Source organism: Desmodus rotundus, chromosome 2, assembly GCF_022682495.2.
Source record: "Desmodus rotundus isolate HL8 chromosome 2, HLdesRot8A.1, whole genome shotgun sequence".
NCBI lineage: Eukaryota > Metazoa > Chordata > Mammalia > Chiroptera > Phyllostomidae > Desmodus > Desmodus rotundus.
In genome coordinates, this window is record NC_071388.1 from 129,150,187 (window position 1) to 129,211,453 (window position 61,267).

Here is a 61,267-nt window from a genome sequence, read left to right on the forward strand (position 1 = left end):
CCATTACAAAGTCTCTTATGTTACAGATTCAATAACAGATTGTATTTACATGAGGACAAAATAATAGATCAATTCACTGGGGTTGTCCTGCCCTACCCGAGGGCAAGCCATGGTCATATAGGAGCTGCTTTTTGAAAATAATACATGATTGGTCCAAGGTGATTAAGTCAAACAGATGCTCTCTTTGTACCAGAGTCACCAGGTGAGATCAGTCCCCAGGAAGTAGAATGAAAATTCAGAAGTTGGGAGATAATTCCTAAAATTAAGCTTGGAAAGCTAGGAAACAAAGAAACAGAAAATTCACATGCATCTACATCAGGAACAGCTAGGATACGGTGGTTATGAAGATGGTCTCCGGGGTTCGTCTGCGTGGGCTGGGATTCTGGTTCCTGTGTGGGCTAGAAAGCTCTGAGGGTGTGGGGGAAGGTATAGAAGCAACTTAGACCTCAGTTCCATTGGTTGTGAAACTGGAATAAAGAAAGTAACTAACTCATAAGCTTATGACAAGAATTAGATTAAATAATGTAACAGTGCCGAATAATATCATAAGCTCTCAATAAATATTAACTATTATTAATGTGGAGGCCTTAAAATTCTTAAAGGTTTATTTAATCTAGCAAAGAATCTTCTTCCATGGTCAACTCTTTTAAATCTATAAATTAAAGAGATGAAATATATGGAAATAAACAAGTGCTGGCAGGGTTGTGGAAAAAAGGAACTCTAGTGCACTGTTGGTGGGACTGTAAACTAGCACAGCCACTGTGGAAAACAGTATGGAATTTCCTCAGAAAACTAAAGATGGAACTGCCTTTTGACCCAGTGATTTCTCTCCTGGGAATATACCCTAAGGATCCTGAATCACCAATTCAAAAGAACCTATGTACCCCAACATTCATAGCAGCACAATTTACAATAGCCAAGTGTTAGAAGCAACCTAAGTGCCCATCAGTAAATGAATGGATCAAAAAACTATGGTACATTTACACAATGGAATACTATGCAGCAGAAATAAAGGAGGATTTCCTACCTTTCGTGACAACATGGATGGAACTGAAGAACATTATGCTAAGTGAAATAAGCCAGTCAGTGAAAGACAAATACCATATGACCTCACCTATAAGAGGAATCTAATGAACAAAATAGACTAGTGAACAAAATAGAACAGAGGTTTGGAAACATGGAACAGACTGACAGTGACCAGAGGGGACAGGCAAGGAGATAATAGTGGGAAGAAGGGGAAGGGACTAGTCAAAGAACATGTAGGAATGACCCATGGACATGGACAATGGTGTGGGAATTGACTGTGGGAGTGAGGTGTGGGCTGAGTGAAGGAGGGCAAAGGGAGAGAAATTGGGACAACTATAATATAACAACAATAAAAAATTTAAAAAAAATATATGGAAGCAGGTAAGCCTGGGAGCCAATGTTTACTTCACTATTCCTAAGACATACAGATGGGGACACTCGTGGATTCCAGCCTCATCCAAGCAAATCCATCCCATGAGGTTTTGTCTGAAGCAGTAATACCTGGCTAATTTCTTTGTCCTGTTTTCTAGATATCTTTTATACAATGAGAAAGAAGTCCAAACTCTTGTTTCTGTCTGTCCTGGAGAAATAAAAATCCTAATAAAATAATAACCAAAACATACTGCCATTTGCAACAACATGAATGAACCTTGAAAATATTAGGTTAAGCAAAATAAGTCAGTCATAAAAACTAAGAACCATATGATTTCACTCATATGTGGAGTATAAAACTGAAAGTCATAGACACAGAAACAAACAACATGGTGGTTAAAAGAGGGAAGGATGTGGGTGTAGGGAGGGTAAAGGAGGCTGAATATTTGGTGACGGAAGATAATTTGACTTTGGATGGCAGACACACAAAGCAACATACAGAGCGTGTGTCACAGAAATGTACACTTGAAACCTATATGATCCTACTAACCAATGTTGACCCTAATACATTTAATAAAAACTAAAATAAAACAAAATGTAAAGACTGTAAAGCACTTCTCACTAAAAGCTGTTGTGAGGTAGATTAAACCTCTTGGAAAACATGCAGAACAGTCACAATATCTTGATAAATAAGCCAAGGCTGCAATGTGCTTGTGCTGATAATAAGTAGCATGGAACAACTTCCTCCTCTGCAGAACCCTGGGATTTATGTCCAGTCTGCGTTGGAAACTCGAGAATTAACTCATGAAACTCATTCATCAACACATGGAGAAAAAGGGACTACAGTATAGAAATGAAATTAGCATGGAATTAGTTAGCTGTAGGACATAAAGCGAGGTACTGACATTTTCCTGCATCTTCTGTATCAAATATCTTCAGAGAACTCATCCAGTTTGGACTGTAGTTGATGGCCCCTGTGATTTATTTCAGCATTTTCTACCCAAGGCAGTTGTTCACAAAGTCCTTCAAGTATCATTAGGATGAGTCAGGAAACACAGATAATTCTTCACGAGAATGTGATCATGGGAAGACACTGCTTATACAGAATATTCACAATGTGTCATTGCAGCCTCCAGAACAGTGCATCGCTGTATTTATTAATCCATTGCTACAGAGATTGTGGCAATCTGACATGGATCCCTAATGAATTTTTGGCACATTTGGAAATTGTGACTGTCATTGCCCAGGGAGCCTCTTAAATCAACCCCCATTTTACAGCAGTCGCCTTTTCACAGTGTATATCACACTGAGAAATGGATTACACAATCCGTAGCTTTAACTCCCCTGTATTAGTTGATCTCATACTATGGATGTGTGTTGCACAGCATGTGAATCATGGCACAGCTAGGATATGGTGACAGATAATTTAAACATGAAATTGATGATGCCTGGGACCCAGTAGGAATAAAAGAGAAATAAAGGCAAAAAATAAGGCAAATGGATGGGAGAATCCAGGTATCTGTGGTTAGATTAAAACAAACTCATTCGTGAACCTCAGTGTTTAGAAAGAGTTCTATGTCACCATTGAAGGAGATGATTTTTTTATACTACACTTTCATTTTCCAATTCCTTCTTCCCTTTGTCATCAGATTCCCTTCAGTTTGCATATGGACATTTGGGGACAAAGGTAATTTAGTTCCAAGAAGTCTTACTCTTTAAGAAAAGCTGCATCTGAGATAAAAAGAGAATCATAAACTTAATTTGCCTAAAGTGTAGACACAGTATGAAGGCAGATGGTACAGGGTACAGCTTATCTCCTGTTACAAACTTGATGTGAGAGCTGGCCTAAGCCATCTAACTTACCAGTATTTCAGTTTCCTCGCCATCAAAAATGGGATAATAATAACCAACCTTTTAAACTCATTAACAATGAGATGAGACATTATATACTGCTCTAACTAGGATACTTGGGAAGCAAGAGGCAGACTTCAGAGAAAAGGGTGATTTCAGGATAGATAAGAATTGAAAATTATGAGGAGCTTAACTTGAGATGAACTTTCCAAGCTCATCACCTGTTTAAAGGCCATGTGGTCTTATTCTCTCAAATTGGCTCCATTCCTCTTTATAACTGGCATTCTAGTGAGCTCCTCCCACATATGGGCCAGAGTGGCAACTCTGAACTGGAATTTATCTCACGACCTGTCAGTTTAGCTACTATATAAAGCCACACAGCTTTCTGACTGTTTTTCATGTATGTCAAGCTCATTCCCAAATCAGGGCCTTTGTACTACACTTCATTCTTCCTGAAATGCTCCCTCCCCAACTCTTTGCCTGGCTTGCTCCTTCATTTCATTTAAGCTTCTGTTCAAATCTCACCGTTTTAAAAAGGCCTTCCCTGACCACTCTGACTAATATACCATCTGGTATTCTTTTCTCTCTGTCTACTTTTGTTTTTCTTAATAGTGACTATCATATCTGCCTTTTTTTTTTTTTTTTACTGCAGTACTGGCCTTGCCTAGAACAAATGTCTCACATAGTAAATAGTGGTTAAGTGACATATTTTATGAACAAATGAAACAATCAATACCCGGCTTCTACAGAATTATAATTCCAGATTTCTAAGAGAAGAATTAGAGTGATCCACTTCCTACTTTTCAAAAGCAACCACTCCAATCAAATGATAATCAGCCAGTTAGTTGACATTGGTCTACTCAGGGACAGAGTGGGGATGGGATCACTTCACATAGTATAGAGTGCAGGTACTTACAGTGTGAAGCAGGCAGGTTCCCTCAGTGAGGCTTAAGTATCCTGACCCTGAAGGCACCTTGAGTTTTGTGAAGCACCAGCTCAGCCTCTAATAGACAGAGAGGCCATATATCTTTGACTTGAAATGTCAAGGTCAGGAACTAGTTTGGCTCCTCTAGTAACTAGCTCTCTGGCCACAGTCATAATAGTCCTTAATTTTATTTTTTGTCTGCTCTGAATTTTATATGGAATTTTTATGAGCAACTAATAATAATCACATTTAATATTTTTCAAATATCCTATGAGCCTGTTACTACGTTATGAGAATACTTATGTAGTTAACTCCTAAAATCCTACAATTATCCTCTGAGGTAGGTTACTATGATTATCTTCATTATGAAGACAAAGAAATGTAGAAATAGAGAGAAAATAAGGTTCCTGAGATCTCTTAGTGAGTTAACAGAACCAAGATTCAAACCCAGGAAGTCTGGTTCAACATCTTCATCTAACAGGACTATTTCATACATTCTTTCCCCTGTGAGGCTTAGCAGGAAGTCCTTGTTTTCTTAGAAATAATATTCTGAGGGGGTAAATACATGCAAATACGCTCTTAAAATGTCAAAATTTTCCCGAGCGTATATTTTACTTGTCAAAAATATACCCTCTGGTCTGTACAGTTTTACAGACTTAAGATCTAGTATTCTCTATGACCCTTGCATCTGTTTTTATGTAAGCACACCAGAAACTTAAAATATTGTGCCCAAATTGACAGGGTTTTCAATGAAGACATTTGCTAATTTCTATAAGCAAATACCAAGGTCCTAAAACATTGTGCTCCACTTTAAATAAGTTAAGGTTTATACTAATATTAAGGGCAACAGTTTTGTTGGGTTTCTTGAGCTGTTACAATAAGACTATAAATACATAGGTATAAAAGAGATTCTTGAGAAGTATAGAATTCACTGAATACCCATTATTTAGTATCTTCCATATGTGCAGCACCATTTTAAACACTGGGAGATGTACAATGATGTATATATACAACAGTGTTCCAAACTCATTTTGCAGGCTTTTTTTCCCTGAATCTCAAGAACAATCTTGAAAAGTCAGTATGTGACTACCCCAATCCTTTGTATGATCTAATGCAGTGTAGGCAGAAACCAAGTTTCATCCCTTGTAACTTTCCACCACCAACTACTGGTAGGTATTCACGGAGATTTTCTTGTAAAAAAAGCTTGAGTGTTCCCATTACATTAAATTGAAGCAAGTGAGAATTTATTTATCCTTGTATTTTATAGTAAGAGCTCTATAGGGATGAGAAAAAGGCTGTATATATGTATATGTATATGTATATATATATATGAATATCCATCTATGGGCCGCTGTTCTTTTCTATTTTTAGTAGCATGTTAGTTCTATTGTTGCTTTGTTTTGCACATTTGCTTTTTTAAAAAGGCCATGATTTGCTCTGTAGAGTCTTGATTTCCATCCTCTTGGCAAAGTTGTTCAAGGTCATCTTGGTCCATATTCATCAATCATGTGTGTCTCATGGATTTCCTCTGTCAGTAGTACATATCAGTATGATTAATGGTTCAGGGTTCACATTTAGGAATCTGACTGGATAACTGTCATGTCATTTGTTGGAACTTATAATTCAAAAAACATTAATGAAGTTGTCCAAGAAAAGAGAGCAATGCAAGCCAGTTTCACTTATGACGAACAACAAAGTGTAGTCATTTATTAATGCAAAAAGGTTCTGTACTCCAATGTAATTCTGGGTCTCTCTTTAAAGTGGCTATACTGCAGCATTAAGTAGTAGCTCTGTAATGTGGAAGAGTGACTGTGATACTGTGTCTAAGGCTTCATTACTTAGAGAATGAGAGTTCTGGAGTGCTTTAGCAAACCCTTACTTTTGTGTTGTTTCTAACATGAAATAAAAGTTTTTTACTTAAAAAGTATATTTATTTAGAGGCTTCTGGCCAAGATGGAGGCATAGGTAGACATGCTTTTCTTTCTCGCATAACCAAAAGAATGATAACAACCAATTTAAAAACAAAAAACAATCAGAACTGCCAGAAAATCAAACTGTATGGAAGTCCAACAACCAAGAAGTTAAAGACATTCATCCAGACTGATAGGTAGGGTGGAGATGGGAAGCTGGGGTGGCGAGAATGCGCAACAAGGTGGCTGGAGGACTGGGATATCCCATATTCATGTATGGATAAACCAGGAGGAATAACTGGGGAGCAAGACAGACCACATGCAACCCAGGGTTCCAGTGCAGGAAACTAAAGCCTCAAAACCTCTGACTATAAAAACCTGCATGGGTTTTGGCAGCGGGAAAAACACCTAGTCTCAAAGGAAAGTCCAGTGGAGGGGGCCCACAGGATCCTAGAATGTACACAAAAGCACCCACCTGGGAATCAGCACCTGAAAGGGCACAATCCTCTTGTAGAAACTGAGGGAAGTGATTGAAAGCAGGGTTAGAGCTGAACAAGCAGCATTGTTCCCTCTCTGAACCCTCCCCCACATACAGAACCACAAAGCAGGGAAGTGAGTTGCCCCGCCCTGGCAAATACCTAAGGCGCCATCCCTTACAATGTAACATGTACGCTTAGACAAAGAAATATGGCCCACATGAAGGAACAAATCAAAGCTCCAGAAAAAGAACTAACTGATGAGGAGATAGCCAACTTATCAAATGCAGAGTTCAAAACACTGATAATCAGGATGTTCACAGAAATGATTGAGTTTAATCTCAAAATGAAGGAAGAAATGAAGGCTATACAAAGTGAAATAAAGAAAAATATACAGGGAACCAACAGTGAAGGGAAGGTAACTGGAACTCAAATCAAAGATCAAAGAAAAATAAACATTCAACCAGAACAGAATTAAGAAACAAGAATTCAAAAAAAAAATGAAGAAAGGCTTAGAAACTTCTGGGAAAACTTTAAACATTCCAACATCTGAATCATAGGGGCACCATAAGGAGAACAAGAGCAAGAAATTGAAAACTTATTTGAAAAAATAATGAAGGAAAGATTCCCCATTCTGGTGAAGGAATGAGACATGCAAGTCTAGGAAGCTCAGAGAGTCCCAAAGAAGTTGGACCCAAGCAGAAACACACCAAGGCACATCACAGTTACATTAGCCAAGGTTAAAGAGAAGGAGAGAATCTTAAAAGTGGAAAGAGGAAAGGAGACAGTTACCTACAAAGGAGTTCCCATAAGACTATCAGCTGATTTCTCCAAAGAAACCTTACAGGTAAGAAGGGGCTGGAAAGTAGTCCAAGTCATGAAAAGTAGGATCTACATCCACGATTACTCTATCCAGCAAAGCTATCATTTAGAATAGAAGGGCAAGTGCTTCCCAGCTAAGGTCAGGTTAAAGGAATTCATCATCACCAAGCCCTCATTGCATGAAATGTTGAAGGGAATTACCTATGAAAAATAAGATCAAAACTATGAGCAGTAAAATGACAAAAAAACTCACAACTATCAACAACTAAATCTAAAACAAAAACAAAAGCAAACTAAGCAAACACTAAAACAGGAACAGAATCACAGAAATGGAGATCACATGGAGGGTTACCAGTGGTGAGGGGGAGGGGAGAGAATGGGGGTAAAAGGTACAGGGAATAAGAAGCATAATTGGTAGGCACAAAATAGGCAGGGAGAGGTTAAGAATAGTATAGGAAATGGAAAAGCCAAAGAACTTATTGGTTGTCCATGTAGACCTATGGACATGAACTAAGGCGGGGGGAATGCTGGAGGGAGGTGGGGTGCAGGGCAGAGGGGGATAAACAGGAGAAAAAATGTGACATTGTAATAGCATAATCAATAAAATATACTTAAAATATACATTTATTTATCAATTATAAAATTATTTAGTTATTTACTTATATAAAGAGATGTACTATTTTTAAAAGAATCATAGATGTTTATTATCAAAAATAAAATAAGGCACATTAAATAAGTTTTTAAAAATTCCCTGAAATCTTACTTTCCAAAAATGACTCTTGTTCTTTGAGGAAATATTAGACAGAGAGACATAAAGGGGTATAGAGTATGAAAAAAGATTTAATGTCTTCTAGAAATTTAATAAACAATAAGACATATTTTTTAAATTAGTGGATTTTAAGTTAATTGTGTTGATATAGCTGGCTTATCTTTTTAGGAAAAGCAGCTTGTTCTCAGTTTCACTCTTTTACACTTGTTTTAGTTTCAAACATATCAAAGATATGTGGTTTTAAATGTAAAACTATAAAATTATTATTATAAAATGTTAATATTTCAAAATGGTTTTAGAAGGCCTTTTAGAATGTGTCAAGAACCCATACATTAAAAAAGAAAAAAAACAGAAAAACTTCAGTATATTAAAAAAGAAACAAAACACTATAAAAATATTAGATGAGACCAAAAAAGGAAACAAGCTGAGAAGAAATGGCAACACATGGCAGAGTTAATTTTACAGTATCCTAAAAGTGCTTACTTTTAGTAATCAATACAAATGAGGTAGCAACTACAAGAGAGGAATGCGCAAAGACAAATACTTCTTCACAAAAGGGGAAAATCAATAAATACATACTTTCTTAGTGTTCAAAGTATCGATAAGCATATACTTTACTAGTATTTAAAGAATACATAGTACATACTTTATTAGTGTTCTAGGAAATCCCTGTGCAATTGACAAATGGAAAGAATTTTATTGTTAATAAGCCAGTGAAACTTAGTTGTCTCATTTTCCCAGCCTGCAGAAGGGATGGGATAAGATCAGCAATATCATATATACCTGTACATGGAAGTCCAAGAATGTCTTATAATTTTCTAGATGTTATATATAAGAGAAAATGTTCTATTTATATTTACATTATGAGCTTTATTTGTAATTTGAATACAGAAATCAATGATCAACATTGTTTAAGATATAATTTTTAATATATTTTCATGATTGATATTTATGCCTCAACCACTATGAAACTCAGATTATTATTAAAGAGAACCTTTCCATCTTTCTTAACACTGAATTCAGGCTCTTGTAGCGCTTTTGTAATTTCTGCTTTGAGATCAGGTGGTGCTGTTGTATTAAAGTTGCAGGTTTCTGTCAAAAAATCCCAAAGCAGGGCTCCATTTTCATTATCATCAATAAAACAGTCAGATATGTCCATGGTGGACGGAAGGTCGTGACACTCATACTTAATTCCCAATGCGTCCAGCATCTGGGTTAGATCAGTCGCCGTGATGTACTGGCAGAGGTCATCCCTGGGTAAGCGGGATCCGTACTTTTTCCATAGCTTGTCCCAGCCACTGGTTCCTGGGAGACAGAACAAAGTTCATGCTTTCATTTATTCTTTCTTTCATTTACCCACCCTGCGAGGCTGTGCATTAGATACTCAGGGTAGAGAAGTCAATTTTAAAAAAAAAGAAAAAGAAAACATATTCTTGCCCTTGTGTAGCTAAATTCAAGGAGTGAAGAGTTTGGAAGTAGGGGGAAAGTTAAATAAACAAATAAATAAATAATCGTATATCAGATGGTGTTTAATGCTAATGAAAAAACAAATCAGAGCAAAGAATAGTAGGGTCAAAGAGTTGGGTGGATTGCTGTTTTATATACAGTGGTCATAGAAAGTCTATCTTATTACATGACATTTGAGTACAGACATGACAAGCCATGTAGAGATTACAGAGAGAAGATTACTCCAGGAAGAGAGAAGAGCAACTGCAAAGGACTTGAGGTGGGAGCATACTTAGCATGTTTAAGAACTAGCTGGGAAGCCAGTGAAATTGGAATTGAGTGAACAAGGGGGAGAGTGGCAGGACATGAGAAGCCACTGAGGTGCTATCTAGTAGAACTTTCTGGACTGATGGACTCAAAATGATTTATTCAAACTAAAGACCGGGTAGCTTCTCATGTCTATCCGCTTACTACATTCTGCCTTGGACTGCCAATAACTAGGTGGATTTCTATAAACTTTGTCCGCAACTTGAGAATATGTTTTAGTAATGTCTGTTTTATTTAACTGAAGACCCAGCCCCGTGTAGAAGCTAAGATATGCAGCAGCTGAGGGAAGAGAGAGACATAGGTTAGACTGTTCTTCTAACACTTCAAAATTGAGATGAGGTTTGTTGTTTACTCTTTCAGAATGTTTTATCATCTATAAGATGGGGATAACTGTACTGACTTCAAATCCAACTGACAGTTTTAAATGAGATACTTTAAGTGAATCACTGCACAATGCTAACCACATAGCAGATGCATAATAAATACTGAAAAAATATGAACATTACATGAAACAAGTTTGATAATATATTTCTACTGGTTATAATCTTGAGACTGTGAAAAAGCAAACTGCTGATCAAAATAGCCAAGTGCTGGAAACAGCCTAAGTGATCATCAGTAAATGAGTGGATCAAAAAACTGTGGTACATTTACACAATGGAATACTATGCAGCAGAAAGAAAGAACTCCCACCTTTTGAGACAGCATGAATGAAACTGGAGAATATTATGCTAAGTGAAATAAGCCAGTCAGTGAAAAACAAATACCATATGACCTTCACCTATAAAAGGAATCTAATGAACAAAATAAATGAATAAGCAAAACAGAAACAGAGGTTTGGAAACAAGGAACAGTCTGACAGTGACCAGAGGGGAGTGGGGAGTGGGGAGAGGGATAATAGTGGAAACAAGGGGAAGGCACTAGTCAAAGAACATGTATGAATGAGCCATGGACATGGACAATGGTGTGGGGATTGACTGTGGGACCAGGGTGTGGGCTAGGCAGAGGAGGGCAAAGGGAGAGAAATTGGGACAACTCTAATATAATGACAATAAAAAATTTAAAAAGAATTCTGTAATTAAAAAAAATCAAAACAAATGCATATTGATTTGCAGACCTCCTACTACATGCATGTAATATTGGGCTGTTACCTCCACAGTCAGTGCAGTGCACTAAGAGCAGTCATTAAAGCCTGGCTGCTTGAGAGTGAAGCCTGGCTTTTCCTCTGACTAGCTGTTTGAACCTGTGCCTCAGTTTTATCAAGTGTAAAACAGGAATAATAATAGAATGTGTTCACATAAATCCTGCAAGAATTAACTAAGTTAAAAAGGTAAGGCACTTAGTACCATGACTAGCACATAGTAAACATTTTTGAAGTATTAGATAATTAAGTTGGATTTGGCCAAAACAACATAAAAAAGAACCTATATTTTCTATGAACTTCCAGGATTAAACGTAAAGATTTCATTTACACAATGGAATACTATCTCGCTGTAAAAAAGAAGGAACTCTTACCCTTTGTGACAGCATGGATGGATCTGGAGAATATTTTACTAAGTGAAATAAGGCAGTCAGAGAAAGACAAATACCATATGATCTCTCTTACCTGTGGGATCTAATGAACAAAATAAACTGACAAACAAAATAAAACTATAGGCATGGATACATGGAACAGACTGAGAGATCTCAGAGGGCAGGGGGTTGGGGGTCTGGAAGAGATTAACCAAGGGACATATAAGGTCTGTTCAGGAAGTATCCAGCCATGTAGAAAGAAAAAGAGACATTTATTGAAGAAGATACAAGAAACATTGTACATAGGTCAATGATGCCTCAGTCCCCTTCAAAGTAGGCACCATGGGACCTCACACAGTTCTCCCAATTGCCATCAGGTTGACTGACTGTTGCATTTTCCTGAATCTCATCAACGGTCTGAAATATCTTTCCTTTCAAAGGTGATTTTAGTTTTGGAAAAACAGAAGTAACAGGGCACCAAATATGGGGTGTAGGGGGGCTGAGTAACCTGGGTGATTTGATGTTTCGCCAAAAAACTCTACATGAGCCTTGATGCATGAGTAGGCACATTGTGATGAAGCTGCCAATCACCAGTTGCCCATAGCTGTGGCTGTCTGAGTCATCCAAATATATTCCTCAGAGAAGTTTTCAAGCTTAATGCAAAATTTCATGCAGATTCCTTGCTTTACTCTCTTATATTGAATGCGATGGCCACATAGTACACACACTCACTCAACAGTGTTTACTGCCCCCACTGACAAGCACAGTGAAGTCACTATTATTCACACATGTGCATTCCAGTCCACTCTCCTTGGCTGCCAGGTTGCACTGATGTCATGGAAACCATTCTCATTTTATGAACAATGGTTCTACTTTTCCTGGACAGACCTTGGACCTTGTATATGCATATATGGATAGCCCATGGACCCAGACAACACTATGATGAAGGCCAGGGTGGGGCATTCGGTAAAGGGGGGGGAAAGGACAGAAATTTGGGGGCCATCTGTAATAGTGTCAACAATAAAACAAATGAAGATTTCTTGAATTTTTTTGGTTCCCAAACCTCTTTTATGATCTAATGAAAGTAACTGACTCTCCAGAAAAGTACACAAATAAGACACACCCACATCAGTATGCATATAATTACAGGATGCTCAAAGATCCTCATCCATTGACTAGGCTACAGTCACCCGATTTAACTCAACAAAAGAGGCTACCCAAGGCAGAAAATAGTAAATAATAAATAGCCTAAATAATTGATGTTCCATTTATATTTCAGAAGAGAGAAGGATAATTATAGAATATGCTCTAGGAATTGGAATGAAGCAGAAAAAACTAAAACCTTAGTTCAATGAAAAATAATGAGGGTCATGAGTATATTAAAAGATATTTCATTCCAAGTACAGTGAGTATCTTCCCAAATAAGAATTTACTTACAAACAAGACTTTATAAGATAACTATTTCAGTGGTTGAGGAGAGCCTCTGCCATCATTATTTTTTTAAACTGGCCGAGAAAAATTAACAAAACACTAATGGCAGAAAATTTGCTGGTGTCAGATTTCTGCAATTGGGTGCCAATTCTGAGCTGAGCAATTATACACTTTCTGACTGATTCATTTTCATAATGGCTCTCAGTGGGCACAACATCTGGTGTTATGTTTGTTTTCAACATGATCTAAACCAAATTCTTTTTTCCCACTGTATTAAAAAGAACACACCATGATTTGCCTCTTTCCTTAGGTAAGGAGAGGGAAGGACAGAAAACTTTACTGACCTCCTTCTGGCTAATCTCTCTTAACCAGATAGATTGCGTTTCAATTAGCAACTCATTCAACTAATACTTCGCTACTACATTTGCAGAAAAACATGTCACTTGACACATTTCAGGGTGTGATACATCTCTTTTGTTCTTATTTCTTTTCTTTTTATTTCCAAATCAAAACTTTTATCTTCATCATCAGGAACTTCTGCTTGTTATAATTAAGTGACTATTAACTGAAGCTGGTCTAGGTCTGTAATGGATATTAGGAACACAGATGGAAGCCTCTCTTCCCTCAAGCAGCAAGTATTCCAATAGGCTGACCAGAAATGCTGTGATTTAATTCTGATTTCAATTTCTCTTTCTTTTCCTAATTAGTTCCACTTGCCCACCCCTCATTGCTTATATCCACCTATTTCAGTGTGCACTTTGTGTGTGTGGATATGTGTCTTTGGTCTAGGTTTTATTTATGTTTTTATTTTTAGAGGGAGGGAAAGGAAATGAGAAAGAGAAGGAGAGAAACATCGAGGTGCAAGAAAAAAAAATCAGTCAATTGCCTCTTGCATGCCTCCAACCAGGGACCTTGTCCACAACCCAGGCATGTGCCCTGACAGGGAATTGAACAGGCAAACTTTTGATTTGTGGGATGATGCCCAACTCACTGAGCCACACTAGTCAGGGCTACATGTGACTTTTTATTGAGTCTTTTATTTCTGTTTATTAAACCCATCTTCAAATCTCTAGAAGTTTCTGTCATCTGATTCCATGTCCATCATGTAGTAAGTTTTAGCTAAAACATGTTTGTTGGGGTTTTTTTTGAAGAACATTCGCAACTAGTTGTACTTTGGGTATCATAAAGTATATCATAAAGTCCGTATTTTTCGGACTATAAGATGCACTTCCCCCCCCCAAATTTGGGAGGAAAATAGGGGTGCATCTTATAGTCCAAATGTAGCTTACCTGGTTCGCTACAGGATTTCTGCTTTAAAGGATGTTATTAAATATTTTACCACATTTTTTCTTCAAAATTTTTTTCTCCTATTTTCCTCCCCTAAAACCTAGGTGCATCTTATGGTCAAAAAAATACGGTAATAAGCAATTATTCAGTTCAATTCAAACACATTTACTGGGAGTCTTCTAGATGCCAAAGGCTTTGCAAAGATCTGGGACCAGAGATGAATCTGAGCCTCCTGCTCTCTCAAGGAGCTCTCCCTAAACTCCCACACACCTCTGGTAAGAAACTTGGCACACTGCTGAAAGTATTTACATGTCTGAATCCTACATTAAATTAGTAGTCTTTCAAAGGCAAAGGCAAAGTTATCTTTGCAACCTTCGGAGCCTAGCAGTGACTGACCATAGGAGCTCAATAAAAGCTGGATGAACCAAATCTACGCAGCTGTCCTGTGCAGCTAACCTGGAACTGAGTACAGTCTGTGTTTTGAATAAAGCCAAACACACATGGCTCCTGAGCCAAGCAAGGTGCTCTGCATAATTAAACCTAGAAACTGACTCCTATTTTCATTATCTTGTAATCTAATAAATTGCAAAAATCAGTCCTCAAATAACTGAGTGATTCAATCTAGTCAGAGAAATCACTCGTCAATTCAGTAATAGGTTAGTGTCTGAGATGGACAGGCAAAAGCCTTAGCTGTGTGGCATATTTAAGATGACCACACAGAGCAAGATGTTAATGCAGATATTTCTGCCTGCCTGGATAAGACATGGGCTACATGAGTGCTCTTAGAAATTTAATGTAATGACAACATTTAACTTAGGCTGTTCAAATCTGTCTACAATGAGCACTCAGTTTTATGCCTTGCAGTGTAGCTGTGAATGACAATATTTTCCTGAAAGAAAGGAAATATACAAACAGGTTCCTTCACATCTAGGTAATTATAAAGCAGATTCCTTTCAGAAAGTGACCACAAGAAACCTGATAAACACAGGGCCTAATGCGAACCATTTTAGCACAGGTGTTCCAAGTTTGGGGCAATATTTAAGTTTAAGGAATGTTTTCATTGGGCAAGTATGGAGAATAGGGTTTTCAAGAATTACAGATTGGGCTGAATTCTGTAATTTAGGGCCATTTAGGGCAATGGTTTTTATACAGGGGAGTGGAGGAGAGTTGGTTGGGCACCTCAGATGACCCAGAGAGCTTTCTCTAACTTGTTTACTATCCACAGAATGGTCTGGCAGATAGGGATTTGAAGTGAAAATGAAAAAATGCTTCATAAAAATGTGGACCAACACTATAAATGTTGATTGACAATAATATAAGATAAATCTGATTGCACATTTCTTGTGATTAAATTTGTACTGTTGGAAACTGATCATGACCACTTTTCTAAAAGATGATCCATATATTTATACTGGCTTTATTAATACAACAAAGCAATTATTGCTATTTTTAAAAAATGAAACTGCAGCCACTTCTATACACTGAGGGGGAAATAGAATTTATCTCGTGGAAATATGTGGTTAAGACAGACTTATAGGTGCATAGGTTTATCGAGGTGAGAGAGAGCAAAAGGGAGTTTGCTCTGTGTAATAAACAAGAGGGATGGAAGGGAGAAGTGAGGAGCTGGTATCTTTGCAAAGGTGCTGAGCTAAGAGGACATGGATGAGGTCTGGAAGAAGTTATGAGTAGGTACAAGGGAACTGGGTCCTAACTGAGGAAGAGAAAAGCTGGGAAAAGAGTGGCTGTGAGATGCTGATGCAGAATCCTGTTTCTGTTCTTCCTCTTTATAGATGCCAACATCCCCCAAAATCCAAGAACCGTGCTTTGGTGAATGAAAGCTTTGGTGAATGAAAGAAATAGAGCTATGTCCATGTTTGGGGTAAAGCAGAACAGGATCAGAAAAGGTAGCTGCAGCACATGCAAGGTTTGGCCATGAGAAATCAAAAAAAAGTTGAACTGGGAGCAGCAGTTTGGAGCAAACAGTGCCTGGCAACCATCAAAAGAATGACCCCCAGGTTTCCTCAGGAGTCCCAGAGGAAGTGAGAGACTACTAAATGACTTGGGATGAAGGCTTCAGTTATTTACTTTGGATTTTTAAGCATTAAATAAGAGCCTGTAGACTGGTGAATCTGGAGACATTCAGATTATACAAAATTGATGACAATTTTATTTACCTGCACGGTAGAATATTTTCTTTAACTGCAAAGGAAACTATATTAAACAAGGTAGTTTGTGTTTTAAAGTTTTTACTCATATATAATAAATTTCTGTACTTAACTCTTCTGGTAAATAGAAGCAATAAAGTTATAAATTTTAGCCTTAAGAAAGAAGTGGAAACTCCAAAATAAATACCTAGATCTATTTTTTCCTTTTGCTGTCATTCTTTAAGAAGGTATGTATATGATATTTCTTCCATAGCTGTATAAAATCTTTTAAGAAAGAAGTGTGTATGGTAAAGGAAGGAAGGAATGAGAGTCCCTTTACTAATTCACCAACTGTTATTTGTTGCATGCTTGTGTCTAGGAATAGTCTGTTAACAATGTTTTCCTCTGTGGGATACCTGTCTACCATATTATGTGCAGTAATGAAAAATTATGAACTGCATGCTAAAAAAGTTAATAAAATCTTTTCCCCATCAAACCACACTGATTGAATAATATTTGACTCAAAATACTTTTTATATTAAAAAGCTAGCTGATTTTTAACACTTTACTCACTTTCTTTGATTTTTTCCAATGAAAATAGATATGCATTGTACATATGAATCACATATACACATAGATGCAATATAATGTAGGTAGGATTATCCAGAAATAGCCCTTGAGTCTATGCATACATGCATAGCCCTTGGTCTATGCATACATGCATAGACCAAGTTCATGCAGCTAGGAAGTGCCTCAGCATTCTTACGTTCATGTACCATCATACATTTCACTGGGCCTGTTTTAATTTGCACATTTCTTGAGGCCAATGTATTAACTTATTCATGATATAGCCAGCAGAATCCTGTATCCATAAGGGCATTTAGACAATTCTCAGTTGCTCATAGACTGTTTCATGCCACTTTCTAAACCTTAGGCTGGCTTTTTCTTATTGGTAGATATTTACTCAAAGAAAGCTGCCTTTCAACACTCAAATACCTAATTTCTGAAAATATTTAAGAAAAACCAAATATAATTAAGAGTGGATCTTCTATGGATATTCAATATGTTCTAAAAAGAAAACATGACTTTTGGATAAATTGGTGTTTCTGTCTGCAATACTTTTTCCGTATTATTGATAGATTATCAAAAATAGACTGCCTTCAGTGTTGATAACTAGGTTTACTTTTGCATTTGTAAATGCAGAACAAAGTGCTTTGCCTAAGTGTCCTAATTTAAACAGAGACTAGCAGGAAGCATCCACTTTCCATAAGCAGTTCTAAATGGGAAGGCAGAACTCTCCCCTTACATTAGCATTTCTAACTAACCAGAGATGAAAATGGTACATCAAAATGTTCCCTTGGGGAAGAGGTTGTTTACAGGAGCTCTCATTTGTCAAATTCCCACACAGGTGCAAACCCAGGATTACAGGTGACATTTGTCATCCTTAAAGTCATTCTTCATATCTTCGAAAAAATGTGTTGTGTGACATGTGGTTTTTTTGATTATGGGATCTGGTATAAGCCTAAGAATATATAAACTGTTTTATATCTACAATCAACCTGCCTAGCACTTCATGGATAGCCCCTAAAAACGGAAAAATAAAAGAAGTTATGAATTAATGAATTCAACAATGTCAATGTTTCATTTGCTAATATTAACTTATACTCTCTTTGTGGTATTTATTATATCCCTGAAAGCAACATGAGAGAATCAAATGTCATCTTTGGAAAATAAAACCATACAAAAAAAAACAAGTGAACTGTTGTTAATAGTTATTTAGAAAACTTACAATGAACAATATTGATAATGACCCTAGAAATGCAAATTAGCCTAATTGATAGCATCCTAAATATTTTAAATTTTATTTGTCTGTTTGTTTGTTTATAAGTATTACTGAGGAGAAAGAGACATTTAGGGGGAAAAAGAAGGTAAACAGAAATATTTAATATTTTTAGTCTCATTAAATATTACTAAGTGTTGTATTTGCTCTGTTACATAAAAAATAATTTATATATAGATAGCAACAACTTTTCTCAGGAGAAAGAAATGAATAGACATTTAATTCTACTAGGCTCCCTAAATCGGGAGCTGTTGTGAAGGACTGGCCTAATCGGACTCCAAACACATGCATCCATACATACGTGCACTATTGCTATTTTCAAATTGAGGCTGAATGAAAATAACTTACCTGACACAACGATAATAAGAATCTTAGCATTGGTACCTAAGAGACTATGGAAGAATTTCAGGGTTGCTGGGATGTCTTGTACATAATACAGCATCTAGCAATAAAGGAAAAGAGAAATGAGACACTTTTCTATGCAACATCTTTGTGTGCTTGGACTAGATACTCCTGAGTAGATTTTACTGAACAAAACACTTAAGAAGTTTAAAAATTAAAGATGTAGTGTGGAGAGATAGAAGAATGTGAGAAAAATTTTGAGGAAAGGGAAACTACGTTATTTGCTCCACTAGAGCCAAATAGTTTTAAATTTGTTCTCTCTGGCTTTAATAACACAGACATCTATAGCTGGAGACACTTAGTCTCCCCTCCCCATGGAGGCAATGATTCTCTGCGTACTCTAAATTTTGTGAGTTGCAGTTCTGGGAGAAATTGGACTCCGTTTCATTGAATGCTACTTTAAAATTAAGCTCTTTGTGCTGGCTTCGCCACGTGCTCAGATGCTTTTCTTAGATCACAGAAAACGTGACAGGTTCTGATGTTGACAGACTCTCTAGGAAAGGACTAAATAAAACATGAAGTTACATGCTTGGTCACAAGATACTAGGAGTCAGTCTACCCATTTTTAATCATTCTGGATGATCTCTTGTGATATGCAGGGAGTGGCCTTTATACCTAACACAGCTAGAGCTTGGAATTTTATGTTGGCAGTGGAAAACTTTCCCTGAGGGCTTGTATTCTTGGACTCTACCTCCACAGACATTTGTTTTTAATATCTCATCGTTGTCTCCTTTGGACAAGAATTCAATGTTTTATGTAGATTCCCATGATAGAATTTATTGCATAAAACAAAACCAACTTAATCTATGGTTCCTCTCACAAATAAATGAAAGGAAATGGACTTGCACATGACCTTGCTGCCTCAGCACCTCCGCAGCCCTATTTAGTATTATGTCGTTCCATGCTTCACCACAGGACCACACTTAGATAGGTACCCACATACAGCTAATCCATACGATGGTTAACAATCTATGACAAGACCTGGTGGAAAAAGCGGAGGTGGGCCACAGCAGATACTCTGAAATTTGTTCTATTAGACACTGAGATTCTCTGTAGTTGACTGTGAATATTAAGATGAAAATGTCATGAGAGTGTTAGGACTCTAAGGAACAATGAAGAGACAGAGACACAGCACAGAAAAGTGCAGAGTAGACAGAGAGTACGAGAGGAATAGAGTCATAATGCAAAGGAAACAGAGCTGTAAGAAAAACCATACGGGAGCTCTGAGAGAAATGGGAGAATGATCTCTGAAGCTGCAAAATTTTGTACCTGGCAAAGAATGGATCCAGAACATAACTGGAGGAACTGGCTTTTTATAAAAGGAGGCTCTTGGAATAAGATGAAAGAAAGATATGATAGGTGCAGTTGTAGCTATGATTGTAAATTTAGAGGGTGAAGAAAGATGAATTTACATCTGATGGCTTCTCCTTTCCCTATACAGAATGAAGAGAGGCCATCAGTTGGGAATGAGTGGTGGGAAAAGAGTTATACGAGGTATAAGGAGAGAGAGGGAGGCATGAAATAGTTGTGTGAGGAGGTGGGAAGCAATTCTAATAGAGGAATATCATAGCTTGCTGGGGACTCCCTTATAGATAAAGGATTTTATCAGCTAAGAGAGCAGGGACGTGGGATCGCCTGAGTATGCCAATCTTTGAATCATATCTTCCTTTGATTTCTTTTAAGTTTATTTCTTTGGGGTAACTGTACTGTGGACTACAGAAAATAAGAAATATATTGTTAATTGTGGTATTTCTAAAATATATACATCTTCTAATAAGTGCTTATATACCCATATGCCATCCAGAAATATTAGTGGAAATATGTCCCTATACCATCTACTGAATAGTCATCTCTTTTCCAAGAAATACACTATCAGTGCTGGCCATGGAAATAAACTCCTGCTGAATGACTAACTGATATTAATAAAACTTCATTAACCTGAGGAATCATCTAACCTGCCCCTTTTGTCACATGCACACCACTAGCCAGGTCATCAACGGAAGGCAAAAGCAAGAGGATTCAGAAAAACTCTGAGACATGGTCCATCCAGACCACTAGAGCTACTGGAGAACCATGTAGAATATGTATTACACTCTCCTGTCCTCAAATCTATCTATAAACCTTCAATCCTATGGAAAAAAATCAGTAACTCTGGAAGTATTTTGAGCAGAGAAAACTGGCTTTTTGAATGTTACAGAGAATTTCATAGTATTATTAACATCTATATCCTCAATTTGAATATGCTCACTTATAAAATCAGATTCTTACTTTTCTTTTTAAAGTTAGAATATTAAGTACTCTTCATACATATTTCTGAAAAATCTCATTTCTGAGTATATAACCATAAATATTCCTTACCTGAATCATATGAATAAAGTCCCACTTCTGAAGTTCTTTTTTCTCCATTATTCTATTTTTATATTCAGATGATGTCTCCTTATGCCAAGCAAACTTTATGTTCTCAAGGTTTGAAGACTTGGCTACAAACTCTAAAATATAGAAAAGAGGTGGTACACCATCAATTTTAATTGCAAATGTGGAGCCCATTTTCACTTAGAATTTTAATGCAATCAATGTTATATACATAACAAATATAAAACACATTTTTCTTTTTTTTGTAGTTCTGGAAGACCAGAGAGTTCATCCTGATTTTCTTCTCATTTTAAATAAAATTAGAGATGAAAGAAAGAGTCAATAAGAAATAATTATGAGAATCTTGATCAAACCTAGGTTATATTATCTCAGTATTAATGGGGAATTAACTGGTGGATTTTATCGATAAAAAACTGATGTAAAACAGGTGATGTGATTCTGTAACCCAGGAGTCAGCAATCATGGCCTATGGGCATATCTGGCCCACTACCTATTTTTAAATGAACTACAAGCTAAAAACATATACTATTCTATTTCTTGCCTTTATTCCTCTTTCATATTCATGCTATTACAGTTTTAAATGACTGAACAAAATCAAAAGAATACTGTTTTGTTATATGCAAAAATAATACCAAATTCAAATTTTAGTGTGTATAAATAAAATTCTATTGAAACATACCCACAGTCATTAGTTTATTTTTGTCTGTGAATGCCTTTGTGCTACTGTGGCAGAGTTGATTAGTTGTGACAGAGATTCTGTGGTCTTCTAAGTTTAAAGTATTTACTATTCTGGCCTTTTTGCAGAACAAGTTTTCAGATTTCTACTATAATCAATTAAACATAAGCTCTCTAAGGATAGGGATTCTGATTAAACACTTCTCAATGAATTAATAACTCTGTATCTAAGAATAAACATCAAAAATAATAGTTCATGACCTCTGAATGGATGGACAGTCAGTAAATAAAGGGGTTTAATTATTCATTGTTCATATTATGAGGCATTTAGATATCCCTGCCAAGAAAACAAATTAAATGACTTCCAGCCAAGATGGAGGCATAGGTAGACACACTGCGGCTCCTCACACAACCAAAAGAAGGACAACAATTTAAAAACAAAAAACAACCAGAACTGACAGAAAATTGAACCGCACGGAAGTTCAACAACCAAGGAGATAAAGAAAAAACATTCATCCAGACCAATAGGAGGGGCGGAGACAGGCAGCTGGGCAGAGAGGACTCGCAGCAATGTCAACAGACCCAGACACACGGCAGACTGCGGTACAAACGGGGCAGGCAGTGCGACCACTAGCAGACCCCGCAGCCCCACATTCACGCATAGATAAACCAGGAGGAATGGTGGGGAAGCGAAGCTGACCCCACAACCCAGGGCTCCAGCTCAGGGAAATAAAGCCTCAAACCTCTGATTGAAAACACCCGTGGGGGTTGAGGAGGGAATGGGAGAAACTCCCAGCCTCACAGGAGAGTTCACTGGAGAGACTCACAGGGACCTAGAGTGTGCACAAGCCCACCCACTCGGGAATCAGACTAGAGGGGCCCAGTTTGATTGTGGGTAGCAGAGGGAGTGACTGAGACCCGGTGGAGAGTAGAGCAAACGCCATTGCTCCCTCTCGGCCCCTGCCCCACGCACAGCATCACACAAAGCAGCACCAGTGTTACCCTGCCCCGGGGAACACCTAAGGTGTCCACCCCTTTACATAACAGGTGTGCCAAGACAAAAAAAAAAAAAATGGCCCAAATGAAAGAACAGATCAAACCTCCAGAAATAATTCAACTACGCAATGAAGAGATAGCCAACCTATCAGATGCACAGTTCAAAACACTGGTAATCAGGATGCTCACAGAACTGGTTGAATTTGGTCACAAATTAGATGAAAAAATGAAGGCTATGCTAAGAGAGACAAAAGAAAATATACAGGGAACCAATAGTGAGGCGAAGGACACTGGGACTCAAATCGACGGTGTGGACCAGGAGGGAGAAAGAAACATCCAAACAGAAAAGAATGAAACAACAAGAATTTGGAAAAATGAGGAGAGGCTTAGGAACCTCCAGGACATCTTGAAACGTTCCAACATCCGAATTATAGGGGTGCCAGAAGGAGAAGAGGAAGAACAAAAAATGGAAAACTTATTTGAAAACATAATGAAGGAGAACTTCCCCAGTCTGGCAAAGGAAATAGACTTCCAGGAAGTCCAGGAAGCTCAGAGAGTCCCAAAGAAGCTGGATCCAAGGAGGAACACACCAAGGCACATCATAATTACATTAGCCAAGATGAAACATAGGAGAGAATCTTAGAAGCAGCAAGAGGAAAGGAGACAGTTACCTACAAAGGAGTTCCCATAAGACTGTCAGCTGATTTCTCAAGAGACCTTACAGGCAAGAAGGGGTTGGCAAGAAGTATTCCAAGTCATGAAAGGCAAGGACCTACATCCAAGATTACTGTATCCAGCAAAGCTATCATTTAGAATGGAAGGGCAGATCAAATGCTTCTCTGATAAGTCAAGTTCAAGGAGTTCATCATCACCAAGCCCTTATTATAGGAAATGTTAAAGGGACTTATCTAAGAAAAAGACGATAAAAAATAGGAACAGTAAAAAGGGCAGCAAACTCACAGTTATTAACAACCACACCTAAAACAAAAACAAAAGCAAACTAAGCCAACAACTAGAACAGGAACAGAACCACAGAAATGGAGATCACAGGAAGGGTTATCAATAGGGGAGTGGGAGGGGGAGAGAGGAGGGAAAGGTACAGAGAATAAGTAGCATAAATGGTAGGTAGAAAATAGACAGGGGGAGGGTAAGAATAGTATGGGAAATGTAGAAGCCAAAGAACTCATAAGTATGACCCATGGACATGAACTATAGGGGGGGAATTTGGGAGGGAAGGGGTGGGCAGGATGGAGTGGAGTGAAGGGGCGGGGAATGGGACAACTGTAATAGCATAATCAATAAATATATTTAAAAATAAAAAATTAAAAAAAGAAAAAAAATTAATTAGGTGTCCCAATAAGCTTACAAAGAACATACCACAGTAATGATGCTGTTAATGATTAAAGGGACAAATTTGGGACAATAAGCCTTTTAGGACAGAATTTAACATATAGCACCAGGTGTTACAGGTACCTTTATACTTGGCAATTTGTTCAGCACTTGGCTCAACTACTTCATTGTTGATAGGAACTCCTGGGTATTGAGACTGCACTTTGGAGAGAATGTGAAGATCAATTTCACCTAGAATACAAGCATAGGAACAGATCACATCAGTACAGGAAAAAATTATTAAAAATAATTTGCACTGGTTTATCTGTTTTAGTTTTCCTAGCAAAGCCCTGCATATATAAGGAAGAGTGCTCAGTTGTATGTAGCTCTGCCACATTATGATGCAGAACAGGTAGGTTATAAGTAAGAATAATAAAGTAATTTGAGGAGTGCTATAATTGCTATTTATTGATTCATTTGCTCATTCATATGCTTATTCAATATCTATTGTAGTATTACATTAAATCTAAGATGCCATTGATTATAGGATGCAATCAACCCTTCCTTTTGTATCATTAAGTCAGAAAAAACACTCTCAATTATAATTTTAAGATATCATTAACTGAAAAATGTATCCAAATTTCACAGATGTTAAAATACAAACAAACAAAAAAAAACAACCAAAAAACCTTTAAAATAAACTAGACTAGGTCAGAAACATACAAAAAAAAAGTCAGATGCAAAGTATGTCAGGTACCAAAAAAGATATAAAAATATGTCAGATATCTATCTTCAAAAACACCAGTGTAGTGGAAGAGACAGACACGGAAAGAATCCTGACTGGGTTGAGCTGAGCTGGGAAGAAGAAAGGAGACAGTGAGGGAGAGGACAGGAAGAGAGGCCAGAGAGGTAGAAAGTTTCATGGAGAAAGATTACTCCTGAGCTCTGTGTTACTGAGTAAGTGGAAGTTAGGCCAGAGACTTCTGGGGAAATGAGGAGTTGTAGGTAGAGAGGACAGGAAGATGGGAGCATGAAGTCAGAAAGCAGAACAGTTTACGTGGGACTACTAGTTCAGAATTTTGAAATATTGGGCAAGGCACGACTTCTAAGAAAGAAGTGACACCAGAGAGGTAATTGGATAGAGGGTTACAGCGGAATAAATGTTTACTCATTGATTCATGCATCAACTATTAATTGATTGTTTACTCTGTGCCAGACACTGTGCTAGGCTCTAGCAAATGATAAGAAGAGACATAGATATCTGCCCTGATGAAAATTTAGCCTGTAAGTGATTGTACTAGAGAGATAGTGGTAACTTGGATGGACTTGGGTCCCAAACCTGTTTTCTCTGCCTGCTGGGTATATATAACCTCTGGCAATTTCCTTTACCTCTCCAAGCTGTATTTTTCTCACCATAAAAATAGCAGTGACGGTACATAATTTATCAGTTGTGAGAATTACATGATGCAAGGCATATAAAGTACAGTGCCAGATAGAGTTGGCACCCAATAAATGTTAGCTGTACATTTTTATTATTATTAAGTTTCTCTCCTTAAAAATTTATCTTCCTTCCCTATTACTGATGCCTCCAACTTAAATTTTCCTCTTAGGTGGTTATGATGTTGGTAGCTTCACTGAAACAGACTTATGTGCTGGTAAGTCTAGTATATTAAAATAATGTTAGTCTTTAATATTTTGTCATAAATTACATTAACAGAACCTATTTAAGGTTAGATATAGCAGGCAACAAAAGTCAGATCATAAGACTGAGAAGTCTGAAAGGAAGAAGATGAGGAAGATAAATTAGGAACAAAACATGCTAATGTAGGAAGAGGAGGGAGTATAATGGTATAATGAGTGTATAACAGCACAAGAGGAGATGGTGAAGGGTTGTGGGGGGAGAAGGAGTAGGATAGAAACGGAAACAGAGGATGAAGGAGACTAGGTGAGTTTTCTCCAAAGCTGTCTCCACAAATATGAAACCATTAATTTCTTCCTTATTAATTCTAGCTGCCATTAATTAGCCACCTACTATTTGTCAAACTATATAGGGGCTTTACTTGGAACATCTCATTTAATCCTGACCATAATACTATTGCAAACTCCACAAGAGTATTTCCAACTAGAAAAGGTGACTTGAGTAACTTGACACTCAGTGGATATTAATACACATAAAGTTTAAGGCACATTTTTCTGATTCTGAAGTATCTGTTCTAATGATTTCATATAAGGAAGAGGAAGATACCAAATAATAAGACAACATAGGATGTTTTTATTCTTCTCTACAATAACTATTTTTGAAGGGTAAATAAAATAACTAAGGCAAAGGCGACTATGAAAAGCTGTAAGTTAACAAGAAATAGAGAGATTCCAGCTTCCCCCAAAGGACGAGAAGCCAAAGTTCTGTTCTTGGCTCTATCAGCCTAGCCATCTATTTTTAAATTAAAAAAATATATCAATTATGAGGATCCTAAATCCAATTATTTTTAATCTTAGTAGTTGAAATGCAATAATTTCCCCCCTGGGGCTTGATGAGCTCTTCTCCTAAGATGGATCTGTTCAAATGGCAAAATGTACCCATCACATCCCATGTATGTTTCCATCTTGTCACTTTCCTAACCAGCAGAATGTTCTGACATAGTCAGAGCCCACCAGTACCTTTCTACAGCAATGATGGAGGACACAATGCTAGAATTGCAATGGAAACACAGAAACCATGGCTCACATGACAACCTCTAAAATGTGACTCTATGTGTGGACATGAACCATGCAAGCATTCACTGCTGGATCCTTAGGAGAAAATGAACTAACAACAGAGGTGATAATGAAACTATTTCTGCAGGAGTTAGCATATAAAATCCCTTTCTGACTTCATAGGTCAGGTGACCATACCCCTATTTGCCAGGGACAGTTCCACTTAATGCTCGTTATGCTGGTGTCACATCTGGATTTATTTCTTATTTTAAGTTGTTTTTATTTCTAACACAATATTATTGTTAAAATTTTATTCTTGAATATAGGTTTTTAAACGAACTATTTAATAAACAGACAAATATAATAAACTAAAAACAACTTGCTTGATATTTTTAAGTTATTATTTTAATTATTTTGCCCACTCTTTTCAACTGTCACTTTTTTAAACATTTTTTTATTGTTGTTCAAGTACAGTTTTCCGCCTTTCCCACCCCTTCCCACCACCTCAGCCCTCCTCACCTCCTTCCCGTTTCTACCCAGCTTGTTATTGTCCATGTGTCCTCTATAATTGTTCCTGTAAACCCTTCACCCTTTTCCCCCATTATTCCCTCCCTTCTCCCCTCTGGTCACTGTCAGCCTGTTCTCAATTTCAATGTCTTTGGTTGTATTTTACTTGCTTGTTCATTTTATTGATTAGGTTCCAGTAAAAGGTGACATCATATGGTATTTGTCCCTCACCACCTGGCTTATTTCACTTAGCATAATGCTCTCCAGATCCATGCATGCTGTCTCAAAGGGTAGGAGCTCCTTCTTTCTTTCTGCCGCATAGACTTCCATTTTGTATATGTACCATAGGTTTTTGATCCATTCATTTATAGATGGGCAATTAGGTTGCTTCAAGCACTTGCCTATTGTAAATTGTGCTGCTATGACAATTGTCACTCTTAAAAGTATCCTAGGTTTGACAATAACTAATGCCACCATGCTCATAAGTCACTTATTTTCAGTACCATATTTGTTTCTTATAATGGACTCCATTATTTCTTATTGTGAGATGAGAAAAGGGGAGGGAGGGAGAGAAAGAAAGAGAGAAATCCTGTAAGATAATATATTCCTTGGTCTCATATCCTACATAGTTTGTTTTCTAGCATCCTTCAAAACTAGGTGACTTGCATATTTTTGAATGATTTATATAAAACTCTTCCCTAATGAAGAGAGTCAACAGAGAAGTAGTTCAGATGGTCTATAGTATTATTTACAACCTAGTCTAAGCATTTAGCATTTTTTAAATATATTTTTCTTGATATATCAACTATACTGTTTATCATCCATCCAGTCACCCAAGCTTAGTTCCTTCCTTCATCCTCCTTCCCTGTCAATCTGCAAGTTTTCCTGATAAATGTTTCTTTTTTGTTAATACTTTTAAAAATATATTTTATTGATTATGCTATTACAGTTGTCCCATTTTCCCCCCTTTATTCCCCTCCACCTGGCACAACCCCTCCCATCCACATTCTGCCCCCCTTAGTTCATGTCCATGGGTCATACATATAAGTTCTTTGGCTTCTCCATTTCCCATACTATTCTTAACCTCCCCCTGTCTATTTTGTACCTACCATTTATGCTTCTTATTCCCTGTACCTTTTCCCTCATTCCCCCCTCCCCTTCCCCACTGATAAACCTCCATGTGATATCCTCCATGTGATGTCTGTGATTCTGTTCCTGTTCTAATTGTTTGCTTAGGGTTTGTTTTTGTTTTTTTTTTAGGTTCATTTGTTGATAGTTGTGAGTTAGTTGTCATTTTACTGCTCATAGTTTTGTTCTTCTTTTTCGTAGATAAGTCCCTTTAACATTTCATATAATAAGGGCTTGGTGATGGTGAACTTCTTTAACTTGACCTTATCTAGGAAGTATGTGATCTGCCTTTCCATTCTAAATGGCAACTTTACTGGATAGAGTAATCTTAGATGTAGGTCCTTGCCTTTCATTACTTCAAATTCTTCTTTCCAGCCCCTCCTTGCCTGGAAGGTTTCTTTTGAATAATCAGCTAGTAGTCTTATGGGGACTCCTTTGTAGGTAACTGTCTCCTTTTCTCTTGCTGCTTTCAAGATTCCTTCTGTTTAATCTTGGGTAATGTAATTATGATGTGCCTTGGTGTGTGCTTCCTTGGGTCCAACTTCTTTGGGACTCTCTGAGCTTCCTGGAAGTCTATTTCCTTTGCCAGATTAGGGAATCTTTCCTTCATTATTTTTTCAAATAAGTTTTCAATTTCTTGCTCTTCCTCTTCTGCTGGCACCCATATGATTCAGATACTGCAACATTTAAAGTTGTCCCGGAGGTTCCTAAGCCTCTCCTTTATTTTTTTTAGAATTCTTGTTTCTTCATTCTGTTCTGGCTGAATGTTTATTTCTTCCTTTTGTTCCAAACCATTGATTTGAATCCTGATTTCCTTCTCCTTGCTGTTGGTTCCCTGTACAGTTTCCTTTATTTCACTTTTCATAGCCTTCACTTTTTCTTCTATTATGCAACCATACTCAACCAATTCTGTGAGCATCCTGATTATCAGTGTTTTGAATTCTGCGTCTGATAAGTTGGCTATCTCTTTGTCACTTAGTTGTATTTTTTCTGGAATTTTGATCTTTTCTTTCATTAGGGCCATGTTTTTTAGTCTCGGCAGGCCAGTTATGTAGTGAGGGAGCAGAGTCTTAGGTATTCGCCAGGGTGGGGAAGCAAAAGATGCTGGGATGTGATGCTATCAGTGGGGGAGGGGCCCAAGAGGGAACAATGCCACTTGTTCAGCTCTCTGCTGGCTTTCAGTCACTTCTGCCATTTCCCAGAAGCAAATTGGGCCCTTTTGGTAATGATTCCCTGCGTGGGTGGGTTTGTGTGCCTTCTAGGACCCTGTGGATCTCTCCAATGAACTCTCTCTCCCACCACCTGTAACCCCACAGGTTTTTTCAGTCAGAGGTTCTGAGGCTTTATTTCCCCACAGTGGAACCCTGGAATTGTGGTATGTCTCACTCCCTAGTTGTTTCTCCTGGTTTATCTGTACGCGAATGTGGGACTGCCCACTCCACCAGCCACTGCCTTGCCCATCCTGGTCCTCCAGCCGCCACTTTGCTGAGAGTCCTCTCCACCTGGCTGCCCATCTCTGCCTCTCCTATCTGTGTGGATGAATGTTTCTTCTTTAAATCCATGGTTGTCAGGCTTCCATACACTTCGATTTTCTGTCAGTTCTTGTTGTTTTTTGTTTTTAAATTTGCCGTGGTCATTTTTTTTGTTGTTGTGTGAGGAGGCACAGTGTGTCTACCTAAGCCTCCATCTTGGCCGGAAGTCCTGTTTCTTTACTTTCTCTTTCTTGTCCCTACAAGCAATGCCCTTGTTTGGGCCCAAATTATCTATCTCTTGAAATACTTCAATAATACCCTGAAAAGACAGTCTATGTCTACTGAACTGTACTTCCTCAAAGCCATCACTGCAACAACCATTTAAAACTCTAAGCTAAACAAACCCATTACTTCCCTGCTTAAAACCTTTAAATGATTAATCAACTGGCTTAAAGTCTAAGCTTCTTAACTAAGCATAGACTACTGCCTACTTCCTTTTTCTCATGTCTCACTACTTCATATTTTGAAACTAGAAACACAAAATTTCCTATATTTCCACCTTTCTCACCCCTTCTTTGAACCCCTGTATACCATGTTCTTCCATGCTCCTTGTCTTTTGCCCATACTTTCTCGTCTTACATGATTACTCTCCCTTCACTTCCTCACTTAATCTGATTAACTTCTATGCATCCTGAACACTTCCACACAGGACTAATTGCCTTGGTAGTCTTTCCCACAGAGCCTGGAAGTATCATCAGAATCCTTCAGACAGAAACTACCCATCAATTAACTGGCAATGGCAACCCATATACAAACTTTCTTGTGTTCCTTGATCTTATTTTATTCACTAGCAAAGGCTTGATTACAATGAATTTGTTAAGTACCATCAAAGACTGAAATGGTAGTGTGAACAACTGAGCAGGTTTGATCATCAATCTCTGAGAAGCCTGAGGGGTTATCAGGCCCTATAGACCATGAACCAACAATAAAGAGATTTTTTTAAAACGGAGATCATTTGTTCTTTCTCAACTGAATCCCTCTGAGCAGGAACTGTAACGTTATGAATGTACCCCAGTACCAGACATTAAGTTCTCTATAAAGGATTTTACAGAGTACACAAGCCGAAGTAATGTGCCAAAAAAATAAAAGGGGAAAGTAAATTAGAAGTGAATCAATCAAATAATTCAGAAATTCTGGGCAAATTCAGGGTTTAAACAAAAGAAATGTGGAAGCTTGCAGTCTACTTTTTTATTGTACATTGCAAAGCCTTCTGGAAATCTTAAATTTAGATCCAGAAAACAGCACTTAGGGGAATAAGGCAATACATTTTCATTTTATAGTCAGTCTCCTTTCACATATAATTTCATTACACATTGCTTGATCATAACCCTGAAAACTGTAGACTACTTATTTTGATACCCTAAGCCTTTAGATACATAAATGCCAACAGTTGCTTGGGTTAACTAAAGCTTTATTATGTGTTTCCTCCTAAAGTTTTGGAGCAGAATCTGCAAAGTTTCTTGTGACAAATGGAAAAATTATAATGATTAAACAACTCTATTCCAATATATCATCCTTCTTTTCTTATTTTCCCCTCCCCTTACCCCCTTTCCCTCATCCCCTCCTCCCTTCCCTCTTCTCTCCTCTTTTCCCCTCTCCTTTTCTCCCCTCCCTCTTGTGACTTCCAAAGCAAATTAATAATTTTACAGGCTACATTTTATGATGATATTACTGATTTTCTCAGTTGATCAATGTGTGGAACTTGAGCAAAATTAGAAAAATACAGACATGCATCAGCACCAAACAAAAATTATTCTCTATTAGGCTGGACTAAGGATGTTTTTTTCTGTTCTGTTCAGTCCTGTTTTATTATCAAACAGAATATGGTAACTTTTTGATTTGGAAAGTTAAATGAAAACTACACTTTAAAACTTTCCTTCCTTGCAAATTTCTTTTCTTTGTATCATCCTTCCCCTCAAATCAGCTGTAACTATCATATTACCTCTCATGTTTCCTTTCTGGAATAGATGAGTGTTTTGCTTAATTTTACAGGCTGATATTTTTTGTGGTTGTAATAGCACGCTTTCATATGGGCCACATTTTAAGTGCATCAGTTCTATATTTTAAAAGGGACGTATAATTGACATCCCTGACTTGGAGTTTATAAAAAGTTTAAAAACAAGAAGTGGGGGGGAATCTCATCTTCTAGACAACTTTCTCCACTCCCTTAATTTCAAGTATATATCAAATGAAATAGCAGAGAAATGTTGTATTTTTTTCTTGGAATCCAAGGTCATCTGATTAAAAATGGAAAAAAAATAGGAAAAGGAAAATGTTGAGGTCTATAAAGAGAAAAAACTAAACTCAAATATAGTACCCACCAGAATTAATTACGCAAAATTTTAAAATATCGCAACTCTTCAAATTGTACATTTGTAAATTAGAAATAATATGGTCTATGCAACAGGATCATTGTAAAGGTTAGAGGCATTTTATGGAGATAATTTACCACAGTTCATGATACATAGTAATTACTCAACAAATTGAAGCTACTATGCATTAATTCAAGAAATATTTTTGAGCACCTACTAAATGCCAGCTGCTAATCACTGGAGATGCAGCAACACATAAAACAGACAAAAACATCCAATGTTTATGGATGGTGTTAAGTCCCATGGAGAAAAGGCAAAAAAGAGTGAGAGGAAACCATAAAGGGGATCTTCGTGATTTTCTACTGAGTGATCAAGTACACTTCATGGAAACACTGATGTTTAAAAGACGCCTGAAGGAGACTGGGAATGAGGAAAATGAAGATTTACCTTCTAAATGGGAAGCTCCATACTAAAGTGTCAACTTGGAAAAGTACTCATCACGTATTCATGATGGCTTGTCCTTCTAACTGAGCCTACGTTACATGAAACAGAAATCCCAAACTTGAGAACCCTGTGGGTTCTCTAAATGAGAAAATCTTCAGGTCAAGACAATAGGGGATTAAATACTATTGAGGTATCTCCTGCCATCTGATTTCCATCTATTCTTGCTTAATTTCTCATTATCAAAATATATGTGAATTCTTTAGGTTATCAGCAGGAAAAATTTATCTTATTACATGTTGCATCAAGATTATTATTTTCCTTGTTCCTGCTACTAGAATACATGCAAACACACACAAAAATATTTCTAGGGAGAAAAATTGCCCAGATAATCCAATGCTTAGTGGTGAAAAATAATTTCAGCTATGAGCTTGCAACCAGAGCAAGAACAATCTGATTTTGAGTTGCAGTGTGAAAGATAAAAGACCTTGACAAAAATCACTTCTTTTCCTCCCTCTTTCTCTCTTTCTCTCTCTATCTCCCTCCCTCCTTCTTCCTCTCTCTCTCTCTTCCCTACCCTGGATGCCTCAGTATTGAGGCTGTTCTGTCAGGATGGGAAATAGAGAAGATTAAAATATCTGTTGGATATCAGGAAGGGAATTATAAATATAAATTCTGAGTCAAAAGGGAATTGCCATTTGCTTTGGTGTGTGTTCTGGCTGTTGGCCCGGAACAATACTGCCTGAACGAGTGCTTTGCAACTGCAGGAAGCCTAAGAAAAGCCATGCTACCAAACAGTTCTACAAAATAGAAACTTAGAGAAAATGCCACAAAGGGAGCTCAACACTGAATTATAGTTATTTGATAGACAACTCAGGAAAAACTAAATCTTGACTAACTTTTAATTTATAAATTTTAAACATATAGGTTGTTGACGGCTACTCCAGCACATACATAGATAAATCACATGTACAATAGTGCAATAGTTATGTTTCACTGAGCTACTCTTAAAGAAGTGCTAACATTCTCCTTTGTTCATGACAATGAGAGGATTTACATGAGACTATTTGAACTGACAAAGGTAGGCCAAGGTAATCACCTAGTTGGTGAGTCAGTATCAGTGTGCACGCGCTGACCCACGCACTCGCACTCTCCTCTTCTCCTGAGCTCCCCTGGCTGGCGCTCTCTGCTTCTCTCTCCCTTAGATACTCTCCCTGCACAGCCTGCCTCTCTTCTCAGCTTCACTGCATTGTCCCACCACATTAACTGTGGTTAAAATGCAAATATTACTGAGCACAATTATTAGTCATTTGCACCCTGGGGTCAGTAGAGAGTTTGAGAGCCTGCAGTCCTTGTGTAATAAGAAGCAAGAAATAACCAACAGAAAACTGCAAGTACACCTCAAAGAACAGACAGCGGACAGCTACCACCCTTTTGACCAACATCACCCTCAGCCTCGCCATCATGGCTAACCTACGCGGAGCAGGCATGGGAGAATCTATGGCTCTGCAGAAAACCTCGGCTACAATGCAGATGAGATTGTTCCTAAATAAAGCATTTGCACAGGTATAATTCTATTACTGGTGAGGCAGACATGGCCAACTGACAGCAGTGTGTCATGAACACACGTGGCAGAAGAGTGCTTTGGGTGTCAAACTGCTGAAGGAGCTGTCAGAAGCCAGTGAATCTAGTCTTTCCCATCACTTCTTATCAACCAAAAAATTATTGTTTTAATTGAGTTCATTTTTCCTATCCCTGGATATAAAATTACTACTATAGAAAACCTGAGACATAGGCAAAGTATTGGGTGGAAAATAAATATCTCACTTCTAGAGAAAGTAAAGGCTAACCTTTTGTTTATTTCCTCCTAAGGTTCCCCACCCCTGCCTTTGAACAAATCATTTTCTTTAGTCTACACAGGTGAGATCATCATGTATATAGATTATTTTGACTTTCTCACTTGAGAGTTAAATCACGGATGTGTCAAAATTTATTTTAATGTTATTGGTAGTGGTGCCACTATTTTCTAAACATATGTGCAAAATTGATTTAATTATTAACCTTTTATAAATGATATAAAATGTATAAATGTATATATTTCTATATAGTTTAAGATAAGAGTTATACTTAGTTCTAAGATTTTTGCTACTATGAGGAACCTGACAAAAAACCATGAATTTTCATGCAAAAAAATCCTATTTTTTTAGATTAATTCCAAGACCAGAACTAATGGTTACAGTGAAACCCTTGATCTTTCGTGATATGGAAACACAACACAAAGCAAAAACTTGACCTAAGGGGCCAGCTGCCGGGAAAGGATGCATGCTGAAGAACCACAGCAATTCTTAGAGGCTCCTTGGGCAGAGCCCTTGGAGGTAGGGGCAGGGTTCGGGGTAGGTGGGAGTGGGGTGTACGGGAGTCTCGGAGGAGGGACTGAAGCAGCAGCTGGGGCTGTGGTTGGGCTGCAGGGGAGTGGCTATTTACCAAGTGTGTCAATATTTTAACAAACGGCATGACCAGGCCTTTGTGTATTAGAAGATATCAGACCTGTTCTTGATACATAATGCCATTATTTGCAGGAACATTTTGTTTCCTTTCATACCCTTAGCTTTTGTACACGGAAGCTTTCACATTGCTGTAACCTCATCACTATTGTATGTTGGCTTTCTAAGTCTTCTCGAATGGTTCTCAGTAAATATTTGAACTTTGCTCCAAATAGTGTTTCAATATTTTGTATTAAATGTATTATTAGCAAATACTTTTTGCTGAAATGTATTAGCAAAATGCATTTTTGTTAATATATTTGTATCAACAAAATATATTTGGACTTTTGCATCATTTCTGTAAGTCATTTACTGTTAATAGAGACTGAGCTGCAGAAGACCCTCATTGCTGATCCCAGCCCCTATAGCCTCCACATCCCCTGTCGCACGTATTATTAGGTTCAGTATGTGTACAGTGAGGATGAGACAGAACCCCTCCACAAGGGTTGCATGAGTGCTTGTATTGAACCACAAAGTTTTATTCAACAGTGTATGTCACATGGAAGCCTAGTCACTGACAGACTGTCCCAAACTGGCACAAAATCGGGCAAGATACGAATTTGTTCTTCAAAAAATTACACATATACATGCCAGGCACTTTCAATTACGTTGCAGATAATCAAAACTGTGCATGAAAAACACTCATGTGTTAACAACAACAAAAAGAACGTGGATCGACCATTGCATTTTACCTATTTTACTTGCACGCAGGCCATTGCCACATTGTTATTACTTCTAAGGCTGTGCAACTGAGTTTATTTGTATTTTTAAGTACACAGTCATTTAATCTGCCAGTAATGATAGTTTCGTCTCCACTCTGCCCAGTACCCCACGTTTTTGTGTTCAAGCCTTACTGAATGAGCCAGGACCATCTTGTTTGCTCAGGTTTTCACGACAATGGCTCCAATGCTGTAGCATCCTATTTAGTTCTCTCATCTCTGAAATGGGCCTGTCTTTTACAATACCATCATGTTCACTCAAAGTTTTAAACACAATACTATAAAGTAAGCTATTTTTTGGTGAAAGTATATATATGGAGAAAAGTTTATTTTTAAATACTATCTTTATGAACGCCTTTATATCTGAGGCCCCAAACTGGCTACCTGAAGCAGACAGTCTGAAACCCTGTTACATTAGTGAGTCACTAGAGTACATGTCCTTCTAACCATAGAGTAACTGCTAGCACACTGCACATAAGCAAAACAGTTCTTAGTCATTTCAAGTTATAAGTGGTTAGAATGAAAACTAAAGTGTCTGCATATCCAGAAGCCCCATATAAATTACCCTTCCTTAATAACCAAACATGGTATTAGCCACAGCACTCTGGAGAAATGCCTACTCCTCTCTAGACGGTTACTCATCATACTTTTTTTTTGGAGTAAAAACACATTTAACAGCTCAACCACACAAGAAATCAGAGCCTAAGTCCCTTCTACAGCACATCTGAAATGTATTTTTCCAGCCTATGCTGACATTCCTGGAGGGACAGATATCTCTTCATCTCCCAAGACGTTTCATTTCTGGACAAGTTTGATCATTAGAAGATTCTAATACTGGACCAAGAAATCTCTCTCTCTTTCACCGTTGGCCCTTCAAGGGCCAAGATTCTGTAATTTAATCAACAGGAAGTATTTGAAAATGGCAATAGGCACATTCACATTCTTATTTTCTAGGCAAAGAATTCTCTCAATCTCCTATGTTTCTCCAGTCATTCCTAATTTGTTGATAAGTGTTGTTGGCTTACTCTGAACCACTGGAAAACACTAACCTTTGCTACTTACCACCTCCTGGCTGCTGAAGTTGACATACTGGCTCTTCCAGTTCTTATCCTAATTGTTTTTTTCACTTCTATCTAACTAATTTAGAACACTAAACCTCTGTATCACCTTAACTCGTCATTTTGAAAAGAGAGATTAGTAATTTAATAAGATTAGACTTTCAGATAGCTGGTCACAACTGAATACCTAATTTCTCCTTGACCAAGTCAAAAATTAACTTTTATATTGCTTAGTACAATTTGTTGGTCTGGACTAAAATCAAGAGACCTGAGTTTTGTTCTTCTGCCTTGGTGAGTCTGTTTCCTTATTTGCAAAGTGAGGGTATTAATGGTCTCTAAAATCTCCATTTTTAACCGCTGTAGGAATGTTAGTGTCAACTGTGGTAGAACAAGAAAACTACCTAACTTACTATGTCAACATATGTCAGAAAAATTATTAATAACAAAAAAAATGTTATGAGAGAGTTCAAATCATCTGTGCTTCATATTGAGTGGCTTCAGTGGATTAAAAACTGTGCAATATAAACATACAAGGAGTACCCCCCAAAATGGAATTTTATTTATGCTTACATTTAAACTTCAGTCACCTTCAAAGTACTCTCCATGTGATGCAATACACATATTGAGGCAGTTTTCCTACTGCTCAAAATGGTTTTGAACTCATCAATTTTGAAGCCTTTTAGTGCTTCTGATGTTTTTGTCTCACCTCTTCCACATCAGCAAAAGGTTTCCCTTTGAGGACTATTTTCAACCGGAGAAACAAACAAAAAAAGTTGCTCAGGGTGAGACTGGTTGAATAGGGAGGGTGGGGCACTGAGGTCAGGCTGTTTTCGCTCAAGAAGTGGACACTCAGCATGGGGTGGGCAGGTATGCTCATTATGAACGGGCAAACACACTGAAAGTCTTCCAAAAAAATTCGGTGAAGCTAAACACAGCCTCTCACAACACCACCAGCTGGTACACTGATACAGAAGGGTTCCTAGATCACTCAACTAGTGGGGAAAGCCTGTACTACAAGGGGTCCACCCTCCAGAAGATAATTCCGGGGTTCTTTTGGTGGGTCCCCCCTTGTATGTGTGTACTAGTATATTATATAGGGTATAGTAATTGAAATGGTACACAACAGGTTAATATGAATAGAAGGAGAAAGCTGGATACAATAAGATTGAATTATAGTCCATGTAACCCACATAAAATTTTCTGGCATTTGAACACAAGAACTGAACAGTTCAGCAGATAAAATTATTCTCCTTTAAGCAGAACGAAGATCAAGGAGAACACATTGCCCACTACTGCCTTCTGGAACTTTTTTCTAGGCATAAATTATGCCCTATAAATTAATAGCATTGTTCTTTACCAGAAAGAGTGTGGATTCTTTTTCTCTATGAGCCATCTAGACAACACTCCTTAAAAGTTGAATAATAATGGAGCTCCATCGAGTGGCTTAATTTTAAGAAGCATCAATGTCGAAGATGGACCAAAAAGCATATTCTATGAGATTTAGAGCACAATGCAATTGCTCTCAATATCTAAAGAACAATGCTGAAATGAACTGGATATGAATACTTCAAGACCTTGAATAAAGCAACCTAGCTGCTCATGTATTTCATTAAAGTGCACATCACATAACTTTATACTTCCCAGTTTGACCTCTGGACAATCTACATGGTCTGTATTTCTGTTTGTGATTTGTTTTGCTCCTGATTTTCTCTCTTTGGGGTATGTGTGTGGAGGGGGGGTGTCACATTTATTTCATACGTCTTCCTGTACAATCCATGAATAGCAGTACTGTTTATCAATTATATTTTATTGATGTGGTGAATAAAGATGACATCAAAAAGTTGGCCGATTTCCTTTCTTTTGAACTGCTCAGAGCCCTAATTATTGGTTGGCTTCTAACCTGCTTTTCCAAACACCTCTCAAATACCTTACATTCTCGCTTAACTGTGAAACCTCTCTTCACACAAACACTGACCTCTACACAAGAGAGTCAGGAGACAGCAAGGGTACATATGGCCCCTGCTTGTGTTTCTGAAAAGGAAATCAAATAGGCCACAAAGAACATAAGCATTAAGTGATACAAAAGCAGCAATTCCAAGGAGGATTGTTTGCTTTTTGTATGTTTGTCCATTGTGGTGACCGTTATGAATGCAGACAGAATATTTGCACCAAAGATATGCAGGATATGATCTCGGGCTGTCTGGGCAAAAAAGAAGAAAATATCTAGAAGTTAAAACGAGAGAGGATTATAAGCTAAGACTGAAGTAGAACCTCGTAAGATGCATTATGGGAGCAGAGCCAAAGGTACCAGACAAGGCCAATGACCTTATTTGCCAGGGACTGGAGCACAATGATTAATCTGGAAGGATGCTTAAGATAATGCAAAAGTCTCAGACACAAAGTAGAACTTCTAAGGAAACCATTTCTCTAAGGCAAGGATAGGGCGTTTCTCACATTGTTCTATGCCAGGAGCTTACATGTGGGCAATGACAGTTTACAGGTGAGCATCTCCTAGTGTATGCACACTCAAACCGAGTGGGGTGTCTTCTCCCTCCAAAACACTGCTCTTTGGTGCCAAGGTCATCTAGATCTAGGGACTGTAAATGATTGCTTGTGACTTCACGTGGCTTACCTCAACAGCGCCAGCTAAGTACCTATCGCTTGAATTTCTCTTGGAGTTCTTGTACCTCTGATCAGTTTCTTAGGAAGAGTGCCCTTCATGGGCAACCATACCCTGCTCAAGGCACAGCCTATTCTTAATATAATGTTAGGACTCAGTCAGAGGAACTCCAAGAACTGTTTCCTTTGTTTTGTTAGGTTCTCTAGATGAGTTCTTATGTGCACCTTTATGTCAGGAATCACTGTGTGGGCCAAATGTTCCTTTTTCTAGATAGCTTATATGCACCTGGATAAATTTACATTAGAAATTCAATTAACTATTAAAAGTTAATGGCCAATTAACTTGGCCATGATAGAGATTGTTTATAATTACTTTTCCTTGTCGGGTTTCTTTTTGTCCAAGTGCAAGTGACACTATCACACGATAGTATCATTGCTTGTTGGTTGCCTGAAACTCATATGCAAAACACACTGGAAGTGACTATCTTAGTTAAATAAATTAATAAGACACTCTGGGCAATTTAGTGCTCTTATAATCCTCAGGACTTAAAATACCAGTAAGCAATAATAAAATAATAATTTTAGCTCTACCATTCTCTATAAGATCATTCATGACAATATCCTTTGTTATTTGTTCTTGTTTTCTATTTTCTTGGTGAAAGATGATAATAAATTAAAATAATTTTAAGGGTCAGCACTGATTACATTTTAACACAGTGTATTTAATGAGAAATGAACAAATAATGACATAAAAAGTAGTTGCCCCATTCCGTTAGCATGTTCTTGATTGTGTTATGTGGGCAAACAACTCACTCATTCTTGTGGTGCTAAAACTCTTACACTTAGGAGACTCAAAAATTACCACTTGTCACTATGTAACATCTACTTGTTACCAAGTGCTAATACTAAGCAGTGATTGTTTCAAAAGAAAATAATAAAGAAAGACAAAGTAGGAGGGAGGGGGAGAGAGGGAGACAAAAATAATACATATGACTGCATTTTATACATTCATATATTAACTTCAGCCTCCAGATGACTAGCAACTTAATAAAGCAAACACAACTCATGTGCGTGATATGAGGCTAAGTCTGGGGATGAAAATTTTTGTTTTGTTTTTGCAAAAGGGAGCTGCCTGTACCTTGCAGGAGCAGTAACAATGTGCTAACCACTTTATAAATGTTATCTATATAATGCTCACTACTACTCTGAGATATGATTCATTGTTCCCATTTTACTGATAAGAAGACTGAAGCCTATGTTTCAACCAAGGTCACACAGTTCATTGGTGGCAGAGTCTGAACCTACATCAGTCTGCCTTTCTGGACTTTCCTGTAAGATAAATGCAGTGGCTCTAAGAGCAGTGATGCCTTGAGAAACTTACAAAGGGGACTAGGGCGTGTGCTGAATTCTAAGAGGGCAGTGTTGGAATTGAATCAGAGGAAGGGAATGGTTTGGGCAAATGCAATTCAAAGAGCAGAGCCACAAGAGGGTGAATTAATTATGTCATTAAGCGTATTTTCCTCATAGCAATACTTTTTCAGTGATGGGAGCTGTGTATTTGTTTACATTCCAGTTCCTGCTTATCTCCTCGTGGACTGCAACAGTTTGCAAACCAGCAGCCAGTCCACAGACCACATTTTAAATGGAACAAGCTTAAAAAAATGTTTTATGAAATTTTCCTTTTCTGTGAAGTTAAATCATTTTGGATAAAAGTTAAGCAAATACATTCTATATGTTTTTCCATTTGGAAGAAAGAAAGCTACATCTTATCCTCATTACAGATAGTAATGAAGTTTGATGTCCTAAACCCTATACATCTACAGGTCATTAATCTTAGTTGAAGTGGTATTGCCCTAAATAGTTTAAATAAGCTAATCTCTTCCAAACGTAGCTTTCTAAAAATAAAAAGAACGATATTGCCATCAAATAACATGGTGTTGGAATGAAATACAAATTTTAAAATATGTTATTCATACCTGCACCTCCGCCAATGCTTAGAATCTTAATTTCTGACTTTTTATCGCCAATCCTGAAAAAAAAAATTATGTTGCTTAAGAAAAATGTGCTACGTGCTTTGGGAAAGTCAGATTACTAAGCCTAGATGCAAAGAACAGCATAAAATTATAGTGAACAACGAGCAGGCCAGAATGAAAGATACAAATGATTTCAGTAGTTATATTGCTGTCTTTAGAAATCTTTAGAAATACAGGTTGCATTCACAAACAATCTTGAACTGGTAGACTTTTAGAAACACCATAAACATCTCAGAGGTAAGGTAAACCATTTGTTGAGAATGCATGTGGAGAACAAGAACAGAAAAAGTGGGTCCTTGAGTCTTGTAATGTAATTAGCCATTCATTGCATATGGGGAAAGGCTGAGGTGATACTATCTCTACGATAGCTGCCTTCTTTCCTTTCTTCTTGCTAACTCCTTTTCAACGAACAGGTTCCTATTAAACACTTATTGTATGCATATTCTAAGCATTGAGAATACAAAAATGAATAATATACTGCTTTGCTCTCAAGTGAAATGTGAGATAATAAAGCTCTAGTCCTAGAAACTGAGTAAAATTGATGGCCTGGAAAACAACACTACAACTTGCTTTAGGTTGACATAAAGGGATCAGAAAAAAAAGTATGAGTGCATGATGCCGGGTTTCAGCCAGGACGACTTGGTGAAGCGTGGTGCCAAAAGAGAAGCTGGAGAATATAGCTTGATGGCAAGTTTATGTTTTGTCAGGGTTTTTCTTTTTGTTTTGTGGTTTGGTTTTGTTTTGTTTTGATAAATCTGAATTCAGCAGACATTTAGATATGCAAGAATTAATCTGCATGAGAGAGGTACCAGGACAAATGATGTATTCTGGAGAATTACTGTAATGGTCAAAGTGAGGAGAGTAGATTTCATCAACCAAGGATATTGCAAACAGTTCAAAGAGCAGTGGAATGATAGTGCAATACCAACTTTAAAAGTCACTGGACTATGGGACATACACAATGAATACAGAGTACAACAGCAAGGCTCAGAGATACGAGAGGAGGAGTAGAAAGGAGAAAGTCATCAGTAGTGTCAAAGGTGGCAGGGCGTACTACTAAAACATAAAAAAGTAGGCCGAGGGCAGAAGTCAGATGCCAGTGGGATTAAAGGTGAAGTTGATAAAGAGAAATAAAGATCGAGAGAGACCGTTGAAATAGGGTGAGTGAGAAGAAAAGGGGTGACTGCTGAAGGGGAAACATGAAGTGAAGTAAGTTTGCTTGTTGGGCTTTAGGGTGGTGAACAAGTCTGGTTTTTGGCTATTAAAGAGCCTGTGCAGAATAGTAGGATGAAGGCAGAGTTTAAAGCAAGGTTCTTAAGGAAATTGGAAAGTACAGAGCCAAGGACAATGAGCTGCCTTAGTTCTAATTAGCTTACAACTCATAATCATGGGTCTTAATATACCTATTCCTATCTATGTTTTGGTTAATTCTTAAAAATGCTCATATCTGTGGACAGCACAGTGAAGTTATGGATCAGAACATCAGGTTGAAATCCCAGCTTACTGTACCTTGAGCAAGTATTTAATTTCTCTGCATCTTCACTACTATGAAAGAAAATAATACCACCTGCCCTATAGGATTGCAATAATGGTATCTACCTCATGGAGGAGTTATGGGAATTAAAAGAGTTAAAATCTCTTAGATTGGTATTGGTGTCTTCTCATGACAAGCTCACAACATATATTAGCGATTATTATTATTCTAGGCACAGCTAAGTGATTTACATGAATTAACTCTTTGAATCCTTACAACTCCTCTGTGAGTTAGATACTATTATTATCCCATTTCATATATTATAATGACAATGAATAATTATTGAAAACTTACTGTTTGGGATCTAAATCCCAAAAACATTTGTTGTTGTTGTTGCATTATATCCAACAACAACAACAAAACTTTACTATTTACAGCTATAAATTGTCACTCTCTCTATCCGAGTCTTCACCTCAAGATGAAGAATGAACTTACGCATGTTGACATCTAAGAATCTCCCAGCAAACAGCTGAATTTACATCGAATTGCTACAGTGAGCCACTCACTCAACAAAACCTTTCCTTATATATACACGGAGAATCTGAATCACTTTTGAGTGCCTCTTTATCTGATTAGATGGACAATCAAGTCTTATTAGGTAGTTTGGGAGCTCCCCTAACATGGAAGACAAAGACCACAATGAGATTATAATTCAAAAGAAACATGCAGAGAGCAGTGGAAAATTTTATAAAAGATAAAATAAGGCACTACATGTGTGAAGGATTAACAGAATGCTATAAAAAATAACATTTATGGAAATTAAAAATATAATAACAAAAATTTAATAGAAAGGTTGAAAGATAAAATTATAGAAAACTGAAAATTTAAGAAAATTAGAGAATCAATTCAGAAGGTCTGGTGTTTGTTGAAAACAAGTTCCAGAAAGAGAAAAAGAGAGGGTAAGAATGATCTAAAAATACCAAAGTTTTCCTGAAGAATCTGAACATCAACTGAAATGGCCTAGGCAATACGAACAAAAAAGGGTGGAAAAAACCCACACCACAACTCATTGTCTTAAAATTCTGTAATACTAGATATAAGATCTTAAAAGCTTCTAAGTAGGGAAAACAAACAAACAGACAAGAAAAACAACAACAACAACAAAAAGGTGATAAGCCAAAGATGACAAATTTAAATGCTTTTGGATTTCTCCACAGTAAATTTAGTAGATAAAAACAATGGAAGAATGCATTTAAATGTATAATATAAAATCATGTCAGCATAGAATTTTAGACCCAAACTGTCCAAAGATGAGCACAGAGTGAAGGCATTTTTTTTTTTTTTTTTTTTTTTTTAAGATACTGACCTAGGACATGACCTGCCATAACTCACTTTTAGCTGGAAAGTTTTTTTTTGTTGTTTTTTTTTTTTTTATTGTTATGCAATTACAGTTGTATGCCTTTTCTCCCCATCCCTCTACCCCACCCCAGGTGAACCCACCTCCCTCCCCCCTCTCCACCCTCCCCCTTGGTTTTGTCCATGTGTCCTTTATAGTAGTTCCTGTAATACCCTCTTCCCACTATCCCCGCCCCCACCCCCCACCCCCGCCCTGGCTATTGTTAGATTGTTCTTAACTTCAATGTCTCTGGTTATATTTTGTTTGCTTTTTTCTTCTATTGCTTATGTTCCAGTTAAAGGTGAGATCATATGGTACTTGTCCCTCACTTCCTGGCTTATTTCACTTAGCATAATGCTCTCCAGTTTCATCCATGCTGTTGCAAAGGGTATAAGCTCCTTCTTTCTCTCTGCTGCGTAGAATTCCATTGTGTAAATATACCATAGTTTTTGGATCCACTCGTTTGCTGATGGGCACTTCGGTTGCTTCCAGTACTTGGCTATTGTAAATTGTGCTGCTATGAACATTGGGGTGCATAGGTTCTTTTGCATTGGTGTTTCAGTGTTCTTAGGGTATAATCCCAGCAGCGGAATTACTGGGTCAAAGGGCAGTTCCATTTTTAGTTTTCTGAGGAAATTCCATACTGTTTTCCACAGTGGCCTCACCAGTCTGCATTCCCACCAACAGTGCACAAGGGTTCCCTTTTCTCCGCATCCTCTCCAACATTTGTTTGTGGATTTGTTTATGTTGGCCATTCTGACTGGTGTGAGATGGTACCTCATTGTGGTTTTAATTTGCATCTCTCTGATGGCTAGTGATGCTGAGCATCTTTTCATATGTCTCTGGGCCCTCTGTATGTCTTCCTTGGAGAAGTGTCTGTTCAAGTCCTTTGCCCATTTTTTAATTGGGTTGTTTGTCTTCCTGGAGTGGAGTCGAGTGAGTTCTTTATATATTTTGGAGATCAGGCCCTTGTCTGAGGTATCGTTGGCAAATATGTTTTCCCATACTGTTGGTACTCTTTGTAATTTGGTGCTGTTTTCTTTAGCCATGCAGAAGCTTTTTATTTTGATGAGGTCCCATTTGTTTATTCTTTCCTTTATGTCCCTTGCTTTAGGGGATGTGTCTGTGAGGATGTTGCTGCGTGGAATGTCTGAGATTTTCCTGCCAATGTTTTCCTCAAGGACTTTTATGGTGTTACGGCTTATATTTAAGTCTTTTATCCATCTTGAGTTTATTTTCGTGTATGGAGTAAGTTGGTGATCGAGTTTCATTTTTTTGCACGTAGCTGTCCAGATCTCCCAACACCATCTGTTGAAGAGGCTGTTTTTGCTCCATTTTATGCTCCTGCCTCCTTTGTCAAATATTAATTGATCGTATAGACTTGAGTTTATTTCTGGGCTCTCTATTCTGTTCCATTGGTCTATGTGCCTGTTTTTATGCCAGTACCAGGCTGTTTTGATTACAGTGGCCTTGTAATACAGTTTGATATCAGGTATTGTGATCCCTCCTGCTTTGTTTTTCTTTCTCAAAATTGCTGCAGCTATTCGAGGTCGTTTATGGTTCCATATGAATTTCTGCAATGTTTGTTCTATATCTGTGAAATATGTCATGGGTACTCTAATAGGGATTGCATTGAATCTATAAATTGCTTTGGGTAGTATGGCCATTTTGATAATGTTGATTCTTCCAATCCATGAACATGGTACCTGCTTCCATTTGTTTGTATCTTCCTTAATTTCTTTCTTCAGTGTTGTGTAGTTTTCTGAGTACAGGTCTTTTACCTCCTTGGTTAGGTTTATTCCTAGGTACTTTATTTTTCTTGTTGCTATATCGAATGGGATTTTTTTCCTGATTTCTGTTTCTGCAGTTTCGTTGCTGGTGTACAGGAATGCCTTTGATTTCTGGGTATTGACTTTGTATCCAGCTGTTTTGCCAAATTCATTTATTAGGTCGAGTAGTTTTTGAGTGGAGTCTATAGGGTTTTCCATGTACACTATCATGTCGTCTGCAAACAGTGACAGTTTCATTTCCTCCTTTCCAATTTGGATGCCTTTTATTGCTTTTTCTTGTCTGATTGCTGTGGCTAGGACTTCCAATACTATGTTGAATAGGAGTGGTGAGAGAGGGCATCCTTGTCTTGTTCCTGATCTTAGTGGGAAAGCTCTAAGTTTTTGTCCATTGAGTGTGATGTTGGCTGTAGGTCTCTCATATATGGCCTTAATTATGTTGAGGACTGCTCCCTTTATTCCCACTTTGCTGAGTGTTTTTATCAGAAATGGGTGCTGTATCTTATCAAATGCTTTTTCCGCATCTATTGATATGATCATGTGATTTTTGTCTTTGCTGTTGTTGATGTGATGTATTATGTTTATTGATTTGCGAATATTGTACCATCCTTGCATCCCTGGGATGAATCCCACTTGGTCATGGTGGATGATCTTTTTAATATATTGCTGGATGCGGTTTGCTAATATTTTGTTGAGAATTTTAGCGTCTATGTTCATCAGCGATATTGGCCTGAAGTTTTCTTTCTTCGTTGTGTCTTTATCTGGTTTTGGGATTAAGATGATGTTGGCTTCATAAAAAGAGTTTGGGAGTCTTCCATCAGTTAGAGTGAAGGCATTTTTAAACAAAGTCTCAAAAAGTTCACCTCCCATACACTCCTCCTTGAGAAGCTATTAAAGTATTAGCTGAAGGTAATAATTAAAAAAAGAGGGGTGGGGGAGAAGAAAGAAGAAGAGGAAGACACAAAGAAGCAATAAGATTAAGGAAACCAGAAGCGCACTGGATCCAGAATCAGGGAACCCAATACGAGAAAAGATAATTTATAGAAGGTGAAATAAATTCCCTTATCAATAATTGTATAGCAGACCAAGAGCAAGTCACCACAGACTGGAGGAAAAAAGAGCAGAGAACTCCAGAAAAGATGTTCCCATGGGGAAAAAGTAACAGATTACTTCCTCTGCTGGAATATATTGAGAGAAGTTTAATTCTTCTGCTTGGAGTGTGAGTAATGATAGGTTCATAGAAACCTAAGGAAATCTAAGGTTCATGGAAAACTAAAATCAAGACAATAGTTAACTCTAGGAAAAACAAAAAGCTGGACATGAAAGGAAATGTAATTATAATATAATGCATTGTTCAAATATGAATAATATGTACGTAAGCAAAATGATATAAGCACTCAAATTATTTAACCAAAAATTTGACATAAATATATGGATATGATAAGGGAGGAAATGTACATATTCCTTTAGCTATCTTAACACAAAACACTGAAGAAAGAGAAGAATAACATGTTATTTAGAATTAGGAAAGAAAATTTTGTAAGAAACAGCTAAAAGATTGGAGTGTTGAAAGTGGTTGCCCGAGAACTAAGATGGCGGCGTAGGTAGACACAATGCGCCTCCTTGCACAACCAGAACTGACAGAAAATCGAACAGCAAGGGGGACCAACACCAAGGAAATACAAAATAAACATTCATCCAGACTGGTAGGAGGGGTGGAGACGGGCACCGGGGTGGAGAGGACTCTCGTGGCTGTGGCCGGACTGAGACTGGAGGAGTGTGGGACGAACGGTGCAGGCAGCCTGAGCACTAGCAGACCCAGCAATCCTATATTTGCGCAGATAAACCGAGAGGGCCGGACTCAGAGTGGCAGAGAACGGGGCAGGCAGAGCGGCGGGTAGCACACCGCGGCCCCACATTCGCAAACAGATAAACCGGGCGAACGGCTGGGAGCGAAGCAGACTGCGCAACCCAGGGCTCCAGCTCCGGGAAATAAAGCCTCAAATCTCTGATTGAAAACGCCCGTGGGGGTTGGGGCAGCAGCAGGAGAGACTCCCAGCCTCACGGGAGAGGTTGTTGGAGACCCACAGGGGCCTAGAGTGTGCACAGGCCCACCCACTCGGGAACCAGCACCAGAGGGGCCCAATTTGATTGTGGGTAGCCGAGGGAGTGGCTGAAATCCGGTGGAGAGTGGAGCGGGCACCATTGCTCCCTCTTGGCCCCTCCCCCACGTACAGCATCACAGCACAGTGACCAGAGTTACCCCGCCCCAGTGAACACCTAAGGCTCCGCCCCTTTAAGTAACAGATGCACCAAGACAAAAAAAAAAAAAAAGGCCCAAATGACAGAACACTTCAAAGCTCCAGAAAAAATACAACTAAGCGACGAAGAGATAGCCAACCTATCGGATGCACAGTTCAAAGCACTGGCTATCAAAATGCTCACAGAATTGGTTGAATCTGTTCGAAAAGTAGATGAAAAAATGAAGGCTATGCTAAGAGAAACAAAGGAAAATGTACAGGGAACCAATAGTGATGAGAAGGAAACTGGGACTCAAATCAACGGTGTGGACCAGAAGGAAGAAAGAAACATCCAACCAGAAAAGAATGAAAAAACAAGAACTCGGAAAAATGAGGAGAGGCTTAGGAACCTCCAGGACATCTCGAAACGTTCCAACATCTGAATTATAGGGGTGCCAGAAGGAGAAGAGGAAGAACAAAAAATTGAAAATTTATTTGAACAAATAATGAAGGAGAACTTCCCTAATATGGCAAAGGAAATAGACTTCTGGGAAGTCCAGGAAGCTCAGAGAGTCCCAAAGAAGCTGGACCCAAGGAGGAACACACCAAGGCACATCATAATTACATTACCCAAGATTAAACGCAAGGACCTACATCCAAGACTACTGTATCCAGCAAAGCTATCATTTAGAATGGAAGGGAAGATAAAGTGCTTCTCAGATAAGGTCAAGTTCAAGGAGTTCATCATCACCAAGCCCTTATTATATGAAATGTTAAAGGGAGTTACCTAAGAAAAAGAAGATCAACAATAGGAACAGTAAAAATGACAGCAAACTCACAGTTATTAACAACCACACCTAAAACAAAAACAAGAGCAAACTAGGCAAACAACTAGAACAGGAACAGAACCATAGAGATGGAGATCACATGGAGGGGTGTCAATAGGGGAGTGGGAGGGGGAGAGGGGGGGAAAGGTACAGAGAATAAGTAGTATAGATGATAGGTGGAAAATAGACAGGGGGAGGGTAAAAATAGTGTAGGAAATGTAGAAGCCAAAGAACTTATAAGTATGATGACCCATGGACATGAACTATAGGGGGGAATGAGGGAGGGAGGGGGTGGGCAGGATGGAGTGGAGTGGGGGGGGGAATGGGATAACTGTAATAGCATAATAAAAAATTTAAAAAAAAAAAAAAAAAAGAAAGTGGTTGCCCATGAAGGGTGGAGTCAGGGCTAGGAGTAGGTAGGGAAAGAAACAGGGTTTTTTTTTGCTGTTGTTGGAATAAACTTTTTAGAACCATTTCACTTAATTTTTTTTAGAATGAAAAATAAAATAGGCAGGTTGAGTATTTACATAACTTAGAAACATCTTTAAGCAGCAATTTTAACGGTCCTTCCGCTAAATTTCATTCCAAACATCACCTTTAGAAAAAAAATTACTTTTTAAATAAATGATACTTTGGTTTAGATTATTTCTAATTATATATTACCAATATAATGCAAACTCTTTATGTGTTTGAAAGTTTTCCAGTCTTATTTTTAAAGGTTTTATTTATTTATTCATTTTTTAGAGAGGATAAGGGAGGGAGAGAGGGAGAGAAACATCAATGTGTGGTTGACTCTCAAACGCCCCCTACTGGGGAAATGGCCTGCAACCCAGGCACATGCCCTGACTGGGATCACACCAGAAACCCTTTGATTCACAGGCAGGCACTCAACCACTGAGCCACACCAGCTAGGGCAGTTTTCCAGTCTTTTACAAGTTCCACATTCACTATTTCTGATTGGATTGCAGATACCTTGAAAAGAAGGGTCACCAATTATTATATTATGTCCATTCATGGTGCCTCTTCACTCCAAACCGATGGCTAAAGAAAACCAAGTGTCTGGATAAGCTATAGACATGAATACAGATGTTTAGTTCTGCAAAATAAGTCATAAACTAACTAGTTACTTTTAATTTTAGAAATGAACAAATAAACCCAAAGAAGTAAACTATAACTAGTTCCGATTTAAGAAGTGTTTCTGTATTTGCTGTCTGCTTTGATTTTTGCATCATTATTCTATCACTTTTTAATTATTAATAAATTACATAATACTCTACTTTTAAAAACCACATTTAAATTGTATGTCAACTGTAATGGAAAATTTTTTAAATATTTTAAAAACACATATAAAAACTAAACCATAAAAAAATAGAAAGGGAAACACAATTCCAATACATCCAACAATGTCTGCTCTGGTCAGGCAGAGGTACCATACTGGTGTAAAAATTTCAGGCCTATAATAGAGAAAGCCAGCAAAAGATAAAATTTCAGTTTCCTTTGCTGTTGCTGATTGGATCTACAGTCAGTTATTTCTTCCCAGTTTTCCATCAGTATTTCCTGAAGCAGAGTAAGTTACAGCAATCCACCCCTAGATAGGTGATTTGATTATCTTCAGCATGTGGAATCTGTTACTCTCATAATGCTTATCAGCCCTGGCACAAATTGAACACATTAATCATGAAAAAAAGCAGTCTGCAAGAAGGATAGGAACTAGTGAGTTTCACTGATAATAGGAAAATGCTTTTTTCTTTTGGGCCACATTGCTAATATTAAGTTGAAAGGAGAAGACAGATATTTTTTGGAGCATAATAGCTGTAATAGTGAATAAGAAAAAGGAATTCAAATGGATATTAGGAGAACTGAGAATCAGCCACTCAATCCTCAGGGACAAATAGTATTTGGCAGTTATTTATACTTGATTCTAATGAATGAAAAGAATATTTGACTCCATTTGGGACATTTTTGAATGAGAAATTTAGAAAGGGGGTGAAAAATCTGAGTTGAAAGATTTGCTTATCTTTTCCCAAATGAACATGGATTTGTGCCTTCAAATGGTTAATGCTTATTCCCATGCAGCTAGAAATGCTGCACAAATAGGATCCTTTGAATGTTTAAAGCAAATGTCTAATTAAGGCGCCGCAGAAAAAGGGGCACAGTGGGGCAAGGAGGGAAGGGAACTATTATCAGTAGCAGGTACTTATTCCCTTGCCCAGCCTCCAGGGCTGGGCTCCACCCCGTCTATCACTGAAAAAAATCACGGAGGCTTGTCCCTTAGACAAAAACGTCCTTTTTGTTACCTTGCTATTATGCCTGGCAGCTCGTTGTCCAGGAATTCCTGCATGCACTGGTGTTCCGTGGAATTGTTGAGAAACCTCCGAAAAGATTCAACATATCGGCTGTGATCAGAAAACAAGCTCCTCATGGAAGATGCCATATTTGATTTTCTGAGGAAGACAGGAAGGGAGGGAAAGTTTAACTTCCTCTCTCCTCTTTTCCCAGTTCCTTTTTTCTCTCCCTACCCCCACTGATCTGTTTTCAAGAAAGAAAAAAACCTTGCTTTGAATTTAACAGGCAATGGAAAGGCTGGTGTGCAAAGCTCATTTTTACGTCAGTGAGACTTTTGCACTGACACTTTAACCCCTACGCGGTTGTTTTCTAAGAATTGGAGGTAGGAAGCAAGGCAGCAAATCCACTGCTAAAACTTATTTTACTCCCAAAGTTCAGAGAGTTGTAAAAACAAACTACAGCCTACTCACTTCCTGTTTTGTCAGCAGCTGCCTGCTGGTAAGTTCCAAGTGGGAAAGTGGCTGCTTTCAGGGCCAAAGGTGACAAACACAGGAATAAACATGCAGGCTACAAAACTACAAAGCACTTTTTGAAATTTACAGCTGTTGAAATTTTGACGTGGGACTACTGTCATCACTTTCTTGCTTTCTGTGGAGAGTTTCAGGCCTTCATGTCCCTCAACAGTTAACTTTAAACTCATCTGCTGCATTTCTTAACATACTGACTAGTTTGTTGTGATTTAGGAAGTCTCTTCAGAATAAACAATCAGAGAAGAACCAGAGAACTATTAGCTGCAAGGTCTCAGAAACCTGTGGGGAAGAAATGAGGGAGTGGGAGCGGAGACTGAGGACAAGAACGCAGGACACCAGGATAAAAGCTGAGTCCATTGGACTGCTTCCCTGAGTGCTTCTGAAAGTGGAACCATAGGTTCTTAGGGTGGGATGAGCCTTTGGAGGTCCAGTAGTATCACCCATCAAAAGGTTCAATGTTAAGAGTATCCAAACGCTGAACATTTTACCTGGGAAGTGGTCGTAAAGGAAGCTACCCTTTATCCGATGAAGGATTACTAATAACACTATACAACTCATGGAGGACTTGTGAGAATCAAATGAGTTCTTTTATGCACATCTCTTAGAAATGTGTTCGCCTGAACCATTCCCTTTTCTGTTTCACTTCCAAACGGGCCCTCTAAGCATTCAGCATACCCCCCAACCCTCTTTTACAAGCATTATATGGTCTCATTACTTTCAGAGCCACAGGTTTTTATCCCAGGGGCAAAATGGAAAGTCTGGAAAACAGATTGATGTGTCCATAGTTCCTGACTTGGCCCCTAATGAACTATGTGACCTTGGCTAAAACACAAGTTTCAGTTTTCTCATCAGTGAAATGGGAACAGTGAATTATATCTCATACAGTTGTTGTGAGAATTACAGAGATAATTTTTATAAAATACTTAGCACATTATTACTGCTCCTGTAAGGTGCAGGCTGCTGCCTTCTGCAATAATAGAACAACAACAAAGTTGCTTTATTTATAGATACCAAAAATTGATTTTCATATCATTTTCACATGTTTTGAAATATTATCACCCTCCTTGGATTTTCTTCAATCATTTAAATATAAAAGTTATTTTTAGCTCATGGGCTCCTTGTACAAAAACAATTGCTAAGCTGGATTTGGCCCATGAACCTTAATTGGCCAATTCGTTATTTAGCTCCTAGGCCTCCATATATTTGCTGCTTAACTCCCAACTCTATCCAACCAGCCTCACCTTCTTCACACTGTCTCTAAGCTTTTGTGTTGTACTATCTGTTGCACCCACTGATTTTAGAAACAGATGTTCGGAGACTTTCAGGACGTTTTCAGAGATGTTACTTTAATGGCCAACTCTTTTAACCTGCACAGGGGCGGACTCTCGATGTGTCCCGGAGACACGGTGCTCTGAAGAGCTGCAGATGAGAGCTGCGCTGAACGCTCACAGGCTAGCTCTTTTATACAGTGAGAAGCAAGCAAGCAAGTTACAAAGGCAGATATGGCAGTTAGCAATTGGCTATTATTTCTTGGCACACTCAGGGTTGGTTACCAGGACAGGGGAGATGTTTACAAGAATAAAATGTTCTCTTAAGCTGCTGTTACAACACTATCTTCCGCACTTTTTTTTTTAGAGCTCAGTTCAAATCATTTATTTATGAATTCTTTGACTGAGCAAATAATTAGTAGGGGTCTAATGCGTGCTATTCTGCTGGGAAGAAATATCATTGATCTTATCTTCAAAGTTCCTACCTTTAACTAAACCCCAATCTTCTCCTAAGTTCATCACCTGCCTCACTTGTCAATTCTTCACTAAAAGTCTGCTCTTCCTGTAAGTTTCATTAAGGATTTTCTCATTCTCATTGCTTCCAGCCTACTTAAGATTCTCTCTTTTTTTATTTGCTGTGCTATTTTTCTTTTTCTTTGTTTTAAAGAAAAATGTAGAGTTTAGCACAGTTTTAATTTGTTTTTAAATATTTTTAAAGTTTAAAAGTTTTTATTTACTTTTTACAATTAACTCCAGTAGAGCTTTATTCCGTTATGATCATTTCCTATATTTGTTCTATTTTTTCAGTTTTTTTAAAGAAAGATAGCCAGTTAATCTAATTTTTTTCAAATTTTTTATTGTTTTACTTTTTACTGAATTTATTGGGGTAACCTTGGTTAATAAAATAATGTAGGTTTCAAGTGTAAAATTTTATAATGCATCATCTGTATTGTGTGTTCACCACCCAAAGTCAAGTCTCTTCCTGTCACATTTATACCCCGTTTACCCTCCTCTACTTCCCCCACCCCCTTTTCCTTTGGTATTACTGTTCCTACTGTTGTCTGTTTCTAAGAAGTGTTTTTTCTTACTTCCTTCACCTTTTTCACCCAGCCTTGCAAACCCTCTCCCCTCAGACAGCTGTCAGTCTATTCTCTAGGAGTTCATTTCCATTTTATTTGTTTGTTTACTTTGTTCGTTAGATTCCACATATGTGTAAAATCATATAGTAGTTGTCTTTCTCTGACTGGCTTATTTCACTTGGCATAATACCTTCCAGGTCCACTCATACTGTTACAAAGGGTAGGATTTCCTTCTTTTTAATAACCAAGTAGTATTCCATTGTGTAAAACTACAAGAGCTTTTTAATCCACTCATATAGTGATGGACACCTGGGTTGGTTTCAAATCTTGGCTATTGTAAATAACACTGCAATGAACATAGGGGTGCATATATTCTTTAGAATCAGTGTTTCATGTTTCTTCAGATATATTCTGAAAAGTGGAATTGCTTGGTTACGAGGCAATTCCATTTTTAATTTTTTGAGGCAACTCCACAGAGTTTTCCACAGTGGCTGCACCGATCTGCATTCCCACCAACAGTGCACAAAGTTTCCCTTTTTTCCACATCCACACCAACACTTCTTGTTTGCTGAATTATGTCCATAAAGATGATAGCCATTTTGACAGGTGCAAGGTGATATCTCATTGTGGTTTTAATTTGCATTTCTCCGAGGATTAGTGACATTGAGCATCTTTCCATATGTCTTTTGTCCATCCATATATCTACTTTAGAGAAATGTCTATTCAGGTCTTTTGCCCATTTTTTAATTGGATTATTTGTCTTTTTTGTGTTGGGTTTTATAAATTCTTTATAAATTTTGGATATGAACCCCTTATTAGATATATCATAAGCAAATATGTTCTCCCATTCAGGGGCTGTCTTTTCACTTTGTTAATGGTTTCCTTTGCTGTGCAAAATCTTCTTAGTTTGATAAAGTCCCGTTTGTTTATTTTTTCTTTTGTTTCCCTTAGCTGAGGACATATAACAGAAAAAAATATTGCTAGGAGAAATGTCCGAGATTTTACTGCTTAGGTTTTTTTTTTTCTATGATTTTTATGGCTTCAAGCCTTACATTTAAGTTTATAATCCATTTTCATTTTATTCTTGTGTCTGTTGTTAAAAGTCTGGTTTCATTTTTTTTTTTGCACATATCAGTGCAATTTTCCCAACACCTTTTATTGACCAGACTGTCTTTACCCCATTCTATGTTCTTATCTCTTTTATCAAATATAATTGACCATAAAGACATGGGTTTAATTCTGGGCTCTTCATTCCATTCCATTGATCTATATATCTATTTTTATATCACTACCATGCTGTTTTGAATACTATGGCCTTGTAGTGTAGTCTGACATCAGGCACTGTGATTCCTACAACAGCTGTGGCTATTCGGGGCCTTTTGTGGTTCCATATACATTTTTGGAATATTTGTTTTAGTTCTACGAAATATTCCATTGCTATCTTAATAGGAATTGCATTGAATTTATAGATTGCTTTGGGTAATATGAACATTTTAGTGATGTTAATTCTTCCTATTTGTAAACATGGTACATGCTTCCACTTATTTGTATCCTTCTATTTCTTTCTTCAGAGCCTTGTAATTTTCTGAGTACAGGTCTTTTTTATCCTTGGTTAAATTCATTCCTAGGTAGTTTATTTTATTATTTTTTAGTGGTATGTTTTTCTCAGTTTCCCTTTCTTATAGTTCATTACTGATGTGTAAGAATGCAACTGATTTCTGGATATTTATGTTGTATCCTTCCACTTTACTGAATTCATTTATCAGTTCTGATAGTTTTGGGGTGGAATGTTTAGGGTTCTCAATATACAGTATCATATCATTGGCAAATAATGACAATTTCACCTCCTGTTTTCCAATTTGGAGGCATTTACTATTTTCTTTTTGTCTGATTTCTCTGGCTAAGTACTATGATTTTTCTGGCTCAGTACCATGTTGAAAAAGAGTGGTGAAAGTGGCATCCTTGTCTTGTTTCTGATCTTAAAGGAAACGCTTTTAGTTTTTGACTATTGATATGATGTTGGCTGTGGGCTTGTCATATATAACTTTTATTATGTTAAGGTATATTCTCTCTATCCTAGTTTGCTGAGACTTTTTATCATAAATGGGTGCTGGATTTTTATCACATGCTTTTTCTGTATCTATTGATATGATCATGGGATTTTTTTTATCCTGCATTTAGTTTATCTGTTGTATCACGTTTATTGATTTGTGGATATTCTACCAACCTTGTATCCCCAGAATAAATCCCAATTGATCATGGTGTATGATCTGGTTCAATGTATTGATGGATCTGGTTTGTTAATATTTTGTTGAGAATTTTAACATCAGTGTTCACCAAGGATATTGTCACATAATTTTGTTTCTTGGTAGCATCTTTATCTGGTTTTGGAATTAGGGTAATGCTGGCCTCATAAAATGAACTTGGGAGTCTTCCATTCTCTTGAATTTTTTGAAAACGTTAAGAAGGAGAGGTGTTCTTCTTTGAATGTTTGGCAAAATTCACCTGTGAAGCCATCCAGTCTAGGAGTTTTGTTTCTTGGGAGGTTTTGTTGGGGTTTTTTTGGTTACAGTGTCCATTTCATTATTTGAAAATGGTCTACTCAGATTCTCAGATTCTTCCTGATCCAGTTTTGGAAGATTAGTCGATTCTAGGAATTTAGTCATTTCATCCAGATTGTCCAATTTGTTGGCATATAGTTGTTTGTAATATTTTCTTAAAATCCTTTATATTTCTTTGGTATCAGTTATTACTTCTCTTTCATTTTGATTTTAGTTATTTGGGTCCTCCCTCTGTTTTTCTTCATGATTCTGGATAATAGTTTATCAATCTTATTCATATTTTCAAAGAACTATCTCTTGGTTTCATTAATATTTTGTAATTTTTAGACTCTATTTTGTTATTTCTGCTCTGACATTTAATATTTCCTTTGTTCTACTCACTGTTTTGTTGCTGTTCTTTTTCTAGTACCTTTAAGTGTACAGATTGCTCATTTGAGATTTTTCGTGTTTTTAGGTAAGACTGTAATGCTATGAATTTCCCTCTTAGGACAATGCTCTCTCTGTTCTATAGATTTTGGGTGGTTATGTTCTTATTTTCATTTTTTTAATGTATACAGTGGTACCTCTGTACTTGGCATTAATTCTTTCTGGAACTTGTGATGAGTGCTGAAACCCACTAGTACTGAACAATGAAGCATTTTCTCTTGTAGGGCGGTGTCATGACTTGTAAATGTTCTAGCAAGTGTGGCGGTTCCTGAGCAAGCGCCTAGTGCTGAAAAGTTTTTTTCTCCAAAATGCAACAAATACAGTGTTTGATGAGTCTGAAGCCAACAAGTACTAGGCATGACTGTATTTTGATTTCTTCCTTGATCTCATTGTTTAGTAGCATGTTACTTATTAGCTTCTAGAGAAAACGCTTTATATGGATTTAATCTTCCGGATTTATTGAGACTTGTTTTGTATTGTAACATGTGGCCTATCCTAGAAAATGTTGCATATGCACTTGAAAAAAATGTATATTCTGCTGCTTCGGGGTGAAATGCTCTGAAGGTATCAATTAAATCCATCTGATGTAGTGTGGCATTTAAAGCCGCCATTTCCTTGTTGATTTTCTGTCTGGAAGATCTGTCCATTGATGTCAATATGGTGTTAAAATCCCTTACTATGACTGTATTACTGTTGATCTTTCCCTTTATGTCCATAAATATTTGCTCCTATATTGGGTGTATAAATGTTTATAAGGGTTATATCCTCTTGTGGGATTGCTCCTTTATAATTATATGATATTTTTCTCTGTCTCTTACTATAACCTTAGTATTAAAAATGATAAGTATTGCTACCCCAGCTTTTTTATCATTTTCATTTGCATAAAATATCTTTTTCTATCTCGTTAATTTTAGTCTGTGTGCATCTTTCGTTCTTAGGTGAGTGTCTTGTAGACACACATATATGTGTCTTGTTTTCTTATCCATTCAGAAACCCTATATCTATTGATTGGAGCATTTAAATTATTTATCTTTAAAGTGATTATTGATAGGTACATATTTATCATTACTTTATTCTTTATAACTATGTTACTCTGTTCTTGTTCTCATTTTCCTTCTCCTCCTTCTTTTTAAAGAAGACCCTTTAATAGTTCTTATAATACTGGTTTGGTGGTAATGAACTCTTTTAGTTTAGTTTTTAATTTTATTTTTTGTCTGGGAAGCTCTTTATTTCTCCTTTACTTTTCAGTGATATTATTGTTGGGTTGCTTTTCGTCACTGATATTTCAAGCAACCCCTTCTGGCCTGATGTTTTTGTTGAGAAATCAACTGACAGTGTTGTGGGAGCTCCCTTGTAGGTAATTAACTGTCTTTCTCTTCCTGCTTTTAAGATTCTCTCTTTTTGATTTTAACCTTTGGCATTTTAATTCTGATGTGTCTTGGTGTGGGCTGCTTAGAATTCATCTTATTTGGATTTCTCTGCACTTCCTGAACTTGTGTGTCTTTTTTTCTTCACTAGGTTAGGGATGTTTTCAGTCATTATTTCTTCAGGTAGGTTCTTGATCCCTTTCTCTCTCTTCTTCTTTTGGTACACCTATAAATAATCTGGGTGTTGTTATGCTTTATGTTGTTCCAAAGGTTCTTTAAAATATCCTAATGTAAAAAAAATATTTTGCTGCTCTGATTGGTGGTACCTTGTCTTCCAAATTGTCAATTTGATTCTCTGCTTTATCCTCCCTACTGTTTATGTCTTCTACTACATTCTTCATTCCAGATATTGTATTCTTCACTTCTGGCTGTTATTTTTAAGGATTCTCTGTTCTTTTTCATGCCGTTGAAGTTGCTCACTAAGTTTCTCGAGCATCCTTATAACCAATTTTTGGGTACTCTCTGGTAAATTGTTTGCCTCCATTTCATTTAGCTCTTTTTTGGGGAGTGTTCTCTGGTTTTCTGTGCTTCTTTGTCTCCCCATTTTGGCTGCCTCTCTGTGTTTGTTTATATGTATTGGGTTGATCTGCTGTGTCCTGTGGGACTCAGTGGTGCAGTCTCCTTGATCACCTGAGTTGGGTGCTCCAGGAATGTCCCTTGTGTAGGTTATATGAGTTCAGCTGTGGTAATTGAGTCTTGATTGTTATTGGCCAATTTGTGTGTGAGGAGAACCATCAGGCTGGCTGACTTTGATGATCAACCCGAACTACAGAGTACTAGCTGCTGTGGAAGAGCTGACCACAGGAAGCAGATTTCACTTCAGGAGGGTCTGGTTCCTGCCAAGATCTCCCTATGAATATGCCACTAGTGAAGCTAATTGGATCCTGCTCCGATGTTGTCTGAAGCAGACACTAGGTGTGACTGTTTTGAGACCTCTTTGGGAGGGACTCAGGTGCAGATCCATGTCAAAACTGACTGTCACTTGCCCTGGACAACCTGATGGAAGCTGTAAAGCAATCCACAGTTGTGGCTGCCTTTTCTGGGAAGGATCAATGCAGCCACAATTGTGAAGCTCACCACGGCTGGCATCTACCAGCACCCTGCTTAGGGCTGGTCAGCAAAAGGTCCAAAGTACTCTAAGATCTGCCTCTGCCTGCCTCTGCCTGACAGCTGCCTCTTAGGCTCAGTCACTGAAATAGCCTCTGGCAATACTCGAGTTGCATGAAGTAGGTTCACAGTGAGTCACCATGTAGGAGCAAGTGGTGTTCACTAGATATGTAGGTTCCAACTTGGTGCCAGTGCTGGGTCTGAGGACACTCAGCAAAAGTCCCAGGGTATACCATGTCTAGCTGCCATCCACTGGGTGTCTGTAGACCTTTGTGGTGGGGTCAGGCCTCAGGATGTCATCAGAGTGAGGCAAACAGAGGTTATCAGGCCCAAATGGACCATGAGATGATTGGCTATGTGAAGGGAAGAGCCTGCACTGGTTGGGCATGCAACAGAAAAATGACCCCTGTCTTAGAGCCACACAACTCAGTCTTTCCCAGATTCTGCTGGGACCTTGAGCTCAGCAGGGCAGGGCCACCAGGAGTTGGGAGGGTTGGGCTAGTGGATCCACATGTAGGGGAGACACTGCTTGTCAGCTTCACAGGAAAGTGGGGGTAATGGCCTCCACCCCAAAGACATACAACTCAGTCACTGACACTGCACTGAGTCTGCCCAGACCTCTACACCCTGGCCCAGGTAATTGAGTCCTCCGTAGGGCACAAGCTCTACAGGTTGGGGCAACAGGGTGTCCTGAAGGTGAGACTATTGCATTCCCCAAGGCTCATGTATTATAGAGGGGAGCACTCCACCCAAGAAAAGTGGCATCTGCAGTGTGGCAGAATGACTAAACACAGAGTTCCTGGTGGCTGTTCCTTCAGCTCTCTCTCCAGAGCCACAAACCCAAGTCTTTCCTCACACAACTATAGTCTGCTCCATCCTCCCTCCACCAGAGTCCAGAGTGAGTGACTTCAAACAAGATTTTGTCCACTGGTCTTTTAAGAGGACACCTTTGTCCCTGGCTAACTCTAGCCTCTCCTGGGTAGACAAAATCCTTGCTGCTTTTCACAGCCAGATGTTACATGGGCATCTCTTCCTGGCTCTGGTGCTTTGAACTTAGGAGCTTGGAGTGGGGTTGAGACCCGACACTCCTCTGGAGGAACCTTTGCAGCTAAGATATCCCTTTGGAATCCCAGCTTCCACCTGATGGGAGTGGGGACAGCCCTTTTCACATCTCCACCTTTCCTCCCAGTCTGCATGTAGTTTCTTCTGTAAATCATTGGTTATAAGATTTCTGTTCATCTAGCCTTCTGGTTATTCAGGTTGATTGCTCTATATTTTAGTTGTAATTTGATTTTGGTCCTTGGAGAAGGTGAGTGTATTTTTCACCTATTTTGCCACCATCTTGTAATCTTTGAAGGTTTAA

General features: G+C 37.9%; 1 protein-coding gene across 3 annotated transcripts; it reads right to left on the reverse strand.

Annotated features, from left to right (window-relative positions):
- Nucleotides 1-8,071: 8,071 nt before the first annotated feature.
- On the reverse strand, nt 8,072-53,427 carry HNMT (histamine N-methyltransferase). 3 transcript variants are annotated; one of them, XM_045203157.3, is made up of 7 exons: nt 53,278-53,427; nt 51,518-51,664; nt 41,440-41,492; nt 24,055-24,162; nt 20,896-21,026; nt 18,484-18,577; nt 8,073-9,456 (listed from the first exon to the last, which is right to left on the reverse strand). In XM_045203157.3, the coding sequence occupies exons 2-7, from the start codon at nt 51,652-51,654 to the stop codon at nt 9,101-9,103; spliced, it is 879 nt and encodes a 292-aa protein (XP_045059092.2). In that variant the 5' UTR covers nt 51,655-51,664; nt 53,278-53,427; the 3' UTR covers nt 8,073-9,100. The 3 variants fall into 3 exon arrangements, with proteins under 3 accessions (XP_045059093.2, XP_045059092.2, XP_024425450.2); XM_024569682.3 differs by lacking the exon at nt 53,278-53,427 and having other exon boundaries at nt 51,518-51,942; XM_045203158.3 differs by lacking the exons at nt 24,055-24,162; nt 53,278-53,427 and having other exon boundaries at nt 8,072-9,456; nt 51,518-51,946.
- Between the last annotated feature and the right edge of the window lie 7,840 nt (nt 53,428-61,267).

Bases quoted from the DNA above. Each gene is read 5' to 3' on its own strand.
- HNMT (XM_045203157.3), bottom strand. From the start codon at position 51,654: ATGGCATCTTCCATGAGGAGCTTGTTTTCTGATCACAGCCGATATGTT. The intron at 41,493-51,517 runs GTAACAAAAAGG...TTTTTTTTTCAG, and splicing joins CTGCCAGGCATAATAGCAAG to GATTGGCGATAAAAAGTCAG. The intron at 24,163-41,439 runs GTATGAATAACA...CTTGTATTCTAG, and splicing joins AAGCATTGGCGGAGGTGCAG to GTGAAATTGATCTTCACATT.